The 72,089-nt window shown below is 41.3% G+C and overlaps 1 protein-coding gene across 1 annotated transcript; it reads right to left on the reverse strand.

Moving 5' to 3' along the window:
- Positions 1 to 2,273: 2,273 nt before the first annotated feature.
- GNS (glucosamine (N-acetyl)-6-sulfatase) lies at positions 2,274 to 34,070 on the reverse strand. The gene is made up of 14 exons (XM_075600347.1): positions 33,727 to 34,070; positions 30,414 to 30,473; positions 28,392 to 28,595; positions 26,662 to 26,727; positions 24,234 to 24,332; positions 19,834 to 20,001; positions 16,873 to 16,955; positions 15,750 to 15,868; positions 12,007 to 12,110; positions 10,605 to 10,706; positions 10,189 to 10,296; positions 9,156 to 9,266; positions 8,876 to 9,036; positions 2,274 to 5,517 (listed from the first exon to the last, which is right to left on the reverse strand). Exons 1-14 carry the CDS (start codon positions 33,874 to 33,876, stop codon positions 5,439 to 5,441), a joined length of 1,614 nt encoding a protein of 537 aa, XP_075456462.1. The 5' UTR covers positions 33,877 to 34,070; the 3' UTR covers positions 2,274 to 5,438.
- Positions 34,071 to 72,089: the final 38,019 nt, after the last annotated feature.

Below are 72,089 nucleotides of genomic sequence, written 5' to 3' on the forward strand. Positions count from 1 at the left end.
AATTTGTGTCTAGTCAGCATAGAGGTGATATATGAACCCAATAGATGTGATTAGGTCACCTAGAGAGAGTGTGTACAGAGAAGAGGTCCCAGGACAGAGCCCTTGGGTACCCACAGAGAGATCGATAGGGGAAGAGGTGTTCGCAGAAAAGACACTGAAAGTACGATGGGATAGGTAAGAGGAGATCCATCCAGGATAGAGCTTTGTTACAAAAATACAAGAGTATGAAGAATGTGAAGGAGAGGGTGGTCCACGGTATCAAATTTTGCAGAGAGGTCGAGTAATATGAGCAGAGTGTAATGACCTCGGTCTTTGGCAGCATGGAGGTCATTATTTTAGTGAGGGTTGTTTCAGTGGAATGAGCAGTGTGGAAGCCAGATTGTAGAGGGTTTAGGAGAGAATAGGTATTGAGAAAAATGGAGCAGGCGAGAGAATACAAGACATTCAAGGAGTTTAGAGGCAAAAGGCAGGAGGGAGACAGGTCAATAGTTAGAAAGACAGCTTGGTGTTTTTGAGTAATGGTATGACTGTTGCATGTTTGAAGGAGGAGGGAAAGGTACCAGAGTAGAGGGAGGAGTTAAAAATCTGTGTTAGCATAGGGATTATAATAGGAGCAAGAGGTTTTAGGAGATGGGAGGGAATGGGGTCAAGAGGGCAAGTGGTAGGGGGAGAAGAGGCGATCAACAGTGACACATCCTCCTCTGTGACAGTGGAAAAAAAAGAGTCAAGGAAGGCAGGAGGAGGAAGCGGTGTAGGATGGGAGGAGGAAACAGAGGGGATGTTCTGACATATGGATTCCACCTTTTCCTTAAAATAGTCAGCAAAGTCCTGAGGTGAGATGGAGGAGGAAGAAAAAGAGGCAGCTGAGGGTGGTCCGAGTAGGGAGTCAAAGACAGAGAGGAGTCAGCGTGGCTTAGACTTGTGCGTGTTGATTAGTGAAGAAAAGTAGGTTTGTTTAGCCTGAGAGAGGGCAGAGTTGAAACAGGACAGCATAAATTTGTAGTGAAGGTAGTCTGCAAAAGTGTGAGACTTCCTCCAGAGGCGGACAGAGAAATTAGTGCAGGAATGTAGCATGCGCGTGTGGGAATTTAGCCAGGGTCTGGGGTTAGAAGGGCGAGAACGGCAGAGAGAAAGTGGGGCATGTACATCAAGAAAGGAGGATAAGGCAGAGTTGTAGTTCCTGACCAGGTTGTCAGGGTCTGGAGCAGAGCTGAGGGAGGAGCGTAAAGTGGAATCAAAGGCTGGTAGGTTAGAGCACAGGTCTCTGCAGAAACAAGGATGAGATGGAGAAGGGGAGAAGCGAGAGAGAAAAGATGAGGTGATGGTCAGAGAGAGAGGAAAGGGGGAAATTGAGAAATCAGAGAGAAAAGTTTAGTGAAAGCCAGGTCTAGGTAGTGGCCATCCTGCTGGGTGCTGGCTGCAGTCCACTGTTGAAGGCCAAATGAAGAGGTTAGAGAGAGTAAGCGGTAAGCCCAAGGGAGAGAGGGGTGTTTTATCCAAAGCACTGTGTTTAAGTGCCATATTATTAAGTTGCTTTTATGATTAAAAGTTTTCTGCTACATACTGTAGGTGTATTGTGTGTAGCTATATATATTTTTTTAATTTGAAACAAATTTAAGCTAATTTTTTTCTATGCGGTCTTGTATCCTTTGGCAACATAATCACTGTGGCTACTCTGGAGGGAAGTTTGAACAACCTGTGGGTTATAAGAGTGTACACAGGTATACACTTACACTATGTATTTGCTCATACATATCTGCAGTATTTCAAATATATTATTGTGCACAGGAAACAAAAAATGTTATTTGCCCCCTCTAAAAATATGCAAGGCTGCAATATATAGTAATAAATAGAAATTTGTATTCATCTTGAGTAACCGCCATTGATGGAAAAGGAAACCAAAAAAAAAAAAAAAACTGGAGCGTGCAGGTAAAATTAGCATTAAAAAAAAAAAAATAAGAGTGCCCAAATGAACAGAAACCTTATTAGCCACTGTGCATGCTATAACATGGTCTCCTTCCCCAGGCCATAGCCATTGTCTTGAACAAATACATATTTTGTTTTCTGTTTTAAGATGTAGAGCCATTACTATGAAAGATAATGTGAATGCTTCTAAGCTACATTATGGGACAGCACAGTAATTGAAAAGCAGCAGGAAACCTTTTATATGTGTTTAGATGCGAGAGAGAAAAAAAAACTAGCAAATGATATAGTTCACTTTGAAATATATACGAACGCCAGCCACTACAGGAAACAAAAACCACAAGTGTGACAACAGAAATAATTTTAATTTATTCAAAAGTGCAGCAGTGAACAGGGTAATCTAAAGGACACTTCCTAAATATGATGGCTGAATTAAAGGGCACAAAGCCTCAGCAGGTTACACAATGTCTGCTGTTTGCACACACCATGTAATGACAATTCATACAAAAAGAAAAACGCTTCATATTCAATCTAAAATCTGCTTTTAGCAGCTGTAAATTACCAGTGCAAATCACTTAGACTTTGCTGCTCGTCCGGCGACTGTCTCCAGTATATGAATCCCTTTGTTTCCGAGGTGCTGTATGCCCTGCAGACCTCTGCCAGGAATGGGGCAGAAATGTCTATTTTATTTTTGGGGTCCCCTGAGCCCAAAAAGGTAATATTTTCAGCTCCGGGAACCTTCCCACCCCACAATTTTCTTGGGAACAGGAGGTGCCAGCTTATATGAAAATGATTTGTGGTGAGCTACCCAAGTTTATCAAGGTTTCATCAGTGAAGTGACCGGGCCTAAATCTCCCTCATAGGAAACAAAATGGCTGCCAAAAAGCATGAGCAATATCATTGGTTGTGGCTTCCAATTGGATAGCCATTTAAAATCCTCTATGAAAACAGTAAGTAATACCGGCAACTTCACCAGTGAGAATCTCTGGAACCGTGGGGTCACCAGAGCTGAAACTATTGCGGTTCAGCTCTGCAGTACCACCAATCAGGTTATTAAAAAAAAAAAAAAAGGCAGATTAGAGTGGATTGCTCCTTTAAATGTTGTGCAATTATTATTTTAGCACAGACCAATGCTTTTAAAGGTGTTGCCCCATTTAGGACCAATAAAAATATTTTAAATAAATCTCACACTTTACTGTCTTAAGTTGACTGTGGCCCTGCATCTTTTAGAGGTCACCCAATTCAAACCAATTTCTCATGGGGAAATGGTTTACACCCATTGGCGTGGCACCAGACAGGGTACCTCACCAGTTACAGAGGCTCATTGTATCTGTTTTGAACTGGTCTGGCTGACCATGGGCATGTATGTTCAGGTAAATTAACCCTTGAAACGACAACTACAGACTTACTGTGCAATGCAGGAGGACGTTCGCACGTAAAACGTGTCGAATTTAAGATGCTCGTGGGGCTCTAGATTACAAGAGACAGATCCAACCAGTTGTGCAGGTCATTGAGAGCAGTTTTAGGTATTTGGAAAATTTAATGAGATGTTACACATAAAAAAAAAAAACAACTTCCTGATTCCGTCATACATAACCTACATCCATCTAATCATCTTTAAAAATAAAATAAAATATTAACAAAATCAACGTCAGCATTTCAAAATCGTACCATATACCGACAAGAAAACAAAACCAAACATAAATCACATTAACGAAAAACTTATTTGCGGTTGTGCAGAGAAACGTACAACAGCACAAAGTGAAGGGGAAGTAATGAAAAACAAACAGTAACACTTTTTTTGTTGCGGAGAGGCAGCCTGCAGCACATTGAACAAACTTTCAGAAGTAGAATTACCACGATTTAGTGATTTTACAAGCAATCAATCATCTTTCAAGCAGATATCAGTTGTGATGAGTGAACACAGGGAGCCAGCTTGTACGAACGTGAATTTGTGGTGAGCCAGCCAAGTTTTGGCTTTATTAATGCATCACATATGACTGCTACACAATTTTTTTTAAAGTGTGTGCACTGTGCAAGATAAAAAGGTGCTCACATACCTGTATGGCACAACATATACGGTCTTTTGTTGTTTACTCTAGTGGGTGATTTCTTTGTTTGAGAATTTCAAAAAGCAAACCGTCACCCCTATTACGATTTTAAAAAGTGCTCACTTTGGGATGTACAGCAGAATGGGCCAGTATCTAATGAGGAGAAATTGTGTCCATTTGATAGAAAGTTAGTGCAGTTATCCAGAGCTCACGGGCTGACTGACAATGAGCCAATCTAACCAGTTACATTGCATATTCATTTTCAGATCCAAATCCGCATAGGTTTCATTCTAAGCCTGCCAATATTGAATTCACTTCCACATGTGTATCTGGGTTCATTCAAAGAACATGAAGGCCCATTTCTTACTAAGTGGTGCAATGTCATAAGACACCCAAAGCCAGAACACAGGCCTAATAGTGAAGAACCATTACCTAAAAGTTAATATGTCCAAGGTGCAAACAAATCTGTTGGCAAGGAGTTATACAAAACCCAAAGATCGCGTGCAGGGTTTGGGTTTCTGGTGTTCTGTAAAGGCAGAGGTCGTGTCATGGGTCTCTTAACCACAACTTAATCTCGCAGAAATCATTTTCATTTATCGAACAGACAGTTCTAAACCATCGGTGACTGAAAACAGCTCTAAAATAGGATGAGAAAATGCCAAAAAGTGCCAAGAACCAGCAGTGTAAGGGATAAGATTTTAAAGCCGCTACGGACACTGATGCTTGATGTAAGTGAATATGAGATGCATAATAAATATTAATCTTCACAGTAGAATATAATTTCTTCAAAACAAAAAAACACAAATCTCATTCTAAATTTGAATTCCCATCATGGTTCGTGAAATAAAAGGAATTGAAACCAACTTTACAACCAGGGAAGGCTGTAAAATGTATCTTTTTTTTGATTTTCAGAAACCTGATGACATTTGATCCCATTTTTGCGTTGATTGGTTTATTTAACAAAAATAGTTCTAATTATTATAAAAATAATTTTGATTAAGAGCCATAGATTATTAGTACATATAAATACACCATTAAGATGGAACCAAAAACGGTTATCAACACAGCCTTCTCTGAATAGACCGGGGTTAGTTGTTTTTACGATTGGTAAAACAGGTAGGCATTACACGTAGAGCTGGGAAACTTCCCCTTATCCACGAGGGGGATATGCAGATATAAATGTACTCAGACTCTTTGGTCTTGTGGGGACACCAATCACAAAATTTGTGTTGACAGATTATAGATCAATCCTGCCCTAGCAAAAATGTGGCAACCAGCCACTGTGTTTAAATTCACATATTTCACAGAGGCAGAAAACCATCAATTAGATCCTGCAACAAAAATGATAAAAACAAGCTGTTCTTTAGAAGTCTCCAAAGCCGGCAGTCAGCAGAAAACAGACCAGCTCAATGGGCTTCACAGGAGAGAGGAATAGGACGACTGAAAGCTTCACAGTGATGTGTGTTACTTCAAAGACTTTCTGCTAAATATGTGGGCCCGTTCACCTTGATCTGTAAACATCAACCAGGGATCAAACCGGTATCTAAAAAGACAGAGAACGTTGTGTTTATTGATCTTCACATCACAAGGGAGTAAAGCAAAATATATTGTCTGGTGTGCACCCCAGATGTTAAGATTAGGGGTCTATACAGACATGACATCCTATAGACTAATTACACAGAGAAGTCTAGGTTCTTTATATGTAACTATGCATCCATGTATATTTCTGTTTACACAGACAAGCATCTATGGAACACATCCCCAAACACACATTACTGTACATACAATAAATGCAGGAAACAGAAGAGCACGATCCAAAAAGAAAACCCAGCCTAAAGAGAAGATCACTTACTCAATAAGCTTCAGAGTGTCCGATCACAACACGATCGGCTAAAACTCCCACTGACCTGAATGGGAGTTTTACCACTTTGGAGACCACTGAAAATACCCATAAAAAGTATGAGATGCAGCTGTGAATGACCAGTCTAATAAGACTTCTTCCTCTATTGGAGGGGTTTAAAAAAACAAAAACAAACAAAAACAAAAAAACATTAGCAGAGACGGTGTTAGGACTTGCAGAAAAAGTACACCTTGATGTGGTCTGCAAGCTTACACATGGTTTGACCAAAGAATGACACTGCGACCCTCACTTATAGTTAAATACGTATCATTTTTTCTCATGATTTGTCATGTTGGATGTAGCATTGAGGTTCTCTGTCTTTTGTTTATACATGGTCACAAACCTAGTAGCACTCCTTTTTGACATCTTTACTGTATGATGTGGTGGGGCTGTGTTTTGAACTCACAGGGGTGTTGTGTGTGTGTTTAAAAAAAAAAAAATGTATGTTTTGATAATGTTTACAAAGTATATAGGCCTCATCTGTGATCAATTTCCACTCAGCTGACCAACGATTTATAAGTGTATGGTTCTCCTAATATTAAAAGAACCTATACTTCATCACCTCTAACCACACAGGGTGAATAGAGGACACTCTCTGAGCATGATTTAACCCCAAGGTTACTTGAGGTTAAATCCACTGTTGTGGCTGCAGAGCTAGCCACATGCTTATTAATGCTCAGGGGTTTAAATCCAAAGGATCTTATATACTACTATCGGTCCACACTATTCACCTCGGCATGTAATAAGCAGCTATATCTAGTAAAGATGGTCTAGGTATCATACAGATCTACCTAGATCATTGCTGCACACTCCTTGAAAGGTTATTTGAGGTCATGTCAGCTATAGTAATGGTGCGGATTTACCTACATCATTATTAACAGTCACATTTGGAGGACCCAGATAAGCCTTGATCAAACATTATATTTGCTGGTTGAACTGTGGTACACCCAATATATTATAAACTGGGTACCACAGGAATCATACCGGCTACAGTAAATCAAACCGTCTTATTTATCACATTTTGGTTCATCAGTCTGTCTGCTAAATTGATTTACAGTACATGATATCTTGCTCGCGAGAATTCTCTGCAGGTCTCCACCAACCTACAGATCCTTTACAAGGACTGTTATCTAGTGTAGTATTAGCAATGGTCTATTGACACACTATTTACTTTAGGATCTTGAGCCAATACGGCTATCGGATTTGGATCCAGTGTACACCTTCAGCCTGTCGTTTTAACACCCATTATTTTAACTTGTTGTTGCATAATAAAGATTACGTTTTAACTACTACATTTATCACCAGAGGGTGAGCCTGAGTGCTACACTTGGGTTACTTTTCTATCAGCCTCTTATATATAATATTGCCCAAGAGCACCGCTCACTATCACTACGTGGCAGCAGCAGGGGCTCCCCTATTGTATCTCAAATGCTCAAAGACCATTCTTACTACTAATCTACTCCTTTAGGAAATGTACACACTGTGGGAAGGAAAGCGGGTGACCGAAAATTAACAAAAAGTAGAGGCGTTGGAAATATTTAGGATATTAAGAAAAGGGGAGGAGTATCTGATGACCTCACGTTCCCCTGCAAACATTACTATCACAGAAGAACCCCTGCAGGATTCATTCCATTAACTAGCATCCTAGAATATTAACAAAAAGAATCGGCAGTCTAGCGAACTCATACAGGACAAACCAAATGTGGTTTTTTCCTTTCTTTTCAAAAGGTCCAATATTGTATTTCTGATAAGAATCCAAATATACACAAGCAATAGGATAGGTGATGTATAGTCTAATACAGCGGTGTGCATACTGGGGGGAAGAGGGCGCAAGAGTTTTCGGCGGGGGGGGAGGGGGGGGCGCGGCGGTTGCAGATGCCCAGCGCTCTTCCCCCAAGGCATTTAAATTAATGTCGGGGGATCGCGTGAGGCCTCTGCAACTCAACTTACCTTGTCTTCGGCGACGCATTGCCATGGCGACGCGACGTCAAATGACGCAGCGGGGTCACAGGACATCACGTTGCCATAGCAACGTGACGTCACATGACGTCACATGACCCTGCAGCATCATTTGACGCCGAAACCCGGAGACAAGGTAAGGGGGGTGGGGGGCCACGAGCAGGGAGGGAAGCAGGCAGGAGGGCGCAGCAGGGAAAGATTGCACACCCCTGGTCTAAGAGATTAAAGTGATTACTAGAGTCACCGTATGTTCTTGACCCATTTTGCACTGGATAGCATTCCCGTTCCCTCAAACATTAAAATCAGTTTTATGCAGTTTGGCCAATAACTTTCCAAACATAATACTACATAGACTGTGATGGCAGAATGTTTAAAAAAAAAAAAAAAAAAAAAAAAAAAAACGTTGGACATCTTTTTAGAAAGGGAAAGGTATACAGGGATATAACTAATAAGTAAACATGGGAAGGATGTTGATCCAGGGAGTAATCCGGTTGCCAATTCTTGGAGTCAGGAAAGAATTTATTATTTTTCCCCTTATGAGATATCATTGGATGATATGTCACTGGGGTTTTTTGTTTGCCTTCCTCTGGATCAATATACTGTAAGTATAGATATAGGATAAAGTATCTGTCGTCTAAATGTAGCATAGGTTGAACTTGATGGATAAGTCTTTTTTCAACCTCATCTACTATGTAATTACCGGTATATGCAACTATGTAATACTGGTATCTGATCTACATTAGTTAGACGTGGGGTGCTCAACTGCAGTCTTCCAGTCCCTCCAACAGGTCAGGTTTTCAGGATATCCCAGCTTCAGCACAGGTCGCACAATCAGAGGCTCAATCTTCAACTGAGCATCTGATTGAGCCATTTGTGCTGAAGCAGGGATATCCTGAAAACCTGACCTGGTGGGGAGGGGGGCTTGAGGACTGGAGTTGAGCACCCTCGAGTTAGGCATCAGACACTAGTAATCATCTATTCACTGTATACAACTTGCATGGGTTGCTTTATTGCTCTATTAGAACCAATATCAATGACTTACCTTGGATCAAACACCCCAGGTGTGTGACACGATGCTCCAGAACAGGACTGGAGCATCATGAGGCGATGGTTCATCTTCTCCAGGATCTCCTTGTCGATGGTTTTAGCGATGTTAGTCAGCTGGTTGGGATCTGCAGTTAGATTATACACCTCCACAAACACCTGCAGTTGCATACAGCAAAAAGACCAAAAGCAGATCAGCACGTTGTATATGCATAAATACACAGCTGCAGAGGTGGCATAAACGTACAGGTGTTTCAATACGTAACAACTATCCTTACCTCTGCATCATCAAACTCACAATACTGCAAGTCATACGCTGCCGCAATGGTCCTCACACAAGCGTATGTGTTATTGTACGCATCTTCACAAACACAGTCAGGGAAACAATGCTATAAAAATGAGAAAATGTAGAGACACTGCTACCATGAATAGCGAACATGCATTGTACCGGTCATACACCGGGGCACCTGGAAACGTTTCTCGACGTTAGCATAAAGATAAAACCTTGATCTTTTAAAGATTGGGAACCCAATAGAACTCTCTTTCACTGCAAAGGTATTTTCCATTTCTACGAACCAGGGAATTTCCACATTTAAAGACTTAACCAATGGTTTCTGTGTGCCTTTGTGTAGCATATCATGTTAAACCACACACTATTTTTCTAAATAAACTGCTTTCAATAGGCGATTACCCCGTTGGGATATCTGGATACATGACAAAAAAAAATACATTCCTTTTAAGCTTTGCACTGCAGTATCTAATATGGCAATGCAAATTTTATCTGGCCAAGCCATATAACACACTGTATAAATGGTAATTTTGTCTACTTTTAGAAACTATAACTTTCAACACCATTTCTTTTGGCTTAGTTGGTTTGTTCAGTAGAAATGGATGGTGGGTCCCAAGGAGTTAAAGCCATTTAGTCATACCACAATTTTATAGCAAACCTATGTCAAAACAATGAAGCATCTAGAGCAGAGGTGGCCAACTCCAATCCTCAAGAGCCACCAACAGGTCAGGTGTTCAGGACATCCCTGCTTCAGCACAGGTGGCTCAATCAGTGTCTTTGACTGCACCACCTGTGCTGAAGCAGGGATATCCTGAAAACCTGACCTGTTGGTGCCTCTTGAGGACTGGCGTTGCCCGGGGATTAGGGGATTAGTTGGCCCCCAAAAGAAGACCGGTGGCTAAAAAAAAATGGTAGCGGTCGTCCTCTCCAAAATAATCTGTGGAAACCTGTCTTCTACAGAAGCAGCACAGAAATTACATTTTGTTTTCAGAAAAGCAATTAAAAAGATTGTCATTTCTTACAGAGACACCGGGACCTAGCGCGGGGCAGGTTGGATCGGCGCTGTTCTGACCTTCCCCTTGGTATTCAACCAAAACATCTGTCCGCCAGGTTGCAATTTTGTCATTTCTCTGTAATACAAAAAGGTAAAATGATCAGGCTTTTCTTACAACTACGTTCCAGATCACTGACCCGGATTGATGATTAAGTCGTTTTGATGAATAAGCCCAATATAGTGTTGTTGGGTCTTTACAGGCCCAGAAACTAGACTTTATAGCATGCAGTCTACTAGGAGTACTGTAATACGGAACATCCAAGATGGATATAGATATGTCCATAAGGGTTACTAAAAACTATGCATCGCAACACAAAAACAGGATTTGTACATCACACTCATGTTTTACTTATTTAGAATTTGCTTGTAAGCGTTTGAACTTGCCAAAATTGGTAAGAACGACATCCCGTCCATCTGGGTCTTATTCAGATCAAAGCCAGCAATATCCAGAATAGTTGGACCTAGATCAATGTTTGCAACAAGTGACTAGAAAGGAAAGGAAAATAAAGTATTTATTAGTACAGAAGTTTAATGATTTTTGCTATCTAAAAAAAGCCTTTACCCTCTTTTCAGCTCTAGGCATAAATAGGACTATTGGAACATTATTGGAACACACCGACTGATTGGAGCCAAGCATAAACCATACTGTCTACATAAACCATACTGTCTACATCACTTTGGCAGGGATAACATTTTGTTTTGTTTTCCAAATTAAAAGGGAAAATCATCCCATTGATTTACAATATAAATAACAAAAAAGGTAATGAAAACATATTTATTTTTGCCTTTTAAATACAAGGGATTGAGAATGTTTAACACATTACAGTGTAGGACAGTGCCACGGTATTTAAGCCAGTAGGAGTGGCTGTGGAGAAATGTTTTTCTAACCATTTCAAATAGAAAACGAACATTGCTCCAAAAAACGTTGCAATGGTGAAAAAGCGACTTTTTTCCCGGTACATTTATTTACTTTTATTATGAAGGGATTGGCGCGTTAAAGTTGGACACAATAGCACACGTCATTAGTTATGTAACCTATCAGCCTACCATGTTTGCATATTCGTTTAGATTTAAGTTACTGTATATAAAATTAGAGAGCAGCCAGTTACATTAAATCTGTGTACACTCATGTTACAATTATTTTAGCAAAGCAGCACAAGGATTGTCAGATACTGCTGCAATGGAAGAATAACAGACTGTAGAAAGGTTTTGGTAAAGGGCTCAAAGACTTCCCTTTAAGCTTTCAATGTTCCATACATTAAAATCAACCTATTTATGGGCCAGTGAATGCATCGTGCAAAACGCCTGGGAATAAAGGACCCGATAGATTCATTTGGAAGACGTAGATGGGGAGCAGGGGCTGTGGCATTTCTTCAGAGGAGTTGAGGGAACATCTTTAACGGTGTCCAACTAACCATCCTAATAGTTTAGTTGGAGCCTTTGTTATACCAATAGTGTAACATCTATTTCTGGTAAAAAGCATCGGGAGTTGTGTGTATTGCCCAATCCAATAACAGATTACTCCAAAATGGCAGCGAGTTTGAAGCAGGGGAGCCGGGTTCAAATCCCTGTGCCAGCATCTAATGACCTTGTGCAAGTAACTATCTCCCTGTGCCTCAGGTACCAAAAAATAGGATTGTAAGCTCTATGGCAGGGACCCGTGCCTGCAAAAAAATTCTATGTGCAGTGCTACTTACACTGTCAGCGCTACACAGTACAAAACAATTATTATTAAAAGCAAGTTTCTCCTGCCAACATTATCCGGCCCCTGGTCTCTGTGGATTACCTCCGTTGTCTGGTTAGGTTTGATTCCAGGTCCCCGAACAAGCAGTGGGACTTTGATATCAAACTCATACAGCTGACGTTTGTCTATAGGCAGAGAGAACTGTCCTGCAACACAAAAATTATGCAAAAAGTCTTACATTGTTTGGTTAATAAACTCATTTCATATAAAAATGATATGCCAGTTTTAATGTACAGTGCTTAAGGACAGATCACATTTCAGGTAAACAAGCAAAATGACGATAGAGGGTAAAACGGGTTGCTACCAGTAATCCGCTTATAAATATGAAGTAGCCCAACACTAATGTGACTCATTGCATGCACTTTAATCATCTTGTAACTCAATCGTGGCACTGAATACTCGAGAAATTTTACCCTAGTGAAGTGTCCCTTCTTCAGAATGCTACCTTAGTACATTTCCAATCACATCTCTAATGGCACGTCCAAGATCAGATGCAGGGTAAGGAACCCGAACCCTCACTAATAGTGCGTCTGAGATCAGATACAGTGTAAGGAACCCCAACCCTCACTAATAGTGCGTCTGAGATCAGATACAGTGTAAGGAACCCCAACCCTCACTAATAGTGCGTCTGAGATCAGATACAGTGTAAGGAACCCCAACCCTCACTAATAGTGCGTCTGAGATCAGATACAGTGTAAGGAACCCCAACTCTCACTATTGGTGCGTCTGAGATCAGATGCTATTAGAGAGGGTTGGGGTTTCTTACCATGCATCTGATCTCAGATACTATTAGAGAGGGTTGGGGAGTCTGAAATCGGATGCATTGTAAATTCTTCTATATTTGGTACAATTTTCAAATGACCTGAAGATTACAGGGAACCCTTTAGGGACACCCGGGGAAACCCAAGGTTTCCTAGGAACCCTAGTGAAAAAAAACACTGACTTAGTATCTGCAAGTCTAAGAACTCAAAACTTCTTTAGAAACGTTGGATCCCTAAACGCATTACTTACTCTAGATGTGAGATGCAAAAAAGCAGCATGTGGCTCACACCAACTCTGAAGTAATTCTTCACAAATAACACACGATGTGCCATATTTACTATGCAGTGTTAGGCCAGGGTGACGCTGAGCGGGCGCGCTCACACTGGCCGCGAAGAAACACATTGCAGCAATTTGTGTGGCCAGCGTGAGCGAGTGCCTGCACATGCTCGCTTAGCTGCTTGCCGAAGCAAGCAAATTTGAATCTGTCTCTCGGTCGCGCGTCACGAGTGGTTCGCCCAATAAGGGCAAACCAGCTCCGTGACGTCATGGCCGTGCCCCCCGAATAGCCCCCCCTGCACACACTTAGACACCCACAAATCTCTGGGCCGAGCAGGGACGTGGCGCCAGCACTCTCGCTCCCTCCCTGCCTGGCCGCAGCCTTAAGTGTTAGACCCCTTAAAGTCCATTCACTTCAAAGGGTCATGACGTGCATTACGGCTTAGCACCATGTCGTAAGTATGAGCCTGGGAGGCTGCCCACGGAAACTTTCAGCAGGATTTAGTTCTTACTTATTCAAAACAATAAATTAATAACACAGCTTCTTAAATCCCTCCTCTGCCATATGGGATTGCTGCGCAATGTGGGGTATTCTATGAAAGTCCCATCTACCAGCGACGGGGTCATATTAAAGTAACTGCGCTGCTTCAGACAAGTAAATATGTATTAATCTCAAAAGTCCCGGTCATGGGATGGCAGGCTGCAGACATCCTTCTTGGTTGTTATATACTGTATGCACGGCCACATCCCTAAGCCCTAAATGCAGTGGACCTTGAATATATAATACTGCACTCGCCATAAAGCGATTGGAAAACAAGGAAACACATAAGAAACAAAGACAAAGGGCACAAATATCGGTTTTCTGAGAGTTTCTAAGCACCGCTGACGTAGCAATTCCGGAGATAATGGCAAATCACTGTGATGACTCCTGCACAGAAAATTACACTTCCTCTGTACTTTCAATACCTCGGTTTGACGACACAACCAAGGTAACCACTTGAATTTTTTTAACTTGTATACTCAGAAGGTTGTTGAAAGCCACTGTGTAACACTGGTATTTCAAGTCCCCATTACAATGCATTATAATACATTTTCTACAAATGCAGTGACATTTAAGAACCAAATTCCAGATTTTCTGACAAATTACCCAATTTATGCGAGATCATTGTCTTTGGAAAAATGTTATACGTTTTGTAAAAATGCCACTTCGACTATGGTGTAAGGTGATATATCTGTTTTCAAAAGCAATTTGTATCTCGCATGGATGAGCAGATTAAAAAAAAAAAAAAGTTAACAATTGTGCCTTTGTCCTAGCATGAGCTTTTTTTTGGTTGGTTTTTTTCTTAATAATCAGTGCCCTGCAGCAGTGCAGAGAACTGCAAGAGCTCCTTACCCCCTTTGCATGTGGGCTGGAGGGAAAAAAAACAAAAAGTGCTACATATTGTGCAATAAATCATTTTGGACGCAATTATGACAAGATCCAGTGGAGTACAGGAGGGCAAGTATGTAAAAGTTGAGCCATTCCAAACCGAATGATTATTAATATTTGAAGCAGTCTGTGGAGGAGCACAATACAGACAATACAGAGATGGATATCTATCAAAAAAGGAAAGCGCAGGCTCCATAGCGTAATTCAGTAAAAATTAGGTTTAATCAAAACAAGGTACACGAAAAATCAGCTCACTCACAAAAGTCGCTAGGACAATCGCATAAAAAGTCTGTGGCAAGGAGTCTTTGCTGGAGATATAGATAGATATATCTATATATATATATATCTATAAGCGTATAATAGTTATTTCAACAGTACAGGACTACGATTTTGTGTTAAGCCTTTATTATTGATAAAAAAAAAACGCAAGACGCTGCAGAGCTGGCTGAAGTGAATATGGACGGGTATCAAGAGACAATTACTGTTTTTGGGAAGTACGTGTAATCTAAGAGCAGGTTGAGAGCATCAAATTGAAAGCACTTAGCCATGTAACACATTTGCTGCCACTTTTAAAATGTGTTTCATAGCTTTGTATGCAAAGCAACTTTTCAAATGAAGGCCAAGAAAGCCATAACTCAGAAAAACATAACAAAACCATGTGCATACATACACTCGCAATACAGCGACAATATGTTGAACACAGAAAGACGGCTTAAAAATGACTTCTGTGTAAACAGGTGTGTGATCGGAATGAGAGCATGAAATGCTTCTATTAAGAAAACAGTCATGAAAACAAATAGCTTTGTTCAGTACCAGGAAGATGAACTCAGAAAATCAACAAGAAGATAAACCGAGCAAATTATCAGGAAAAAAAAAAACAACTCTTCAGAAATTGTGTATGATCACATTACATTTCTATAGAAAATCTCTAATGGGGGGGTGGGGGGGTGAGAAAGCACTACTGTATTCAGTGTTAATAGTATTGGTACTTCATACCCATCATTTTTTACTAGCACAAGAATATAACCTGGCAATTGATGGAAATAATGTCCACAAATTTTAAGAGTATATGAAATATTAAGAAAATTGTGTTAAAGTTCATGTATTCAGAGCTGCAGACTGCAGTCTGTCTTATCTTCTGTGTTACTGAAACTAAAAAAGTATTTTGCTGCATCCATTCGATTCCAGCACCTGCGGCTTCTTATAATGGCATTTGAACGCACTAGAGTTTGGCCAAGATGTTTTGAGTACCAAATCATTATGGAGGGAGCGGGGGGGGGGGGGGGGGGGGGGGAAGAAAGCACTTTGTTTGTTTTACCTGTATGGTACCCATTGTCAGATGTGAAGAAGATAAATGTGTCATTCAGCTCACTGCGGGCCTCCAGACGCTTCAAAAGTTTCTCTACCAGGTCATCAACGGACAATAATGTTTGCCACCTACATGAGAACCCAAAACAGTATGTAGTCTTATGATATGTTGCCCAGACACTATACATTTAACCCTTTTGATGATGCCAGTGATTGATAGAGTTATATACTAGAATCAGCTTCCCCAGGATGGTTACTCACCCCTCCCTAGTTAATGGCGACTGTTCATTAAACTGCAATAGTGCCGATTGTTTCTCTATCGCATAAAAACTCCTACTCAAGTTAATTCAATGGCTCTGATCGGCACCTTCACAATTCAATGAATAACCTCCAATAACTGCAAGGGAGAGACTGCCGGATAATGTTACCGAACTGCAAAATAAGCTCCTAAATTAGGCAATGCATTTTATTATGCAGGATCTGATAGCTTTTGTTGAACTATGCTATACAGTATATATGCATCTTAATTCTAAGAAGGTACAGTATTTTAACACCTTATTTTTGACAAACATAAAAACAGGGGTATATTTGCCACATGTATATTATGAATCACAGATATTGGTTGTTTGTTGCTTTATCAACTAATATTAATCATCTTTACATACAGAATCTCTAACCTTCAGTGATCACCAAATTTCAGACAAAAAAAAAAATAGTCCAATCCATTGTTTAAGTGTGTGTATATACATACATCTTCCCTAACTTCCCAAATTGCAAGCTGTTATTAGCACTTAAACATATAAAACAGTAGACATTTGTGAAAAATCCAAAGATTAACATTTGCAAAAGATGGTCTCAAGTCCTAGAGAAGACCATTCCGATGTTGTGTAGACATCATCTCACCGTTTCCTCCTTTCATGCTTTCTAAGAATATATTGCTATGGTCACACATACAATTATGCTAAAATGTTTGTGTATTTCAGTTGGAAAAAAAAAATGCATATCACGTTTTTCTTAGATAATCCCAGCACATTATTTTAAAAAAGTGCAATAATTGAACTACTACTGTACAACTAAGAAACGGGCTCCACCACATATAGTAGAGACACACATTGCACTGTATTTCCCCTTACCTTTTCCTAAAAGCATCGTCTAAGTACTGTATTGATGAATTTGTCATCGGTGTCTTGGCTTGTCTAATTAGCCAATGCTTGTCCTAAAAAACAAACAAAAACAATTGCATCCATGTGTGCTTTCTTGTGTACGGTGTTTGATCTTAAACAAAGCAGGTCTTGTGCTTAAACAATAACATCATTGATGCTCATATATAGCAATTTGTTGCCATGATGCGGTCATAATCCAGGGATTGTGTAATCAGAAAACAAAAAGATGCACTATAACAGCAAAATATGGTCGTCTTATTGTAGGGTCACATCATAGCCATCTTAAAAAAAAAAATTTAATACGTTTTTGTAATCATTATTTTTTTTTTTTAATATTACAATTTGTAATGTTGTCTTGGATAATGACCAACTTGGAGGAACAACGCAACCTGTGGTAAGCCTCCCTTGGAGTATTGAGGACCCTGCAACTACTGTACGCCTGGCACATAGGACCTCTTCCAAAGCCCACAGACATACAACCCCTGCCCAGAGACACTGTGCATATGTTGTCACTTCTCTCCTTAGATCAGCTTTCAGAAACCTGCTTATGGCTCCAAGATGCAAGAACGGTTACACTTCCTTCTCTTGCCAAACACCCCACTTCTGGAACAACTTACCGGGCTTCTCAAAACAGCCTAAGTTCTTTCAAGATTTTGGCTGTTTCCTACATTAAAACAGGTTTGTAACGGCAACCTATATTGTTGTTGACTTATTTTGTACCCAGGACATACTTTAAAAAATGAGGTAAATGTATTTTTATTGGGTAAAATATTTTTTATAAATAAAAAAACATATAAAAGGAAAAAATTTAATTAAAAAAAAAAAGTTTAAATACACATCTGTTTACATGTTTTACCCATGTTGTGGTGTAAATTAAAATATTAATCAAGAAATTGGTTTCTCAATAATAAAGATGCGCAATGCCTGACATTTTCTTTTTTTTCTGTTTGTAAAAATTGCCATGCAGGTAAAATATTTCTATTAGTAATATTACCTTCAGAGATGCAATAAAAATGGATACTTAGAAAACAAAAATGGATCTTTTGTAACATGATGAATGAGAATGGTGCTCACAAACACATGTATACTTTATTCTTTTGAAGCAGGCTCAATAAATGCCCAGAGTGCGATTAGAATGTCCATAATAACTGGATCCATGTGGGAAACAGTCCCAGGGAAATATAGACCTCGTGGTGTCCACCCGACAACCACAATAGTTGCCCCTATGTATTTCTTCCCATGAGAATAGATGAATGCATAACAAACACGGGTTTAAGGTAAATATTGCAGGGCTATTGCCCATTACCTGCCAGTGATGATCCAGGACAAGCCAGTCCCTCCAGGGCATGCAGTCCTCGTAGATAGAAGAGATATAATAGAAAACAGCAGCACAGCCAAAATCCAGGAAAAACAAATGCTCCAGGGCAACGTCAGGTTCAATAAAAAAAAAAAAAGTATATTTTATTACAAAATCAGCTCACTATGTGTGGTATGGTAACCATTGTGAGCCGATTTTGTAATAAATATACAGCTCAACCCCGTTACAACGCGAATCCGCTTATAACGCGATGCTAGCGTGGCTCCAAATTGTTGTATTTATGAATACTTTACAACATGATTATTGGCATCTTAAATACTTTATTGTACAATGCATACAATTGTACATTATTTCTAACGCGATCTGCTTATAGCTCGATGTGATTCTTTGGACCCCATGCACAGCGTTATAAGGGGGTTGAGCGGTACTTTATTGAACCCGAGTTGCCCTGGAACATTTGTTGTTCCTGGATTTCGTCTGTGCTCCTGCTTTCTACTATATATTTTGTAACATGACTAACATACTTCTGCTACCTTTCTCAGTGACCTCTTTAGAAAGTGACAGCCCACATAAATTAAATACAAGTGTGACTTAATTGTGTAGCTTTGGGATTTTAAAGGCTACGACATAACCCAATATCAGAGTTTGATTGCAAAAATCATAATAGCAAGTATGGCAGATTATCTTGCATACACTGCTTTAGTTACACATCAGTTACAGGCTATACCTAACCCAGGGATAAAATGCAACAAAAACAGAAACGTTGCTGTAATCATGGGTGACTTGAGATAAAAGTTTTTAGAAAGTCACAATGGCAATCTTTTATACATCTTGGAAAAACCACTTTACATCATTACTTCTCCCAAACAGAAAAGTAATGAACCAGCATTAAAATGGGAACTTTTTTTTTTGGACTGGTCTCATGAAAGTATTTCTCTATTTAGAAATTCTGGTGAGGTTGTACTATTGTTCCTAAGAGAAGGTTCCCAAGTCTACTGTACAGTTGAAATGGAAGAGTAATCATTCTTTGCAGCCCATGTCCAACATCACTCCTGCCTCCCCTTCTAATCATTATTCACAACTACAGGTATGTACAATTTTTCAAGGTTTGGTAGGAGATGCCTTCAGCTCGCATTCCTATGCACTGGGATGAGAACACATTTGTATTTCTTTTTTTATCAGGAAGAAAGTACAAACATTATACTGTTACCAAAGAATCATGAGGGAATCTCCCACATAAATCGGTGAATATTGGCTAGTATGGACAGATCCCAGAGACTCCATAGGTTCCATTTCGATTAATAAAACGGCAAATAAATTTCCAACCCAACAATGAATGGTATTTATCCACATGACATCTTGGGTAACACTTTATAAAAGTGGCGTTTACTCTGCTATATAAACCTATTCACAGTGAGGACTGGTCTACATAAGTGGATGTATTTGAATTGGGAGCCCAGTTTCACACTTTAGGGGGAAAAAAACCCATTCTTCCATACCAAGGCTGTTTTTGCACTTTAAACACATTTGTTTTCTCGTAAACAATTCAGCGGCAGAACAATCAGAAGTAAATGAAATGCAGCGCATCAATCTGCTGCAGACAGCTGCAGTACCTTTCCATGAATATTGAAGTTGCTGTTCCTGGGAGCGTTGACATTAAGGAAGCTCTTCTCATACTGAGGGGCTGCTGTCCACGGGGAGTGTGGGGCAGGAGTGGAAATCATCATGAAGAAAGGTTCATAGTTTGATTTGTAGTCCAAGAAATCCAGGGAAACATTGGCCTGTTGAGTACATAGTATTGATTAATAAAGGCCCCATCCACTTACTGTTCACTCAGTACATTAATGAGATAGAATGGTTGTGGTGACGTACGCCATACCTTTATCTTGTACGCAGTTTATCCCCCAATCTATTTTACAGGTCTGCAACTCATTTTTTAACAGAATCAAATATTAACTTCACAAAATATAAATAAGAAAAAGTACATTTGTCATTAGTTCTCATTTTTTAATCCCATCAAAAGTAAAATGGCCATTCTGCACTGCAGTGATAATGGGGTTTGAATAAACAGGTACAGTACAACAAATAAATATATCCCTTGTGAGCACATTCACATCTGCAACCCTGCTTTCCCCACATTATCTCTTAGCATACAATGCTTCCACTGCAGTCAGGGATTCTGGGTAAATCACATGCAAATGAGCACGATCAGTGTGTGCAATATGCGCAAAGACTGATAATATACTGTACTCCTGGGAAAAAAAATTCAGCAATAAGCACAGCTGAAGTGTTGGGTACCTTCAGACAAAGCACGGGGGTTGCAGTGACTGCTAAATACTATGTCGTAATTGCACAGAAATCTGTGAACATGCATTAAATGGGGAATGTACATTTATGGTGACAATCATATGACAAATATAAAGAAGTCACATCCCCAGCGTGCCCAGACTTCTGTTCATCGTGGGCGATTAAATAAAAGTGACTGTTCAGCAGAGACTGCTAAAAAGCGACTTCCCTATCAGAGTTAATTTAAGTTAGCCGAGTTTACACAATGTTCATTTGAGTGTTGTTTTATTTAACAAAATGGTATAATAGTGAAGAGTGCCTGCTCCGCTAGTAGTAATAATTATTACTGGTACTGCAGGGGTGCTATCAGGGAACGAGTCACAACTGATATATTTACAGGAGGATCCCCCAGTGATGCACTACCACACAGATTGATGCGAAAATTAAAAAACAACCTTTATTGAATAGAGTAAAATAATGTCAAGGAGAGAACGATTAAATCAATAGCTGTGACTGTGTGAGGCAGAGGCTAGGTTGGTCACTGGTAATGCAGAGGTCTAGGATCATCAAAACGGGTGAGTGAATAAAACTAAACCTGTGTAAATACGTACAAGAAACAATAAAGTGATTAAGTGTAGAGTTTAACCAGTGAGGTCAGACGATTCTAAGATCCTTAAGGAACAATATAATTGAGTGACATACTTTCTTATAACTAATCACAGACCACTGTATGCGGTCAGTGGCTATAATTCCAAAATCGGCACCACACTTAGGAGTATAATGTTACTATATACTTTTTTGCGCTTATATAGCAATACTGTTCGGTGCCCGTGGAAATGCTGGGCTAAATAATGTTTGTGCTGATATGCCCTATATTGTATAATTCACACTGCAGCTAAGTAACTCTAGTTCTAGCGTCCGAGACGTCTCAGTCGCGCTAGTGACGTCACACTATCTGACACCACTGAGACCCGACACACGTTTCATTCATCAGAACTTTTCGGGGTGTGCGGAACTTGACAAGAGCACAGACTTTTATGCATTCTGGTGTCATGGTGACGCCTTTCTACCAATCTGATTGTAGAGGCTAGACTTAGCAGAATTTCCTGCAGTCCCACCATCGGCTTGGATACTATACAATTCTTACTGGTGCCTGTGTATCTACTCAAGTACCTGCCAGGTCTTGAAAGTAAAGAATAAAAGGTATTGATAAAAACAGGAACAGAATGACTCCCTGTTGGGAGTAATTCCTATTGGGAAGAATGTCTTGGTGAGACTCCGCTTCTGATCTGTCATAATACAATTTATGAGAGTATGCAAACTCTTAGTGTTGGTCCTATAAATTACAATTATTTTTATTGTATAGTACTGTACTTTGTGTGGTGCTGATTTGTGTGACAAACCTGCAGCTAGCCTCTGTCTCGTGTGTGTCTCACACAGTCGCAGCTATTGATTTAATACGTTTTTAAACATATTCGTTCTCTCCTTGACATTATTTTACTGTATTCAATAAAAGGTTATTTTTTAATTTCCGCATCAATCTGTGAGGTAGAGGGAAATCACTGGCGAATCCTCCTGTAAATATATCAATTATATAACAAATCCCTGAAATACTCCCACAGTAACCTTCAGTGACCATTTGATCTGACTGTAAGAACATGGTTACATGTGTTTCTTTGGTGAGGGTGGGTGGATACTTCATGCATGTTGATATCACTTCTAATTACCTGTCAATCATCTTGCCATGAGTATTGTGAGACTAAGTATTGTGCGTCTACCTGATGACTTTCTATCCTGTCTGCAATCTTCTGATAGATAAAAATAAAAAAAAGAGACTGCCATACTGTATATCACTTTCAGTGCCCCTTTTTGTCTCCGGTTTCAATTTCAAGGTGTGTATTTTTTTTCACTGCAATGTTCATTTTTAATACAAACTTCGAGATTTACAAAAGAAAAATTAAAAGAAAAAAAAAATAAAAGTGTGAGAACTGAATGAAAATACAAAAGCTGTCATAATACCCCTAACACTTCGAATATCATAACAAGCAGAGGTTTGAGAAAAGGGAGGAGAAAAATCTTAAAGGAGGGGGGGACAGGGAGTAATTATGCTCACCATAAGTAAAAAAGCAGAAGGAACAAATAATATATGAAAGAGGCACACAGGATTCCTATAAAAGTACCAATGAATAATGGGACTGGACGACCCATGAAATATGGAGACAGTATTAATCCTAAAACCAAGAGGATATAGAGAGGAACATAGACAGACTAATGGTACATATTCTTTCATCAGCTAAAGCAGTTATATGTAAAAATTGGAAGCAGAATGACCCACTGACAATAGCAGAGGTTAAAAACAAAACACACTATATAATGATAATGGAAAAGCTTACAAGTTTAATCCAGGACAGATATGAAGGATATCTGAAGATATGGGTACCATGGATGATCTACTGGGAAACTAAATGGATAAAGACTATTTATTTTCTCTCTAAAATGTGTGACTGTAATATGAATTAAGCCGAAATGCAATTGTATGTATAAAAGTATAAATGGATGTACTGAAGACAAAGTTTATATGGAAATGTACCCCCCCCCCCCCCACCTATTTTTCTTTTGAACCCATTTCCATCCCTTCCAGAATATAACTTGTAAAAAAAAATTAAAAATACAAGTTTAAATTTTTTTTTTTTAAAGTACCAATGAAAACTGATTGGCAACAGACACGATAAAAATGAAACCCTCTCTGCCCAATGGCCATGGAGCAGGTAATGTGCCCCTGCGCGATACCTACAGTAGAATCAGGTTGCAGAACACTCGTCACCAGGCGTCTCCTACACTCTGAAATGTAACTAGGATTTATTCAACAAACTGGTGTTTCTCTCTATGGACAAAACGTGTGCTTTTACACTGATATTTTCGGTTTCACAGAAATACGGATTCAAGAATAAAACTCGGGTGTCTTTAAAAAAAAAGGGGGGGTAGGGGGGAAGTGACTTTAAGGAACAGGTTTGCAGATCCTATAACGACAGTAAACTTAGTAACTCTGTATCTCAACACTCTTCTTACTCAATAAAGCGGGACCGTAACAGTGTGAAGAAGACTGTTGCAATTTTAACGAAAGTAAAAACATTTTTTTTTTTAAAGCAGGACCGACTACTAGTCTTAAACAGAAAATGGGGCTATTGGAGGAATTCAGCATTCAAAATATTGATAATAAATAATTCATGGCTATTACTAAAGCATTCCCCCGTTTGTTTTAATATATCATCTGAACCAGGGGGTGCCCCAGAACAGCTCTGTCCAGTCCTATTATAGGCCCCCCCATTGAGGAAATAAACACTCTGGTGGTTTATCTGCACTTACAAAAAATGACAAGGGCAGCATCACTGCTGGTGAGACGTGAATAGAGGGAAGAGAGAGATCTTGCATTAAAATCGGCTTTATTTATTGGCTGGCTCCTATTTCTGCTTCTCAAAAGTGCCAGGATTTAAGGTAAAGAATGTAGGGCAGGCTAATCCTATAATGTGTTTTAATGTGCATTGGGGTGCTTATATTTCAATTACTTTTAGTTGTAGGTTAACTCCTCATGGTTTAAACAGGTCTCAATGCCAGCACAGTGGCTACAGTACATGATCCAATTAGTTTTGATGAAGGACCTGAAAGTCAACCCAAGAGAAAAAAACAAAACAAAACAAACAAAAAAAAAATACACAACACTTCTCACCAAAACATCCGTCAGATAATCGAGACTGTAGTTTTCGCCGTGTTTCTGTGCATTGCCATTCACTGAAAGCGTGTAATTGTAATACTTGGAATTTTTTTCCTATAAAAAAAAAACAGACATAACATAAAAAATAACCATACATACACTTGCAAGCAGTATGTCGATACACAAATATTACAACAAAATCGTGATTTGTCAGAAATGCACAACATTTGTTGTTTAATCATTTACAGATACAATTGATTGGTGGTATACACAACAGCTGTTGCATTCAAAAGCAATGCAATAAAACATTTTTAAAAAATAACAGTTCTTTTACACCGGCGAAATCACTTTGTTTTGCCCCAATAAGAAAAAAAACAGAGGTGAAAAGTTAACTCGCAAATCTTTTACTTGGAGACATCCAGGATAACACATTATGCCCGTGTTACAAGGGTCCATTTTCTATTATGTGAATTGAACTGCGTCATCTTCTAGACCTTTGAAGCGTGTGCACTTCTAAAATACGCTTCCAAGTAACTGGTCTCTAATGAAAATTCCACCTGCTCAGCTACGGGTTGTAAAAACTGCCCGAGCAAGCTTGGATTGCACACCTGGGTAGTTTCAAAGAAATAGAAAACTACTGTTTTCCGTCCAGCTGAGTTTTTGAGCCGTGCAATCCTGGCCATTTTCAGCATCAGTTTAACAGACATTGTCAGAAGTAATAAAAAAAAGGAACGGTGTTGTACGTGAAAAAAAATGGCAGAAAAATCGTGACAACGAGTTAGCTCTTTCAATGTCAATTGTCTTGTAAAGATGTGACAGACTTTAACACTTACAGTGCTGGAGAAGGTCATGCAGACCTGAAAGAGTTAGCATACAAAAAGCAGCCAGGTAAGGGGGGTGGTATATAAGAGAAAACATTTCCATGTGGTTAAAGGAACACGCCTAGGCACCATTTTGTTTAAATAGGGTTTGAAGCAGGGGGTCTCCAGAGCTTAACGGAGTTCATTGCAGCTCCGGGGAACCCTTGCTTCCAGAGATACTTACCTCCACAGGGGTGCCGGTAGTAGCCCCCATCGATCTATTTGGGGCAATCCAATAGGAGGGTGTGACGGCATCCCTTGCAGCTTCCTATTGGCCCACATGAGGCGGGACATTTAAAAAGCAGAGCGATACGGCACCCCCTATGGGAGGTATGTATCTCTGGAAGCAGGGGGTCCCCAGAGCTGAAATGAACATGGTTCAGCTACAGCGACCCCCTGCTTCAAACCCTATTTTTATTTTTTTTTAAATGGTCCGTAGTAGTGCCCCTTTAAAGAACATCAACTGGAAATTCGGCGTGGCTACCTTTATGGCATCATGTGCCCGATACAGATGGAAGTCTCATGTGGTTTTGGTAGTGGGTTGCTGTATTTCTGCAAGTCCCATATCTGCCCACACTTGCAGTTTTTAGGCCAGGATATGATCTGCTCACTCTGCTGCCAGGCGAGCATTAGCTTTATAATAAACACAGGCAGCTACATAAACTCTGAAATGCACCGAAAGGTTTCAAGGCCGGTTTCACTTCTGCTTTAAAGATATTCAAATAGTGTGCTTGAAGCAGCCTGCAAGGCGACATGACCGTACACTGCCACAGATTACACGGTGGGCCCATTTTGGGTCTCTTTACGAAGCACAAATATGACAGCACAATGTAAACACATCCTGTTTAAAACGTGCTCTCTGAAATGTGTAGGGTCTGAGGCACTTGTACCCTGAAACGTCACATGTTTGTAACTACTCTGCTTATGGATTAAAAGAGAGCAAGCTTTTTACAGAGAAAAAGAAAAAACTACTACTACTACTACTACTACTACTACTACTACTACTACTACTACGAGACACCAGGATTAACAGAGGGCAGGCACCAGTAGGGTTGCCAGGTGGCTTCTCCAAAATTACTGGATGCAATGGTGAAAGGTGCGACGCATTTGACACACACACACCTCTCACCGCTCCATGCCGTTTCCTCCTTTCGTTGGCCCCACCCCCAGGCTCATGACACCTCCTCCTGATTGGCTGCATTACCCAGCAGCAGCCAATCAGGATGAAGGAAGCTGCCCAGCCCTCTAGCAACAGCCCTGTTCTCCCTGCTCGGGGAATTCCCAAGGGCCCCCAAGCCAGTCAGGTAACTACATGCAAAGAGGTAGTACCGGACACATACATGTCCAGTATTACCTCTCATTTTGTACTGGACAGTGTGTCCAAATACAGCACAGCCTGGTTCAATACTGGACACCTGGCAATCCTAGGCACCAGTGAGAGAATACCCTATCAATTTACTTGTGAGTAGCGTTGTGCCACTTTCTCTACATTGCCTACTACAAGCAGGAAATGTTATTCATTAGCAACTGAAAGAAAACATTGTAACGTGGGATCTTGTAAAGAGTTCTGCAGTGTTACTCACCAAAGCATACCAGTAACTCCAGCCAGGAGGCACATGACTTATTCCACCTGCACCCTCCGCTCCATACTGAGAACAACAGGAAAGAAGTCAGCATAAGACTGTATGCAGAGCATGTAAACTTCTATTCAATGTCAATGGACATTTGTGTCCGAGAGTGCCACGATCGGTACTATCGCAGAATTGTTCATTATAAAAATTATAGTATTCCTTTGCAGTCTGAGATGCCTTCTATTCAATCAATGTGAAAGTTGTTATCCTCTGATAGAAGACATGTCCTAATGTTAGAGACAGTGGTTAAGAAGCAGAATACTATTCCAGTGCAGTAGAAGAAGGAAGAGATTGATGCTGCAGCCACTCGAGAGGGACAGAGACTCACCAGGGTGATTAAAAACAGGAAAAATGTATTAAACTACATGAAGGGAACACTCAGGACTATACGAGAATGTGAGAACCTCCTCCCACGCGTTTCAGGCATAGACTGCACTTTCTCAAGGAGTATTTTCTTCCTACTATTCCAGTGCAAGCTCAATCTTGGATCCTGGAGACACATTACAGTCCATTCAGGTGTCTAACGGAATAGCAGCGTATGGTAAATATGGGCCCAGATTTTGTTTGGTATTTTTTTACATTATTTGACTTTTTCACTGTGCAGCTTACATTCAGAAATATATAAAAGCACACAATTAATATTCTATTTATGGTTGATTAACCCATAAGAGTTAATGGTTTTTCTGCCGAAGTAACACAGCCTACGGTTGAAATGATCAACATATTTCATTAGGAGCATTCAAATGTGCGTTGTTTGCTTTGGCCATCTACCGTCAACTGACTAATAATAACACACACACACACTCACACACACACTTCAGAATGTTGAGGGTGGAGTACATTTCTCTCCATTTATGAAGCAATCCAAGCCGGTGATTTCACAAACACACACACACAAACTTCAGCTCCAGAGACCCCCTACTTCCGAAGATACGCGACTTCAACGTAGCTGGCGGTAGCCACTCCGGCTGGGCAAGCAGGACCTTAAATTTTAATGCTCCCGTGTCACAGGGCCAAATAGGAAGCCGCACCAATGGTGTCACAGCTTCACATTGGCGATCTTTAAAAACAGCAGACATATTGTGAACCCTGGTAGCCGAGGAGAGTGCCTACCAGCACCTAATTTGAAGGTATTTGAAGGAAGCAGGGGGCCCCGGAGTTTAAATTAACGGGGTTCAGCTCCGGAGACAGACATATACACACACAGGCTTTGATTGCCTCTTCATCAACACATATTGGCTGTGTTTATGTTAACCTCTGTTCAAAATGCAGTTATTCATGTTAAATTAAATGGCTCATACAGTAGAATCATAAAGGGATAAAATTATTATTATTTTCATTTTATAGTCTTAAAAGACCCACAGGAATGTAAAATCACCACAGTGTGACGCATTCGTCTCGTTTTCCCTCCTTACATTATTTTCAGAAATACTTGTGATGCACGAGGCGATTAACTAGGTAAACCAAGCCAGCCATCAAATAAGGGCTTAGGTTTTACACGCAGTGTGCGCGCAAAGCTTGCAGACTATCTGGACCCGACGGCACCGCGGTGAAGGTGTATGTTTCTTTGAATTCGTACACCAAGTTTTGTAGTAGTAAGAGTTATAATTTTGATTTACAAGTGAAAAAAAATGAAACAAAATATAACAATAAATGAATACAAAAGAATGATTTCACAGCACCTCATTCAAATACTTTCCAGCAAAGAAAGTCTGGTATCCCGAGGACTGAAGGAGCACTGGGAAAGTGAATGGCTCCTGTGTCTTCTGCCAGGCTATACTGCTGCAGTTTCCCTCTAAAGTGTTGTTGACGACGTGGTGATTATGTGGATACCGTCCCGTCAGGATACTGGATCTGCTCGGGCAGCACAGGGCGCTGCCAACGTACTGGAGAAAGAGAGTAAAAGGAGTGTCAAGGGAATAACTTGAAGCAAAACATTACGGTCAGAAGAAACGTAACCTTGAGAGTGTCATCAACACAGAAATACAGGTTTCAGTTATTATTTGTTACAGGGTTGAAGCAGGGGGTCTCTGGAGCTGAATTGTGTTAATTTCAGCTCTGGGGACTCCCTGCTTCCCGAGATACCGGCATCCTACGGAGGTAAGTATCTCGGTAGGCAAATTGTGTGGGGCTAACGGAATGGCTGTGTTTAAATGTCCCCCAGGCCAATAAGAAGCCATCATCATCATTGCGGCTTCCAATTGGCCCCGGAACAAGGACCTTTAAACTACATAGAGATACCGGCAACACATACGGAGGCAAGTATCACTGGAAGCTGAAATTAATGGGGTTCAGCTCCAAAGACCCGCTGCTTCAATCCTATTAAAAAAAATGAAACATGTATTGCCGTTTTAAATCCATTGAACTGATAAACAAAACAAAATAATGTAAACATGTTCCTAACACTAACATTAGACCAAGATTCTGCCTGAATTACTACAAAAATAAAAGATTACATAACAATCCATACCTCTTACCATGCAAGTGTATGATCCAATACAACTTTTCTTTCACATGGTTTTTAGTTGTCTGGTGTCATTAGGTTTTATTTCTGTTATCTGCTTCATTGGCTCCCTAATATTAACAGGCTCTCCCTCCCCAACAAAAATCAGTGCAGGGATTTAAGATCCACAGAGCTTACCCAGGCAAAGTTATGAGTTACAACTCTACCTGCTTAGGCAGGACTTTACATAATTGGATGGACCAGTCGTTTGGAACCACTGCAGGAGCAGTTTATGCGCTGTGCGTAGAAATAAAGATGTTGCAGCAGTTATTCGTATACAAGATATGAAAAGGAATACCAACGTGTTCTAAACGTATTGCACGTAAATAATTAGTAAGGTCGACCTCTCTAAGGGAGGACGCGGTTAGAGATGCTAGCAGCAAAATATTCAAAATGTTCCCATTTATTATTTTACAAGAAAGCAGGAGGTTGCCAACTTTGATTTTTCCTTGCCATAAATCTTTATTGGATGTTATTTGACACAAGATTCACGTATATAGCAAACATGAAACAAAATAGTAACATGCACAGTTGAATCATATCAAGAGAATAATAACTGCAGGAATGAGAAAAAACAATACGCATTTATCCCCAAACACTGACCCCTAAGAATGATACAGTGGTATTTAGGATGAGACGAAGTTAGTCATACCATATTGCTTAAAATGTACTTGCAATATCCTTCAATCTTTTTAACCGTCAAGTAATTTTTGACGTGTGATGCGATTTATGACAATGGTAGCATGAGAGAGGATGGAGAGCAGTGAGAGGCATTGCAAGCCCCACCAGCTAGTTACTAGTTCATCTTGCCGTCCTGGTGCAGTGTGCAGTGAGAGTACGGCCAGGTTTAACGTCTTCCACAAATTACACAGATTAGTAACAAATCTCAACGTCTTCAGGCTCCATAATGCGGTCATAAATGCCATCATACATCAAAAGATACCTGACACCTGAGGAGACAGTAAGGATATCAGTAATTTTATTAGATTATCACACGTTTAATATTTTTGTGAATTGGACATTTACCCAGTGAACAGATATTTTAGCTTAGATGTTTTATTTTCTTAAGTATTTGAAGTAAGACAGATCTCTAGTTTAATTAGTATGTGAAATGTGGGCGCTGAATACCCTTTAAGTAGTGCAGATTAAAACAAAGAGCTGCCTGCGTATTATAATGTAAATAAAGAGGGGAAACACTTACTGCATTCGAAAAGGTTATACCGTGATCTGCAATTAGTTCCTTTATCTTCTTTAACGGAGTCTACAACAAAGACAAAGAGGAATAGATTATAGGAACACATAGTATCTGTTCCCTTTTCATTGTGTGCCACAAGGATATTTGCCCTGAAGACAAACAATGGCAGAGGATCCAAAAACACAAAACATTTTCGTAACAAGCTAAACATGTGAACAGTCACTACATATATGAATGTTAATGGTCAAACGCGCAGCAATTCTTGTTGCTGACAGACTTATGCTTGATTTTTTACCATCCTTGTTAAATATAGTCTATATGGGAATGTATACCATCAGAACACAGGCTGCATCTCAATGCAAGGACACACTTTTTTTTTTTTAATATATAGACTACTCTAAGCCAAATAAAATAAAACATGTGGCCCTTAAGTGACATAGCACAGACTTGGCATACAGAAGTGGTGTCCAACTCCAGCCCTCAAGACCACCCAACAGGTCAAGTTAAGGATGTCCCTGCTTCAGCACAGTTGGCTCAATCAGTGGCTCAGCCTTTGATTGAGCCACCTGTGCTGAAGCTGGGATAGCCTTAATATAGGACCTGTTAGGGGAGGGGGGAGAATGTGTTCTGAGGACTGGAATTGGGCACCCCTGGCCTACAGGATGCACGGTGATGTTATATCGAGTAATTCATGCAGGGTACAGTTTAAACAGTACATTGTAGAGTGCACGAAGGTAAATATGTACATACGAGAGTACAATGGGCGAACTTTTCAGCCAAATTGAATGTACTAATGGGCAAACTTTTCAGCCAAATTGGCGAACCTTCCCGCAATTTCCCATTCATTTTTTTGGGAACCTCTCAGTCTCTTAATTGTCTTTTAGAGCATTTTCAAACTTTTTGGAAAGTTCGAGCAAAACATAGACAATGGTGAATTTGGGCACACCTCTAATATCTAGTTCTTTCATTTAAAGCCTCTTGATTTCAGTACAGCTCCTTTGGAAAGGAGACAGAAAAACCTTGTTGCTTCAGGGTTTAACGCTTTACAAAAAGTAATGGATTTTCTGCAGTTGCACTAGTAGCTTAATCAGTTAGTCACATCTGTGTTTTTCTGAAGTTGTGCCAGTGTATTGTAAAGTGGCACATAGTACTGTATATACTTTGCACCGATTTCTCTCAGACGGTGTAGTTGGGCAATTTGGGTCGTGGTTATATGAAGCAGTTGAAGGGATTTTTGGCAGACAAAATGCAATATTATAATGGTAAGTATATAAGAGTGACACACCGAGTGCTGATTTGTATGTCATTACCCAGAATCCCTGGCTGCATTTATTTATTTATAAAATGTTTTACCAGGAAGTAATACATTGAGAGTTACCTCTCGTTTTCAAGTATGTCCTGGACATAGTTAATATGACAAATAATACATGGTTACAAATAGTTACATAAATGAACAGGGTATACATTATATACAATACATTGCATGCACAGTTAGAGAAGATGTATATTATAGGTGTATGTAACAGTTACAGACCAGATTAAAATGTGAGACAGCCTTAGATTTGAAAGAACTTAAACTGGTGGCGGCTGTGAGAGTCTCCGGTAGGTTGTTCCAGTTTTGGGGTGCACGGTAAGAGAAGGAGGAGCGGCCGGATACTTTGTTGAGCCTTGGGACCATGAACAGTCTTTTGGAGTCAGATCTCAGATGATAAGTGCTGCAAGTGGTAGGGGTGAGGAGCTTGTTCAGATATGCGGGTAGCTTGCCCAGAAAGTATTTGAAAGCAAGACAGGAAAGGTGAAAGGCATTAGAAAGGCATTGGAAGCACTGTGTGCTTATCGATAAGGGGAAAGACAGGTTTATACACTCGGAGACATGCAAATTAACATGTGGTATTTTTATTTGCTGTTTATAGTGTCTAATTTTTTCTCCATTTTCTGTCAGAAAAAATAAATAAAGGAAGGAGAGTCAGGTTTGAGGTGGTATAAACCCATTTGGCTTATGTAACCATATCAAATGTAATGAACGTATCAGTCAAGCGGTCACAACCATGTGATATCAGACTTCCGGCATCATAATGGTTAAATATTTGAGTTAGTGGCAGTGGTAAAAGTGGCTTGAAAAAGAGTGGTGGTGTGTTTACGATTACAAGAAATTCTAGGTTATTATTAGGGAAATAGCTTTTAGAACCTAGTAAAACTATACAGGTATACCCCATATTAACGTACGCAATGGGACCGGAGCATGTATGTAAAGCGAAAATGTACTTAAAGTGAAGCACTACCTTTTCCCCACTTATCGATGCATGTACTGTACTGCAATCGTCATATACGTGCATAACTGATGTAAATAACGCTTTTGTAACAGGCTCTATAGTCTACCCGCTTGCGCACAGCTTCGGTACAGATAGGGAGCCGGTATTTGTGTTCAGGACGTGCTGACAGGCGCACGCGTGAGCTGCCGTTTGCCTATTGGGCATATGTACTTACTCGCGAGTGTACTTAAAGTGAGTGTCCTTAAACCGGGGTATGCCTGTATATATTCTAGCAATTAAACAGAAGTCTTTAAAATAAATCTTTTTTTGTCTTAAAAAGGAAAAGCAGCAGTATAAGTTTGTAAATAGAAAAAAAAAGTCATGTGACTGGATACTGCAACACCCTCACACATTTACACTGGTTAATTGTTAGGTCTGCTCACAGTCAGCTCTGCAGGGACAGCAAGAACATCAACACTACACATAGTATAGAGATTTACACTGACTTATCAGAAATGGAGAAGTTGTATTCACAGCTTAGTTAATATGGAGTTGCACATAAATGAGCTTTTTAAGCAAATATCAATTTTGTAAAATTGCACAAACTGCTTTGCATTAAGGATGCCACGTGAGAGACATGGGGCTTCACTTAACTGTAACGTAATCTTCGTTTAACTAGGAGGCCCTGCAACCATTGCATAGAGTTGCAGGACTCTGGCCAGAAAGGGGCGATCTCCTTAAATGATCAATGCGCTGCAGACCAGGTTTGCCAGTAATAATGGCATTATTCTGACTCCCAACTAGTGAGACTTCAGTGAAATCGGCAAAGGTTACCAACACAGGACGTGGAAAACAGCTGCAAAGTTCCTACTAGATAGCGATTTAAGAAGAAAATGAGATTTTCCTATAGACATTCATTGGTCAGACTTTTACCAAGGAAATAATATAGGATTAATACATGTTTGTGTCTGGCAGGGTTTCCCTGATACTTGGATTGTATGCAACTGAATGAGACTATACACAGCCGAGTGAAACACACACACACACACACACACACAACACATTACCATGCCACCAAGGGAGACGTCCTGGTCATCTGTCAGGATCAGTACCACGTTAGGCTTCCGAACTCTCCCTTCCACCCACAGGAGTGGGGAGACCAGGAGCCCCACTGTCAGCAGGTGCATCCAGAATCCCCGGGGGGCTGCAGGACGCATCGTCTCCCGCAGGGATCTGCTGCACACACAAACAATACAAAATAATAATAAAATAAGAAACCGCGCGTTGCTGGCTTTATTTCATCGCTTGCAGGATGTCAGACACATGCAAAATCCCCCCCCAAAGAGGAAGTTGTGTGCAGCAGGTCAGCTGCTCGGTTACAGCACGATCACATGCTTTGTGACAACAGGAAGGGAGGAGGAGGAGAGACAGGGAAGGAGAACAGGAAAGGCCAGTGCAGAGCTGTGCATGCAAACTATGTACAAGGAGGGGGAAGGGAGCAAGAAGTGGGAGTAACAGAGTCCTAATCTGAATCACCGTCTTCCTTTCTGTTGAGTACTTCAAGTATTAGGCCATGCCTTTTTTATTTTTATTTATTATTATTTGGACTAGCAATTGCTACTTCAATACTGAAGTACTCACTTACTCTGCACTAAAATGACCATTGCTCCTTCATTCCTTTCTATTGACAAATCATCTTTGCATTGTTTGTTTCATTTCTGCAGTATTATGACCTGCATCCTTTTCAACAGTTTAAACTGTCACTGCTGCAGATATTTCTTTGACGCTTTCAATGATTTGGCTGTAAAATTGTATAATATAATGAAATAAAAATATTGATGTGTAGATCACATTTGATAATCTCTTCCAATGGCAGTTACTTTACTACAACTATGTAATATCTCAAAATCTACATCCCTATGCCTTTCAAATCAATTTTTTAGATACGAATGAATAATATAGCTGTCATTTGATATAGGTTGCAACTAGGTCAATAGAGCCTTTAAAAAAACACCTATATATTATTAATCAGTGTAACGAGTTCAGTTTGCTGCAGTGTGGGACTCCACCTTCAATAATTCTACTTCTGGTTCACATAATTACTTATTTAACTTGAAACTGTAAAACGTTTATCAGCCTTAATGAAGACCGGCTTTTGTAAGAATTTTACATCCACATCTGCTTTTATTCAATTACTCATCTCATAATCTCTTCTCATTTATGGGGTAATCTACATCAGGGGTGCTCAACTCCAGTCCCCAAGCACCCCCCAACAGGTCAGGTTTTCAGGATATCATAGCTTCAGCACAGGTTGCCCAATCAGGGGCTTAGTCAAACATTCAGCCACCTGTGCTGAAGCAGGGACTGATTGAGCCACCTGTGCTGAAGCAAGGATATCCTGAAAACCTGACCTCTTGGGGGGGCTTGAGCACTGGAGTTGAGCACCACTGATCTATATACTCTGAAGTGGCGTTTATAGAGCTGGCTTAGCCCGTATGGGCGTCATCAGCCATTGAACGGGGGGTGCGGCCCTTCCCACCTTTCTCCCCCTCCCCCCCCACCCCCCCACCTGACCTGGGGGTCACGAGAGCGATCAGGGTGGCAGTTGGTCGGTTGGGTTTTGACTTAGGAGCTAGGGAACAAGCAACTGTTTCTTGTTCCTTGGCGTTGCAGCGGTTTCCCACGCACCCATCCCTATGAGTTAAGTTATTTCGGGAAATTTTGTTTTCAGTGTTAACATTTCTTTATCTTGCAGATAATTAAGATAATCTTTTTTTGAAAACAAGTAAGAAAAGATTCTGATGGAGGGGTCAGTGGGCCAATTTGCTTTGTCGCTGTGGCAGTGGGGGGGTGGGGGGGGTTGGGTAGGTGCTTGTCCTGCCAGAAGGGTCACGGGGCTGGTAAAGTAGGGGGTTGAAGCGAGGGGGCAGGTCACCGGGACGTACTTCCGGGTGCCCCCTTTGCGTTGCCCGGCTCTGAGTATTCTGGCGTGGACAGGTGGTACGCTATCCCCAGTTGTGATTAATAAACAAGCCACGGCCGTTTTACCTCCAAACTGTGTCCTCTCGTTTATTTGTATGTTTTATGTTGATGGGGTAATGGGAGAGAGGGGGGGGGGTGAAAGCTCGCACCTCCTTGGTCATAGAACTACCCCTTTAATCTTCCCACTGGTGCATCTAATTCAGTGTTGGCTGTTCCATTAACGATCAGCTCTTGTACATCCAACACTTTCACTGATGCCTGTTTTCGATGTCCTGCGCAGGACGCATGCCTTAATAACTAACTTAGCGAAAGAGTAAATGGACCTGACACAAGAACATGGTGGTAAAGGCCACAGCAACATTTATTAATCATCAAATTTTACCAAACACCACGTTCAATAAACCATTTTGCGCCTTGCAGGCTGCCACAGTTAATCAAATCATTAAATCAAAAATACAGTACACCCTAAGGGGCGCTTCCAGGCAACTCACAGCAGTTAAAACTGTTAACTTTGCACTCCCTTAAATACGCTTGGACCACCCAGGTGGTAACATGTGTGGACCAATCGGTGCCCTTTCGTCCTTCAATTCCTCCTATCAGCAGCCGCCAAGTGGCACTAACAGCCAATCAGCGGCTGCCTTTTAATAAAGTGAAGAAAAGATAAGAACTTGTGGTGCTTGTAAAAGGAAACTAGTTAAGCTGTCTGACCATATATTACCCAGCGTATTCCCTTTGGTTCCAGAACAGCCAGATTAGACTTTGCCAAACAATATCTAAAAAGCCAGCCCAGTTCTGGAACAGCATTCTTTGGACAGATGAAACTAAGATCAACCTGTACCAGAACGATGGGAAGAAAAAAATATGGAGAAGGCTTGGAACGGCTCATGATCCGAAGCATACCACATCATCTGTAAAACATGGCGGAGGCAGTGTGATGGCATGGACATGCATGGCTTACAATGGCACTGGGTCACTAGTGTATTGATGATGGGACAGAAGACAGAAGCAGCTGGATGAATTCTGAAGTGTATAGGGATTTATTCTCTGCTCAGATTCTACCAAATTCAGCAAAGTTGATTGGACGGCGCTTCACTTTACAAATGGACTATGACCCAAAACATACTGCGAAAGCAACCCATGAGTTTTTTTAAGGCAAAGAAGTGGAATATTCTGCAATGGCCGAGCCAATCACCTGATCTCAACCCGATCGAGCATGCATTTCACTTGCTGAAGACAAAACTTAAGGCAGAAAGACCCACGAACAAACAACAACTGAAGACAGCTGCAGTAAAGGCCTGGCAAAACATCACAAAGGAGGAAACCCAGCGATTGGTGATATCCATGCGTTCCAGACTTCAAGCAGTCATTGCCTGCAAAGGATTCTCGACAAAGTATTAAAAATGAACATTTTATTTATGATTGTGTTAATTTGTCCAATTACATTTGAGCCCCTGAAATAAGGGGACTGTGTATGAAAATGGTTGCAATTCCTAAACGTTTCATGCAATAATTTTGTTCAACCCCTTAAATTAAAGCTGAAAGTCTGCACTTCTATTGCATCTCACTTGTTTCATTTCAAATCCATTGTGGTGGCGTACAGAACCAAAATTATGAACATTGTGTCAGCGTCCAATTATTTCCGGACCTAACTGTAGGTATTGCACTGTGTATTTTTGTCACATTGGAAGTAGCTTTGGGCATCTTTGTTTGTTTTTTGTTATCACCAATGTAAGAAGGAATTGAAGGAGAGTTACATGATTTAGGGAGAGGACCTGTATCTGCCTTAGATATGCTGCCTGAGCCTGACAGACTTCCAACAAATACACAAAATTGTCTTAAAAAAAAAAAAACCTCTAAATTAAGTGTAACTGGAATCCTGGTGCAGTAAACAATATTACTGACACTGTGTTTTATGTTAAACCAACTGGCAGTAATTGTGCAGTAAATTAGCAGAGTAGACAAAGACAGATGGGACTATCTGTATGCAAACCACTTTACTCAACACCGGTGTAATGTAGCAGTGTTAAAACAACTGGACATTATCGACTAGTATACTAGCAGAGAATAGATGGTGCTATCTGTGTGCCAACCACTTTAACCAACATGGTGTAAAGCAGGGGTGCACAAACAGGGGGGCATGAGATTTTCGGGGGGGGGGGGGCACAGCAGTTACAGAGGCGCTGCGCTCTTCCCAAAGGCATTTAAATTAAATGCCGGGGGAGCGTGTGCGAGGCCTTTGTAACTTCCCATACCTGGTCTCTGGCGGCTTCCAGCGATGCGTCGCCATGGTAACACGGAGTAAAGTGATGCTGCGGGGTCACATGATGCTGCGTTGCGTCAGAAGAAGCCGGACACCAGGTAAGGGGGGATGCAAGTGCAGGTGGGGAGAGCAGGCAGGATGGCGCACACTGAAAAGTTTGCGTACCCCTGGTGTAATGTACCAGTTTTAAACCTAGTGCAAATTATTAGCTAGTATACTAGCAGATACTAGATGATACTATGTGTATGAAAACCACTTTACCCAACACCAGTGTAATGTAATAGCATTAAAACAACTGGAGGGGGCGCAGAACTACATGAATGCTCATTAGTGTAGCTTCCATCCGGGGAAGTACATTATATGACTTTATAAAGAAATAAATGCAACAAACAGTGGTTCATCTTAAGGCTGAAACTTCTTAAGTCTACCGGACCATGATTATGCTAAATAAGAACAAAAAACCTGGTACAGAGAAGATCAGAACTTAACATAGGGATCAAGGCACCAGACAGGTTAAAGCAGTTCAATAAAGAGTTTTTATTCCAGCCGAGGCCAGCAAGCACAGCACAAAAAACAAATCAGAGCTATTCTCACACAAACCCGGAATACAGGGGGGATTCTAGCCACCGAGGTGCCAGGTGCCGCTTCCAAGGCTTACCCGGGTTTCGCTTCCAGTCCTGTGGGGATAGAGACCATCCAGACCTGTCTGGTGGCACACACAGCCCCGCAGCACAAAAGCACATTTGAATCTCTCGCTCACAAGTCCTGCTCTCCGCTCCTCTGGCAACACGCAGTCCCGTACTGTCTATTCAATTCCTGGTGTCGGCTCCTTGTGACCTTGGGCAAGTCACTTTATCTCCCTGTGCCTCAGGCACAAAAAACATAGATTGTGAGCTCCGTGGGGCACTGACCTGTGCCTGCAAAATGTCTCTGTAAAGCGATATGTATAACTAGCAGCACTATACAAGAACATGCTATTATTATCAGTGCAAAAGCACTTTCAAATATCCCACCCAGACTCTATTTCAAGTATCTCCGGCACAGCCTCGGAGCACACTGTTTACTACTCCTCCACGTCAGAATCCGATCGGGCTGCCTTTTTCTATCTTCCCCTCTGCCATAGGAAAGCATGGTAGAGCGGCTAGTGACGAATCAGAGCATGGATTCAGCTCACAGACCAATCCGGAAGCGAGGGCTCGCCTCCTTGGACCAATCAGGACTGGGGGCGAGTTTTGAGAGAGTTAAAGGGATGTGGAGGGAAATCCAAACTGGCCAATGGGAACAGTGCCTACCAGAGGGACTCGGCAACTGCTTCCCCATTCGACAGGATATCTTCCGCTGGGCTTGCGCCGCTCTGGCTGGGGAGACAGCAAATGGCTCTGGTCTTTGGGCGGATGCCCCCCCCCCCAGCCCGATCTCTGCCCCTGAACACAATTTCCTTTGTCCCCTAGCCCCCCTCCATTCCCAGCAGCAGCCATTTTCTCTAGACATGCGGGCTGCTCAGTCCTGCATGTCCAGAGACTCTGGCTCTGCTTTATAGTTACACCAAACACATTTTTATGCTTTATTACATTTGCATAACAGGAATAAAAGAGTAAATGTTATGGGGTATGAAGGGGGCTACCTAGTACATTAAACCTGGGTAGCTCCGGGGTCTGGTGGCCAGATGTGCCCCAGGGAAGGATGGACAGGGGCCAGCGACCGGGCTTAACCTTTTTTATACTGGTACCTGGACACCTTTCCATCACAGGGATGTCCCTGACTTTTCCCAAAAGTGGCTTGAAGCTGCCTGCTCACAACAACAAGATGGCACATCACCATGTGGCGACTCCAACTTGGAGATCGAGGAAGATCCCAGCCCACAGCTCTCTACTAAGAAGGAAATAGAGGAGCTGTATACTAATCTCAACACGGGCTTCCAACTTCAGATACAAAAAGTTGTAAAAATACCTGTGGAGGCTGAGCGAGTGCGGAACTAGATTCCCTAGTGTCTTTATGGGATGTGGCTACTACACTTTGCATTCTTCATGTTAAGACAATGACTCCCTTTACTCTACTCTCTCTCCAGCTGACTCGCTCATACATGGTGGTAATGTGCGAAATAATGAGGTAAATTGAGGTTTGAATTTTTATGGCCGGTCATAGTGCATTTTTTTTGCACCTTCTTGCACTTTGTTATACATCATATATTATGCACTTTATATTCTACCTATAGGTATTACATGGGGGATATACTATTGACCTTTCAGGGAGTCTGTCGTGGTGTGTTTTTTACTTTTTGGCCTCCTTGTTATTGTTGCTCATCTTTTGGAATACATTTTGGATAATGGTTTTGAATATTCTTGTTTTGTTGTTATACTTTTTCTGAGCTGAGTACTTTTTGGGAGATATTATAATGCAGATCCTCACAAAACAATCTCTGTCTTCCACCATATGTTTTGAATCACTCTTTAGAATTAGATACAGTACCTAGACAAAGGTTTGACCTCCATTATATATAAATCGCATTTTATTATGTCCTGCTTCAAACAGTAAATGTGGAGATATGCTAAAATGGGAGCAGGAACAAGGTGAAATATTAAATGTAGAAGGCTGGGGTGACATCTGTGCGTCAGCTGCTAAGAGCTGGATATGCACTGTCATCAAGGAAAAAGCATATACATTATGGTTTAGCTGGTACATAACTCCGGTAAGGCTTCACGCCATTAATAATTCTAACTCATCAGCTTGCTTTAGAGATTGTGGTCCGAATGGATCCCTGTCTCACATACGGTGGTTTTTCCCAGTGACAGTGCAATTCTGGAGACAAATATTTAATCAATTCTCTATTGAATACTTCCCTGAGACCGGACGCATGGCTCCTTACTGGCAGACCAGTGTCCTATTTTTCCAAAAAGCTTATATTTCATATTATCTAGGCTGTAAGTTGTTGTATTGCAGCCTCCTGGGGGGAAAAACTGTCCCAGACTTAAACATCGTTAAACATCGGGTCTGGCATGTACTGTCATGGAGAGACTCCCAAGCATTTGGAGCGAGAAGTGCCATACATTTTGCCTTTGTGTGTGAGCCATGGTTTGCTTTGGTTGGTAGAAAAGGATTTGGGGCATGTGTATTATAAAGTATCTCCCTGGATTGGCTGATTTTGAGACCTGCAGGTGGTGACTTTACTTTTTTTTATTCCTCTTCCGGTCTCCGATAGCTACGCCCTTATACATATTATGTAATGCGTTTTTACATTATGTATGTTGTTTCCCCCTTTCTGTATCCCAGATGTTCTATGCATCTCATATGCACTGACCTTGGCCCCTTGCAGAAGCAGTTACCAGGACACCCTCCTACTGTTCTATAAGTTCTACCACTTACCAATTAGATAGTAAGCTGTTCGGGGCAGGGACTCCTTTTCCTACTATTTTATGTCTGAAGCACTTCTTCCCATTATGTGTTTTATTATTATGTCACGTGTATTGTAAAGCGCTATGTACCTGGGTGGCACTATATGAAGAAAGATATACAGTACATACATACAAAATACACAAATGAATAAACAGTTAAAAAAAAAAAAACAACTGTAAATAATTGGCTAGTATACAGTACTAGCAATGAGTAGTTGGGGGGGGGGGGGGGATTTCTGTATGCCAACCCCTTTAGGCAATACTGGTGTCATGTAACGGTGCTAATACATTTGGCACTGACTGGTATATTAGTAGGAACTGAGTAGAGAGATGTTAGATGCTGCTTTGTATATGCGACCAGTAATATTATTAATATAATTATAACTATATTAATAGATGTATTTAATTGTTGTACAACATTTGGGATCCATGGATAAATAGATAAGCCTTGAGTCCTACTATGGTTATACAGAGTGCCTTGCTGGGAAATTATGGAAATGTTACTGTATATTTCCCAGGACTGTATATGTCATTCCCCTGAAGGTGTAACATTTCGGCCAATTTGAGGCCTGATTCTGATGTTTTTCCCTCCCCCCTCCCTCTTATTTTCTGTATCCCTTTCCCGAACTTAAAAGCGTTAATAAAAAATATAGGTGGGAAATATTATATGTATTTAATGAAATTATACCATGTATCATTATATTTATCCAACAACAAAGGAAAAGTTTCAATGAAGCGACAGCTAAGCTTCTCAAGCACCAGAGCACACCTAGGGCCTCATGCAGAGAGCAGCGCTATGCAGAATTGGAGAGGGGGAAAAATTTTACCTTTTTTGGAGAGTTTTTATCTCCATATGCAGAAAGGGCATAAAACTGCCTTTCTGCATATGGAGAGTTTCAACCAGCGCTATGAGCGCTGTTGAAACTACTGGGGAAAAAATCGCGTTTTTTTTTTTTTCCCTCTCCACCGGCCGCGGAGCGCCAGCTGCTTGGTGGAGAGGGAAAATGTTGAAAATCGCGCCATTTTTTTGGCGCGAACAGCCACTAGATGGCGATCGCGGCTCTCTGCATACGGCAGAGAAAAAAACTGGAGAGAATTTAAACTCTCCAGGCGCGCGGCGAATTTGAAGGGGAAAAAAAAAAAAATGGCGCTTTTTTTTTTAAACTTGCCGGTTTCTGCCTTTCTGAAGGCAGAATCCGCCAATTAATGCCGCTTTCCATGTTAGCGCTGCTCTCTGCATGAGGCCCCTAGTGTCACAATACAAAATATACAATTATTATATATCGATCACACTCTGATAAAAACAACCCTCGGCCCTAAGATTTCAGAAACACCCAAACATACAGTTAAACTCACTTACACACCAAATCGATGATGGTAGTTGATAGGACCCCTTGTATAAGGCAGCAGGGCGATGAAACAGAAAAGCTTGACGGGGATAAATTAGTAATATATATCATGGACTAGCTGAACCTCCAAAAGGAGTGTAAATAAAGCTATCACCGGTTATCCCCATGTACATAGATATCACAATATGGTCAGGGGAGAAAGTATATATGTTATTATGAGGAGTATGTATAGTAATAAAGTGGCTACGCTCAAAAGTTCATCAGAAAAAATGATAAGAAAACTATGGGGCCTATGCAGAGAGCAGCGAATTTTAAAAATGGCGAATTTCATAAAAAGGAGCTTTTTTGGAGAGTTTTAATCTCCATATGCAGAAAAGTGCGAATTCTGCTATGTTTAACATGGATGCGTCTGGCGAGTTTAAATTGGCGAGATGCGCGCTTCGGAAACATGTAAAAACAAATTCGCGCCTTTTTTTTTCCCTTTGCAATGGCCGCGAGCGCCAGTTTTTTTTGGCGAGGCAAAACGGAGACAATCGCGCCATTTTATTGGCGCGAACAGCCGCTAGATGCCGTTCGCGCCTCTCTGCATACGGATATATTTTAAACTGGCGAGATTGCGGTTCTCGCCAGCCCCGAGGCGAGTTTTACAAATAGAAATGAAAAATTGGCGCGATTTTCGGAAATCTCCATTTTCTGCTGTTTTCTGCGCGATTATCTCCAAAAAATGGCGAATTTCGAAAATTCGCTGCTCTCTGCATAGGCCCCTATGTTGGTACCGCCCCTTGTAGAGAATGTCGCTTTCCAAACTTCTTTCTCTTTTTCTCCCTTAGTTCCCTAGTTATCATGGTGAAGAATTAATTTTCATGGCTGCATGACCTACCCCCTTGCGTTGTCATCTCAACCGGAAGCACCCAACGTGCATTTTTGCTTAATCAGGGGTGTTTACAAATCTAAAACAACAAAAAAAATCTTAATTGAGAATGACATGACTCTAGATACTTTACACATTATAGAGAAGAGATTAGAGACTCAGTAACTGCTGGGTCTGTTTCTCTTTCCGCAACTCTGCAGTATGATCTGAACCTCTCCTTTGCCTTTTTTCTGTCTCTTTGTTTCTGGACGACACTCTCCTCTGCTCGCTTTGTTTCTGGGCGACACTCTCCTCTGCTGGCTTTGTCTCTCTCTTTGTTTCTATGAGGAGCGGGCTTAGGCCCCTCATCCGTGACGTGTCCCGTGATGCCCCCAGTGACACGCCTTGCACTGACAGGATGGCGCGCAGGCGCCGTCCATTTGTTGTCAGGCGCAGGATCCCAACACAAGTTGACACTGACAACAGAACAGCAGATTCATCTAATACACCTGCGGGGCTACTAACTCCGCCCTATGATGACCTAGTAGTCTGATTCTTATCTTCTACAGCCGTGCAACTTATCTTGGATTGGCTCCTCATCAAGAGACAATCATCACCTTCAGTTTGTGCCTCTCATCCTATTGGCTCTCCGCCCTTGATATGCTCACCGATTCCGTCTCCTAATTGGCTGAGCATTAGCATGTTTGTTCAATAAATAATTATCACAGCTTGTGATAAACCTACTGTTCTCCAGGACCAATATGTCCACTAGAGCTCTGCCCTTCAGCTTTGTACAAAGAAAGAAACAAACAGCACTTGTACATTTTTCTAATTATCTACTTTTACATTCATGGCCCTTAATTATTTGTCCATGATTTTCTTGGCAATATCAATATCATTTCCGTCAACTTCTTTCTTTGTAATCTTCGTTGGAAAGTTGCTGTAAAAGTCTTGACTCATAGTTATAGCATGTACAGTGTGGAAAATGGTATGTTAATCTAACATCTAGCTAGCAGCACAAAACAAATAACATTATCAAGATCTGCCTACAGAACACTGCTGTATAAGCGCTTAGCACTCTATGTTCAGAAATCAGCGACATGCTAATCTTTATTTGTTAAACACCACCAATGAATGGTGACATATCTAGCCATATTCATTAAAGAAAGGAGCATTTTTCAGAATGAGTGGCACAATTCCAATCTTCTCGTTAATAAATAGACGACCCAGGAATGAGCTTCTTTGGTGAAATGGTCACACACCTATATGTACTGTATCAGGAAGCTCTCTTGAGGTCATGCAGCACAGTAACACGTCCCCGGCTCACTCTCTTTAACACTGTGAGCACAGGAGATCCTAAACTAGTGGAGAGCAACCTTTCCCTAATTGTCTGGCTATATTCCTCCGTCATTGTATATACTCACAGGGCCAGAACTCTGTGAGGACACAGGCTCTATGGGTTTAGCCAGGAGAGCGGAAAATAAGGAACATACACCGGAATTCATCAAAGTACAATGTGGGTATTGCGCCCGTCCTAGGGGTAACTGCAAGGCATGTCAATGGCAGTTACCGCCAAGGCGGGGGAGGTAATCCACGTTGCACTTTGAAAAATCCCAGTGATAATAAGAGGATTGGCCGAGAAGGAAGCGGGCTTCAAGAACAGATTGGTCTCATGTGGAGAGACGAGTCCACGTTGGATTAAAATGCAAACCAAGAAATGCGGCCTAAAAGTAAAGGGATCAAGTAGACCAGGGGTGCGCAAACTGGGGGGGCAAGATTTTCTAGGGGGCGCGCAGCAGTTACAAAGGCCCCGCGCCCTTCCCCAAGGCATTTAAAGGAGGCGTGAGGCCTCTGTAGCATCCCTTACCTGCTGCCAGCCGGGTCTTCGGTGACACGTCGCCATGGCAACGCAGCATGAAATGAGACCCAGTGTGCTAGCTCCTTGTGACCTTGGAATGGTGAGCGGCACCAAAAGTTAGACTGTAAGCTCTTTGAGATGGATAGTTATTGCCTGTCTGCAGTGCTGTTTCCTAACCATTCTATCTAAAAAATACATTTGTATGTTAGCCCCGAGATGCCGAAGTTTCTAAACTAAAACTAAATCTGCACCTTAAACTTTGCTATTTATCACTATTGTCACTAAATAGATTTCTATACTCTATTGTTTTCCTTTTTGTTTCTTTTAGAAACACGTCACCATAATTCTTGACTGCAATGACCCTGCTAGAAATATTGCTAACCTTTCAATTTTAGGATGGCGGAAACGCTGGCTTGACGTTTCCCCAATTTGTTCTACATGGATTTCCCGCTGTTTGTTAGTGTGTACATAAGGTTTATTACCCCAGATATTATCTGTTTAGTTTCCTTTTTTTTGTATATTATGTCAGGGATATGCAAACTGGGGGGCACAAAATGTTCTGGGGGAGGGGTGCAGCGCTTACAGAGGCCCGAGCTCTTCCCCACAGCATTTAAATAAAATATTGGGGGAGGGCGCAAAGCCTCTGTAACTGTTTCTCACCTGTTCTCTGGCGGCTTCTGGCGACACGTTGCCATGACAAATGACGAATATGAAAAAAAAAAATGTTTTTATATTAAGAAGGGGAGAGAGGGAAAAAACATGAGGAATAGTGAATGCATGTATGTCATGTTTTGTGATCATATACAGTAACCAAGGGGTCAACGTTCATTTGAAAAATACCTATTTTTCTTTGTTTCCTGTGAGATTGACCTGGGGTCATCAGGGCATTTCCATTAATGGGTCAATAAAACAATAAAACGAGAATATATATTTTTTTTTTATAAATGATGTGACAGGGTACAAATGTACCAGAGATTTGACCTGATCTGACATTGTAATTTCCAAAGGGGGCATCATAAAAATCCCTGAGACCTTTCTGGCTGGCAGAGAAAAGGGGACAGAAAGGGCACTCTCCATTTCCTTACAGATTTACAAATGTATGATAATCAAAATCTAGTGCAATTCACAAGGATAAAAAAATATAGATTTGTAACCAACCGCAATTCAGAATTCTACAAACAGTAAATATGACAGTGTGTCTGTGTGGCATCTCTCAGATATTTGTGTTGCACTCAAAGTTAGAATTAGCCCTGTCAAGACAGATGACCAGGCGAGCATTAAAATCATACGAATGCAATAATTTGGTATTTTGTACTTGGATTCATTTGGGTGTAAAATCATTCTCTCTCCCAGGCATAAATGTGACAAAAGATTGATGAGCGGAAGATAAGACACACCCACAAAAGGTTGTCCTCTCCTTGTCACAGGGGCAAAGTTTTGAGCATAAAAACAATGCCTTTGAGTATCAAAAGGCAGAATACCACAAGGAGGGGTGTTATAGCAATTACCCGTGAGTTCTCATATCTTCAACTTCAAGACCTCTTTGAAGGGATCTAATATTGTTCAGTGGTAATTGTATAGATTCTCTGTTTAATCTTTTTATTTTATGAAACTGTATGTATATATTTGTATGTATATATTTCCTATGTTAAATCTAAAATGTAATAAGTACTATCTTTGGGCCGTAATTGAACCTAGTAACTTTTTTAAAAGAGATTTATTTTTTTTACACATTTTGCTACATTGGGGTTTTTGTGCAAATGACATCTTTTTGTAGTAAACAGGGGGCCAAGGACTCCTAAGACTCCCATGGCAGCATAATTGAGGTGTTGAGAGACAGTTTGTGGGGAGATAATGCTCATTTTTAGGGCCCCGTTGGGAGATAAGTAAGTCACGTGGGTGTTTTAACCCCTTCAACATACACAGTCATGAGCACATATTGTTTGCGACAATATATTTTTACATGAAAAATATACAGGTGGTATATAGGGTTAGTCTGTCTGGAAAGAAGAAAAAAGTAAGAACGAGTTTGTGACAAACCTGTAAACAGAAGGGTAATAATCCATTCACTGTCAAAGGGGCCATTGTGCTACAATGCACCACAAAACTCTCTGGCAGAGAAATAATGAATGAGGCAAGTCAAGCAATTGGAGAGTGGTGGAGCTGTAGCAGAAGGGGGAAACCTGATGCTCAATATCTAAGAGAGAAGTGGGTAGAACGCATTCACAAAAAATGAGAGAAGAGCTTGGAAATGTGAACCACCAATGAGTGTATTAATAATAACTTTATGAAAGAGCTGAAAGGGAGAAGAGAAAAATACCAGTCTTTTGCTTTCATTGTGATCTACATGGCTGGCAGGAGAAGAGAGGATAACCGTGAAGAACGGGCTATTAGTGCTGGCTCAAAAACAAGTGTGTTTCTCAGTCACAAGTGTAGGTAAAAGAAAGGTTGTGTGAAGACTAGGAGCTTGCTAGGGAGGGAGCACGAGAATCTCTGGAGGGCACATGCGTGGGCTGGAGGGGGAATGGAGATTCAAAAACGTTTAACGAAATTATACTCCAAAATTGAAAGGAGTGATTGAAGCCTCAGTTTGAAAGAGATAGCAAGGTAATAATTATTCTTATTAAAACATGCAATGGGAGATTGAGTTTGTAAAGATGTCATTTAATATGCAGCTTGTGTTGTTTGTTTGATATTGCAAGGGCCAGTGCACCCAGTCAAGCAGTAGAATGGGTAAGTAAGGAGAGTTGATGACATGTAGGTTGATGTGGAAAGAGAGCGGCATGTGTTAAAAAAAAGAGATTATGGAGTAAAAAATAATAATAGAGTATCAAGTAATGAGATGGAAGATGAAGACTGAGGAAAATATGAGTGCACTGATTAAATTGTCACAATACTAAAACAAGTAAGGCAGCATACTGAATAGTATCTCATACTTAAAGGGATCAGGGCTTTCTCATGTATGGCATGACTGTGTGTAACCAGCCTTGGGGTTGTACCCGAGAGAGAAGGTGCCACAGGTCTTGGTGGATGTGTAAGGCCTCGTCCATAGTAATGGCGATGTGCACAGGGCCCGAACAAGAGACGACTCCTCTATGATGCCGTCCATACTGCGCGCGGGTGATAAAGCGCGAAAGTGCGGCATTTCCAAAGGACAAGATTTTTGGCGCTGTGGCCGGGTGACGGCCGCGTCATGTGGGCGGGTCAGCCAATGATGGCGAACCGTCCCCACGTGACATCACGACCACGCCTCCCCGTCACTCGCATTATAGCATTGCCACAGGTCACGGATCGCCTCTGCAACAGGCGAGCGCGCCTGCATTATGGACTTAGCCTAAGGATGGTGTATCTGTGCCTATATAAAATGGGGATATAAAGAGGTGGCGATGCCAGAAAGACAAGAAACAAAAAAACAGCGCAAAACCGCATAGTGAAGTATATCAAAATGTAATTATATATAAAAAAGGTGAGTATTCAGCGTACATTAGGTAAAAGAAACACGCGCATTGAGTGCATCAAGCACAACAGGTTACCACACTGCGGCAGATATCGTGGGTCACTGGTGATCGTAATGCCAGCCTCACGTCCTCAGTGGAAGGTATTACCGGAACTCCGTCTATCCGGTGGTCTCAGTCTCATCAAGGGAGGATTCCTCTCGGGGATATCGGCGTGTGTGACGTCACAGCGACATGGATGGTAGTCTCTTCCGCACACGTGATGCGTGAATCAGTCCAAAGCGGAACAAAGTCTCGATCTCACCACAACAGTGATGGTAAAGGCTCAGAGTCACGAAACTGATGACTAAATTAGCCACTAAGCAAAACACTGATAGCAGGGCTAAACTCGTAGCACTAGAAGGGTTTATCCTACGCGATATCCCCGAGAGGAATCCTCCCTTGATGAGACTGAGACCACCGGATAGACGGAGTTCCGGTAATACCTTCCACTGAGGACGTGAGGCTGGCATTACGATCACCAGTGACCCACGATATCTGCCGCAGTGTGGTAACCTGTTGTGCTTGATGCACTCAATGCGCTTGTTTCTTTTACCTAATGTACGCTGAATACTCACCTTTTTTATATATAATTACATTTTGATATACTTCACTATGCGGTTTTGCACTGTTTTTTTGTTTCTTGTCCGTTTAGTGCTGTTGTAGTGTTGAGCCACCCTGACCAACTACAGCTGCAGCCACCAACTGTTATCACAGTTATTGTATGTTTTATTATACACTCTAAGGTTAAGGGTGTCACCAAGATCTATTGAATTCACCAATTCACTTTTAGTAGGATAATTAATTATATTGGTTTAATTAGTTGTGCACTGTATTCTTTCTGTTGATGCCAGAGAGAGTATGCATCAGACCTATTTTGTCATCATGACTATAAATAATATCCAGGGCAGCAAACATTACCAATTACCAACAAAGTGTCAGTCAGTACTTTATGTTCCTGACAAAGATGGTAGGCTATCTGGACTGATCTGAACGTGTAACCTTGACATTACAGAAATGTTTTGGACAGGAAACTTAGTCGTGTATGACTTAACAGATATTAATTTACCTTACTTTATGTATCAAGTCTATGTCGACCTAATAACATTAGTGCACAAGTTTGCATGACTAAGCCACTTTTCCCTCACTATCAGGCAAAGCAAACCTATTAAATGTGTCAGGCAGATGTGTCAGTGTTACCCTAAGTGCTATATTTAATTAAGACTAATTTTAATTTGCTGCTCAGGTGTAAATTCATACTTGAATACATTTCTCAGATCAATAGTGAGGATGTAAGCAAGTTATATTAAAATGGTAGCAAAGCAAACAGTGCTCATGTGCCTTAGAATAATTTAATAACTGTATGTACATTTTCTCTAAACTGCTTTTCCTGAACACATGACAATAAACAGGATGAGCCAAAGCAAATGAATCAAGGCTACAGGCACCTGAATATGTTAGAGCTCCAGCTTTCAATATCTTTATTCCTTGCAGTTTACCAAAGAAAAGCAAGAAAGACAATATATTTTTCTACAAGTAACTCGGTTCAAGAGTTTGATGAATATAGTTTGTGATTTTATTCTGCTTTTAACTGCTATTCATATTACATTTCCAAGGTTTTCTGTTGTGTTTTTTTTTTTAATTGACAGGCAATGGGAATATGAGAAAAACAATAATGCCTATTATTATAAATGTTAAACTTGGCAAGGAGATTGTAGACAACAAGCATACAATCAAATATGAAATATTTCAGCCATAATCTAAATGTAACTTCTGAAGGGGTCGCATATCTTGTTCATTAATTTGAACTGGTTTATCAAAACATAAGTAGACCTCTCTAAGTTACAGGATTTTGTTATAATATTAAAACAGAGTATGTTGTAGTATATGCATATGTAATGTGGGGACAGAGCTGGAAAGGAAATTTAGGGGGGGGGGGGTGGAGAGAGGAAATGTTGGGAGAGAGCTAGAGAGAATGGGGAGAGAGCTAGAAAGAACGGGGGGGGGAGAGGAGAGAGAGAGGAAATGTAGAGATAGAGAATGTGGGGAGAAAGGGGGAGGGAGAAAGAGAGAATGGGGGAATAGAGAATGTGTGGGGATGGAGGAAGATAGAATGAGGGAGAGAAAAAAATGTGGGGAGAGAGAATTGGGGCAGGGAGAAAGAATGAATGGAGGGAGACAAAATTATCGGAGGGTGAGAGAATGGGGAGGGGGAAAATGAGTGGGGAGGGAGAGAGATAAGGGCGAGAGAGAGAAATAAATTAAGCATAATTGGAGACGCAATTAGACAAATACCATTATAATATTTATTTTGTAATAATGTTATTTTTTTTTGTGTCCCGTCTTTACTTTTGAAAATCTTGTCACCCCAATCATAATAGATTTCTGGATTAATATAGGCAAAATAAAATGTATGATATCATGTTATAATCCAAGTAAAGGTGCACTCACAGTACCAGGTTAAAAACACCACGAATACACAGCAACAATAGTCCCACTGGGTGCGGAACCAGCAATTTAATTACACTGGTCTTCCAAAGGTTATACATTTATTGCACAAGGAACAACGTTTCGTTACGCTAGCGAACTTTTGTCAAGATAAAGTGTTAGTGACCGTGCATGTCATATATACCCTTAATGGGCGCATCATAAAAAAATGGCGCCAAAAACCTCAAATGAAGCCTATGTTGCAAAATGCAACAATAGGGCCGTAAAGTGTCAATTGGCGTAAAGTGAACAGTGATAACAGAAAACATAGGTAGCCATGGCAACCAGACATAAACAAGACAAACACAGAAAGGTAGCATATTCTTGCTACTATGTCTACCGGTATTTGATGCAATATAATACGATCCAGTGTAAACTTTACTAGTACAATTAGAGTAGAATAATGTATACGAGGGATGCCCCCAGATACCGATCAACATGTTGTAAGTATGATTCAACCGAAATGTACATATAATTAAGTGAAAGTATAAAAAAAGATTAGTAAGAAAGCACATATATTGTTTAACATTATATAAAAAAGCAATATGTATATATAAATGTAAATAAGCAGGTGAGCATTCAATTAATCCGACTCCCACATAACAGGGGGATATATCTTACCTGATGAAGACACAACATGAATAGAGATACCAATATGTATAAGGGAGAACAAATAATAGAGGAAAAAACGTGGTGCTTTAAGCCTCGCACTATATATACGGGTGGCCCCAGTCTCTTAGTCACATATGAATAGACTATATCAAATTGCAGCAGATAACCCATAGGCGCAGTGGCACAAATCACCTGCCACAAGGCCAGCATACGGTTATAATTAGGATAGTGATTAAATCGTTGTAATAAACCAGTCGTATAGCATGACATAATATGCAAGATGGATGTTAGAACTATCGTGGTGCCTTAAGTCTCCCGTCACAGGAGTAACGGACATCATCACTAGCATAATCACATTGAAACACATGCCTATTCACGTATTTAGTTCTGTAATAGATAACCCATAGGTTCCATTTTGAACATTTGCTCATTAGATGGGTGCAAATAAATGTCTCACCTTTCAATATATATCAAATAGTCCACGGTCCGGTTCTTTTCTCAATTTATTCAGAGACAATAGAAAACATATTTCACAGCATAATTTCAGTCGCTTGCATCATTCAGGCATATAGAATTTAGTTATAGAGTGAAGAATCGTTAACTTGCTTGTTGTTAGCTTGGTTGTAAATTATTCAGAATTCTATAAATCCAAATGCAATCTTTATACATTTTCCTCAAGCAGTCCTAACATAGCACAATACCTGTTTTTCGCACGGTCAGCCGCATCTTCTTAGTCAATCATTAGAACACTGTTTCTTCATTTAGCAATATTTACCCCGAAGGAGAAACCCCTCTTTGTTCTGTCACTAAGTAACTTATCGTTTAAGACCCATCTCTATTGTATTGTATTTTAGCACTATTTAACTAACCTTTGATTACAAACTCTTGACCATATACTATTCAACTCAGCTGACATTAAACATACCAAGTTTCTAAAATCACATAAAACATTTCTACACCTACCTTTCTTCAGACTGATTTAACATTAACTCTTTGTAGAGGCAGCTTATCATTTTCCAATATAATTTCTAACTTAATACTAAATGACTTATTTTAACTAGTTACATGCTGAATATATGGGTATATAGACAATATACTGTAGCATAATTAATATTTAGGCTTGACATAATCTTCACATGTTTATAAATGACCTCAACATAGAGCCAGCATAAGGTTATACATATATAAAATATCCATGCTTAGTATACAGAAAATCCACTGTTGACAGTCTCAAAATAGGATATACATCTCTGCTGAGACATTCATGTAGCAAATCACGAGATCCAATAGCAGTGTACAGAACACTGGACCTCCAAGTATGTCTCTGCATATGATAAAGTCAAAAGTTAACAGTGCATCTCGACTAAAACCACCAGATCAGGTGGCACATCTAAAAGTCCAGTAACAGTATATGAGCCAGTTACACACACACACACACACACACACACACACACACACACACACACACACACACACACACACACACACACACACACACACACACACACACACACACACCACCCTACACACACACACACACACCCCCCCCGCTGATACACACACTCCCATATACACACACTCCCATATACACACACACACACACACACACACACACACACACACACACACACACACACACACACACACACACACACACACACACACACACACTCCCCTATACACACACACACTCCCCAATACACACACACTTCCACACACTCCCCTAGTAAAAAGAGTCCGACAAAAACCACATATAACCCGCCCCAAAAGAAACCTGTAGAAACAGAGAGAAAGGGGAATTCAGGTGGGAAAGGGCAGAACACACAGGATAGAGACAAAGGGAGAGACCCACACCCAGTAATAAATAATCAATCTGAGAAGTATGCCCGACAAGATAGGGATAATGGGAGAAGAACGGACCATAGGTACCATACACACTATGATAGGAGGGACAAATATGCACCCCATTACTCTAGGGACACTAGGTATTACAAGCATGAGTGGCGAGACAGAAGGGAGAGATCACCACGGTGGGAAAGATCACCAAGAAGGGAAAGATCCCCTAGGAGGGCCAGGGAAGAAAGGTCGAATGAAAGATATGATTATAGAAGGGAAAGAGGAGACCATAGGGACAATAGACACGATCATGCGCCTCAGAAGAGCCCAATCTGGGAACAAACTGATAGGAGTAAGTTGGGGGTGTCTTTTTTAGATCAGGCACCAAAGTCACCAATAATAACACAGAACAGATACTCCATTCTGGACGATCCAGGGATATCAGGATCAGTGGAAGGGAAGGGAAAAAAAAGAACCAGAGAGGGAAAAGAGGAGGAAGAAAGCGCATCAAACAAACGAGCAATGCGTTAAGCAGTATCTTTAATATTAGCACGAAAATATTGAATGAAGCAGAGGAGAAAGTTTTATCAAAGGGTCTTAACTTTGCACCCTCTAGAGGCCCAAGTGGCTTCGATCTGTTTGTGGACGCACAAAAATACTTACGCCAATTGACCGTAAAGCGTTTTTTCTTAAATAAAAATACAGTAACACAAGGAGATCAGGGTCTAGCTATTAACACAGAAACTGAAGTGGCCCAAACGGCACCTGATAAATTTGTCCATTCATCATTAAAAAATAAATCACATTTCTACCCTAGCCATTGCAAAGGACAATTTTTAGAAGTCTTTAACCAATTGGTGATGGATGATTTTGAGGATATGGTGAACCAAAAAAGTAGACAGCACAATAACCTAAGAAAGGAAGAGAGGGAAGCTCTGAAAGCTTTGTCAGAAGACAGAAGTATTACTATAAAACCAGCGGATAAGGGAGGCGGGGTGTTAGTGATGGACACACATTACTACCACACAGAAGCGTTGCGCATCCTTAATGATCGCATTACATATGAGAAACTAGAACAAGATCCGTCAAAAAAGTTTCAGGAGGAATTATTGAACATTCTAATTCAAGCTAAGGATGTAGGGATTTTGGGTGAGAGAGAATACCAATATCTGTTGAAATCACAACCAGTAAAGGCGGTATTTTACTTCTTACCCAAGATCCACAAAGACCGCCTTAGACCCCCGGGGAGACCAATCATCTCAGGGATTGGGTCACTGACGCAAAACTTTTCTGAATATGTAGATCATTATCTTCAGAAGTATGCCACCAATGCAAGATCATACTTAAGAGACACCCTACAGGTTCTAGGGGTTTTATCTGAGGTACAGTGGCAGACAGATTTCCTCATGGTCACGTGTGATGTGACCTCACTTTATACCTCGATTAGACATGAAGACGGATGTGAGGCAGTAAGGGATGCTTTAGAAGGAGATCCTTTAATCCCAATTGAACAGAAAACATTCCTAATTGATGGGATTAAGTTCATTCTAAAACATAATCTCTTCTGGTTCGATGGCTCCATGTTCATACAAAAATGCGGGACCGCAATGGGGACTAGGTTTGCTCCCAGCTATGCAAACATTTTTATGGCACATTGGGAAGAGAAGAACATCTGGTCAGGCAACCCCTTTGGAGCAAACCTAGTCCTCTGGAAGAGATACATCGATGATGTGATCTTCATATGGCGTGGAAGCAAAGAAGATTTAAACCTTTTTCTAAGTCATATCAATGAGAATCAGGTAAACCTATCTTTTACATCTGAGATCAGTCCGACAAGCATTAACTTCTTAGATTTGACCATCTATATAGAGGATGGTCAAATCAAAACGAAGACATTTTTTAAGGAGGTAGATGCGAATAACTTTATTTTACAGAACAGCTGCCACCATCCACAATGGCTAAAGAATATACCCTTTGGCCAATTACGCCGGATCAGGCGGAACTGCACTGAGGTAGGGGTGTTTAATGAACAAGCTGGGATCCTAAAAAGCAAGTTTGAGGAAAGAGATTACGAACAGGGGGTTATAGAGAAGGCCCTAACAAAGACATTGGCACTATCAAGGGAGGAACTATTGAAACCTAAATCAAAAGCTAGGGTAGATAATGATAAAATTACAGTACCCTTTGTTACACGCTACAACACTGAAGCCAACAAAATATGTGAAATTCTAAAAAAGCATTGGCACATTCTACGTAAGGATGTAATATTGAAGGACCACCTACCAGAAGCCCCACGCGTGATCTTTAGACGGGCGAACAATTTAAAAATGCAATTAGTCCCCAGTGTTTATAGGAGGGAAGTTGTGGAGCAAACCACTAACTGGTTGCCCAAACCAGTGGGCTTCTATAACTGTTTTAGTTGTAAGGCGTGCAAACACGCGTCAAGGGATAAAACAAGCTTTACTTCGACAAAGACTAAGAAATCATTCAAAACAAAGCAATTTATTAATTGCAAGTCCACTTTTGTCGTTTATCTGCTGGAATGCCCGTGCGGTCTCCAGTATGTGGGCCGGACCTCGAGAAGTCTTAAGGTCCGCATACTGGAACACATAGGCAACATTAGAAGGAAAGTGGCGAATCATAGTGTACCTTTGCATTTCAGTTCAGCCCATGGAGGTAACCCTGAGGGTTTGACCTATAGGGGAATAGAAATGGTGGAGGAGGATTGGAGGGGAGGAGACAGGCTAAAGCGTTTACGCCAAAGGGAAACATTTTGGATTTACCAACTAAAAACCCTAACCCCCAACGGTCTGAATGTTGATTTGGACATGGCTGCGTTCGTGTGAAAGTGAATGGGAAAGAACCATTACACATATTCCCATTCATTAACCAGGGACTTTTTTCTTTCATCATCCACTTTCTTTGTTCATTTGCCCGCCCCTCCCCCCCCCCCCTCCAAGGTCCTCTTCCCCCCCCCCCCCTTTCCCCCCCCCCCCCCACCCTTCTCTTTGCTTCCCCTTTCACCCACTTAATCTATTTACTAAAATATAGGGGTTGATTGGAACAGGTTACCAGAAAAACTGTGTCTTAACCAATATAACCCTGTTTTTTGATTATAGATACACGGATTACCATCTACTGTGTATAAATTGCATTGACCACTGAATTCAGGTCCATATTCATCTTAAAGTGGAAAATATGAATTTGAGCATAAACACCATTATTTTTAGGTTCATTTATACTTACCATCGCAACTAAACTTTTAACATAATAGTTACACTTATTTTAAAGATTTATTGATTAAGTATGAGTTTTTTAAAATTTTTAAAACTTCGACGTGGAAATTTATTTTCTACTAATTTTTCTGATAATAGCAGTATGCATTTTTTATGTTACATTGTAATGTAATAAAATTTGTAATGTAATTGAATTTTAACTTGTGAAAGAAGAATGCCCTAGAATTAACTATATTTTTAGTGATTGCTAGGATGCTTTTAAGAGTATTTTATATTTGTATTGTTTTTACCTATATTCATTGTTGTATATCATTATCACATTTGATTTAGTCAGCAAGTCTCCTTTTTTATGTTTTTTCATAATGTTTTCTACAACACACTATAGCAGCCCTGCATATGAATTAGATACCACAACCACAATGGGGGTATACCCCTTTAAGGCAGATAACAATTAACTGACCATGTTTAACCAATATGTATGATTAATGGGGTCTATATAAGTTAAGAAGACCCCCACCATTTTACATTTTGAGCCTGAGGAAGCCGTCGAGAACGGCGAAACGCGTTGCTCTAATTCACCACATCATTTTGGACGTTGGAGGCATCCGTAGCAAGTGGAAGCGGACTGCAGTCACAGCCGCGTCAGAAGTTTGCATCACTTCTGAATCCGGATACGGAAGACAGCGCAGCTGGAAGGCGACCTGCAGCCACGCTGATCGGAGTGCCACGGGGTGCTCTAAACATTATTCTGTGAGTCTTTTGTTCTGTTTAAATGTTTAATAAAACGCTCTTTTAATTGAAGACTGTAACTGACGCCCTGCTATCATTTTACCCCACGCATCCCCGTTTCCTGAATCGGGGAGGGGGGAGGATTGGAACGTGTGAGGGAAGGGGAACCGCCAGCAATTACTTTGCCCGCAAGCAGCTGATTATACGTTGCCACGGGAAGTACCACGGACGGGTCCATCAGACAACCCCACATTATTCTCTCCCAGGATTGAGCTTACACATGGCCGTTTAAGTAGTATATGATTATTTTTTCTAAACCCCCCCCTTTCATCTGAACAACATTTGGGCTAAGAAGTGGATACCAGGAACAAGATACCCTTACACATATGTGCTCACACAGGGCCGTGTGAGTATTGGATTACAATATACCGTCATTTCGTCACCCCACCTTTATTAAACAGCTAGATATGCTATGAAGTCATCTTAGTATATGTTAATATAGGTCCATCTAATCCTTTGCTCCCCCTTTTCTCCTTTTCGTTCTCCTATACCTTGAGGGTTTGGATACCCCTCTCTGGGGTCGAGCAGAGGAATTCATCGCAAGCCACGGATTGCACTGTGAAAGACTACATCCATTGGTTTTGGGATAAGTATTTTACTTTATTCTCTACCCTGTACTAATACCCTAAGGTAAGCGCCCGGTTTTTTGCCTGCATTTCACCTACATTTGTTCCTTTTCCGGTAGCAGCATAACCTTTATTTTGGTGCAGGGTTCCAATTATGTCTGATATGGAGGTGGCGGAAATTCCCACCACCCCCGTAGAAACCATAACGGAAATAGAAGTTACTCAAAGTGTATTTGAAAAAAGAGCACTAAGGAGTAATGATATGGAAAGCAGATTAAGCATTAAGGAAGAAATCAATGCAGAGGATATAATTAAAACAGAATTTGAGAAATTGGACAAGGCAATGAAAAAAGAAGTTAGGATTTTATTAGACCACTCTTATCTGAAAGAATACCTTAGGGTCTCGAGAATACCTCGAGGCCTGAGAGTATTCAAACCAGCATCATTTGACTTGGTTGAGATCGAGTATACGTGTATGTGGGAAAAGATCTTAGACACATGCAGTATAGACCTAATGAATTTGTTAATTTCACACCACGAGATAACTTTACAAAATCTGGATGATGAGATTAATCAGATTAAAACCATTCTAGAACCACTTATGGAAAGCCCCTCCTTTAACTCCTTAAACCAAAAGCTCTCGAAGGAATTAGACTCACTAGAAAGGAACATTACTGTAAATAAGAACAAAAAATTTGTAAGAGACGAGGAAGATTACAGGGAAGGGAAGCAGAGGAAATGGGATAAGTCTGCAACTAGGGACCAAAAGAATAGGGACAGAAGTAACTCTAACACAGGGAAAGAAAGAAGGACATCGCATAATCCCCAAGAATCGAAAAAGGAAAGCCCTAGTAAAAAGAGTCCGACAAAAACCACATATAACCCGCCCCAAAAGAAACCTGTAGAAACAGAGAGAAAGGGGAATTCAGGTGGGAAAGGGCAGAACACACAGGATAGAGACAAAGGGAGAGACCCACACCCAGTAATAAATAATCAATCTGAGAAGTATGCCCGACAAGATAGGGATAATGGGAGAAGAACGGACCATAGGTACCATACACACTATGATAGGAGGGACAAATATGCACCCCATTACTCTAGGGACACTAGGTATTACAAGCATGAGTGGCGAGACAGAAGGGAGAGATCACCACGGTGGGAAAGATCACCAAGAAGGGAAAGATCCCCTAGGAGGGCCAGGGAAGAAAGGTCGAATGAAAGATATGATTATAGAAGGGAAAGAGGAGACCATAGGGACAATAGACACGATCATGCGCCTCAGAAGAGCCCAATCTGGGAACGAACTGATAGGAGTAAGTTGGGGGTGTCTTTTTTAGATCAGGCACCAAAGTCACCAATAATAACACAGAACAGATACTCCATTCTGGACGATCCAGGGATATCAGGATCAGTGGAAGGGAAGGGAAAAAAAAGAACCAGAGAGGGAAAAGAGGAGGAAGAAAGCGCATCAAACAAACGAGCAATGCGTTAAGCAGTATCTTTAATATTAGCACGAAAATATTGAATGAAGCAGAGGAGAAAGTTTTATCAAAGGGTCTTAACTTTGCACCCTCTAGAGGCCCAAGTGGCTTCGATCTGTTTGTGGACGCACAAAAATACTTACGCCAATTGACCGTAAAGCGTTTTTTCTTAAATAAAAATACAGTAACACAAGGAGATCAGGGTCTAGCTATTAACACAGAAACTGAAGTGGCCCAAACGGCACCTGATAAATTTGTCCATTCATCATTAAAAAATAAATCACATTTCTACCCTAGCCATTGCAAAGGACAATTTTTAGAAGTCTTTAACCAATTGGTGATGGATGATTTTGAGGATATGGTGAACCAAAAAAGTAGACAGCACAATAACCTAAGAAAGGAAGAGAGGGAAGCTCTGAAAGCTTTGTCAGAAGACAGAAGTATTACTATAAAACCAGCGGATAAGGGAGGCGGGGTGTTAGTGATGGACACACATTACTACCACACAGAAGCGTTGCGCATCCTTAATGATCGCATTACATATGAGAAACTAGAACAAGATCCGTCAAAAAAATTTCAGGAGGAATTATTGAACATTCTAATTCAAGCTAAGGATGTAGGGATTTTGGGTGAGAGAGAATACCAATATCTGTTGAAATCACAACCAGTAAAGGCGGTATTTTACTTCTTACCCAAGATCCACAAAGACCGCCTTAGACCCCCGGGGAGACCAATCATCTCAGGGATTGGGTCACTGACACAAAACTTTTCTGAATATGTAGATCATTATCTTCAGAAGTATGCCACCAATGCAAGATCATACTTAAGAGACACCCTACAGGTTCTAGGGGTTTTATCTGAGGTACAGTGGCAGACAGATTTCCTCATGGTCACGTGTGATGTGACCTCACTTTATACCTCGATTAGACATGAAGACGGATGTGAGGCAGTAAGGGATGCTTTAGAAGGAGATCCTTTAATCCCAATTGAACAGAAAACATTCCTAATTGATGGGATTAAGTTCATTCTAAAACATAATCTCTTCTGGTTCGATGGCTCCATGTTCATACAAAAATGCGGGACCGCAATGGGGACTAGGTTTGCTCCCAGCTATGCAAACATTTTTATGGCACATTGGGAAGAGAAGAACATCTGGTCAGGCAACCCCTTTGGAGCAAACCTAGTCCTCTGGAAGAGATACATCGATGATGTGATCTTCATATGGCGTGGAAGCAAAGAAGATTTAAACCTTTTTCTAAGTCATATCAATGAGAATCAGGTAAACCTATCTTTTACATCTGAGATCAGTCCGACAAGCATTAACTTCTTAGATTTGACCATCTATATAGAGGATGGTCAAATCAAAACGAAGACATTTTTTAAGGAGGTAGATGCGAATAACTTTATTTTACAGAACAGCTGCCACCATCCACAATGGCTAAAGAATATACCCTTTGGCCAATTACGCCGGATCAGGCGGAACTGCACTGAGGTAGGGGTGTTTAATGAACAAGCTGGGATCCTAAAAAGCAAGTTTGAGGAAAGAGATTACGAACAGGGGGTTATAGAGAAGGCCCTAACAAAGACATTGGCACTATCAAGGGAGGAACTATTGAAACCTAAATCAAAAGCTAGGGTAGATAATGATAAAATTACAGTACCCTTTGTTACACGCTACAACACTGAAGCCAACAAAATATGTGAAATTCTAAAAAAGCATTGGCACATTCTACGTAAGGATGTAATATTGAAGGACCACCTACCAGAAGCCCCACGCGTGATCTTTAGACGGGCGAACAATTTAAAAATGCAATTAGTCCCCAGTGTTTATAGGAGGGAAGTTGTGGAGCAAACCACTAACTGGTTGCCCAAACCAGTGGGCTTCTATAACTGTTTTAGTTGTAAGGCGTGCAAACACGCGTCAAGGGATAAAACAAGCTTTACTTCGACAAAGACTAAGAAATCATTCAAAACAAAGCAATTTATTAATTGCAAGTCCACTTTTGTCGTTTATCTGCTGGAATGCCCGTGCGGTCTCCAGTATGTGGGCCGGACCTCGAGAAGTCTTAAGGTCCGCATACTGGAACACATAGGCAACATTAGAAGGAAAGTGGCGAATCATAGTGTACCTTTGCATTTCAGTTCAGCCCATGGAGGTAACCCTGAGGGTTTGACCTATAGGGGAATAGAAATGGTGGAGGAGGATTGGAGGGGAGGAGACAGGCTAAAGCGTTTACGCCAAAGGGAAACATTTTGGATTTACCAACTAAAAACCCTAACCCCCAACGGTCTGAATGTTGATTTGGACATGGCTGCGTTCGTGTGAAAGTGAATGGGAAAGAACCATTACACATATTCCCATTCATTAACCAGGGACTTTTTTCTTTCATCATCCACTTTCTTTGTTCATTTGCCCGCCCCTCCCCCCCCCCCTCCAAGGTCCTCTTCCCCCCCCCCCTTTCCCCCCCCCCCCCACCCTTCTCTTTGCTTCCCCTTTCACCCACTTAATCTATTTACTAAAATATAGGGGTTGATTGGAACAGGTTACCAGAAAAACTGTGTCTTAACCAATATAACCCTGTTTTTTGATTATAGATACACGGATTACCATCTACTGTGTATAAATTGCATTGACCACTGAATTCAGGTCCATATTCATCTTAAAGTGGAAAATATGAATTTGAGCATAAACACCATTATTTTTAGGTTCATTTATACTTACCATCGCAACTAAACTTTTAACATAATAGTTACACTTATTTTAAAGATTTATTGATTAAGTATGAGTTTTTTAACATTTTTAAAACTTCGACGTGGAAATTTATTTTCTACTAATTTTTCTGATAATAGCAGTATGCATTTTTTATGTTACATTGTAATGTAATAAAATTTGTAATGTAATTGAATTTTAACTTGTGAAAGAAGAATGCCCTAGAATTAACTATATTTTTAGTGATTGCTAGGATGCTTTTAAGAGTATTTTATATTTGTATTGTTTTTACCTATATTCATTGTTGTATATCATTATCACATTTGATTTAGTCAGCAAGTCTCCTTTTTTATGTTTTTTCATAATGTTTTCTACAACACACTATAGCAGCCCTGCATATGAATTAGATACCACAACCACAATGGGGGTATACCCCTTTAAGGCAGATAACAATTAACTGACCATGTTTAACCAATATGTATGATTAATGGGGTCTATATAAGTTAAGAAGACCCCCACCATTTTACATTTTGAGCCTGAGGAAGCCGTCGAGAACGGCGAAACGCGTTGCTCTAATTCACCACATCATTTTGGACGTTGGAGGCATCCGTAGCAAGTGGAAGCGGACTGCAGTCACAGCCGCGTCAGAAGTTTGCATCACTTCTGAATCCGGATACGGAAGACAGCGCAGCTGGAAGGCGACCTGCAGCCACGCTGATCGGAGTGCCACGGGGTGCTCTAAACATTATTCTGTGAGTCTTTTGTTCTGTTTAAATGTTTAATAAAACGCTCTTTTAATTGAAGACTGTAACTGACGCCCTGCTATCATTTTACCCCACGCATCCCCGTTTCCTGAATCGGGGAGGGGGGAGGATTGGAACGTGTGAGGGAAGGGGAACCGCCAGCAATTACTTTGCCCGCAAGCAGCTGATTATACGTTGCCACGGGAAGTACCACGGACGGGTCCATCAGACAACCCCACATTATTCTCTCCCAGGATTGAGCTTACACATGGCCGTGTAAGTAGTATATGATTATTTTTTCTAAACCCCCCCCTTTCATCTGAACAACATTTGGGCTAAGAAGTGGATACCAGGAACAAGATACCCTTACACATATGTGCTCACACAGGGCCGTGTGAGTATTGGATTACAATATACCGTCATTTCGTCACCCCACCTTTATTAAACAGCTAGATATGCTATGAAGTCATCTTAGTATATGTTAATATAGGTCCATCTAATCCTTTGCTCCCCCTTTTCTCCTTTTCGTTCTCCTATACCTTGAGGGTTTGGATACCCCTCTCTGGGGTCGAGCAGAGGAATTCATCGCAAGCCACGGATTGCACTGTGAAAGACTACATCCATTGGTTTTGGGATAAGTATTTTACTTTATTCTCTACCCTGTACTAATACCCTAAGGTAAGCGCCCGTTTTTTTGCCTGCATTTCACCTACATTTGTTCCTTTTCCGGTAGCAGCATAACCTTTATTTTGGTGCAGGGTTCCAATTATGTCTGATATGGAGGTGGCGGAAATTCCCACCACCCCCGTAGAAACCATAACGGAAATAGAAGTTACTCAAAGTGTATTTGAAAAAAGAGCACTAAGGAGTAATGATATGGAAAGCAGATTAAGCATTAAGGAAGAAATCAATGCAGAGGATATAATTAAAACAGAATTTGAGAAATTGGACAAGGCAATGAAAAAAGAAGTTAGGATTTTATTAGACCACTCTTATCTGAAAGAATACCTTAGGGTCTCGAGAATACCTCGAGGCCTGAGAGTATTCAAACCAGCATCATTTGACTTGGTTGAGATCGAGTATACGTGTATGTGGGAAAAGATCTTAGACACATGCAGTATAGACCTAATGAATTTGTTAATTTCACACCACGAGATAACTTTACAAAATCTGGATGATGAGATTAATCAGATTAAAACCATTCTAGAACCACTTATGGAAAGCCCCTCCTTTAACTCCTTAAACCAAAAGCTCTCGAAGGAATTAGACTCACTAGAAAGGAACATTACTGTAAATAAGAACAAAAAATTTGTAAGAGACGAGGAAGATTACAGGGAAGGGAAGCAGAGGAAATGGGATAAGTCTGCAACTAGGGACCAAAAGAATAGGGACAGAAGTAACTCTAACACAGGGAAAGAAAGAAGGACATCGCATAATCCCCAAGAATCGAAAAAGGAAAGCCCTAGTAAAAAGAGTCCGACAAAAACCACATATAACCCGCCCCAAAAGAAACCTGTAGAAACAGAGAGAAAGGGGAATTCAGGTGGGAAAGGGCAGAACACACAGGATAGAGACAAAGGGAGAGACCCACACCCAGTAATAAATAATCAATCTGAGAAGTATGCCCGACAAGATAGGGATAATGGGAGAAGAACGGACCATAGGTACCATACACACTATGATAGGAGGGACAAATATGCACCCCATTACTCTAGGGACACTAGGTATTACAAGCATGAGTGGCGAGACAGAAGGGAGAGATCACCACGGTGGGAAAGATCACCAAGAAGGGAAAGATCCCCTAGGAGGGCCAGGGAAGAAAGGTCGAATGAAAGATATGATTATAGAAGGGAAAGAGGAGACCATAGGGACAATAGACACGATCATGCGCCTCAGAAGAGCCCAATCTGGGAACGAACTGATAGGAGTAAGTTGGGGGTGTCTTTTTTAGATCAGGCACCAAAGTCACCAATAATAACACAGAACAGATACTCCATTCTGGACGATCCAGGGATATCAGGATCAGTGGAAGGGAAGGGAAAAAAAAGAACCAGAGAGGGAAAAGAGGAGGAAGAAAGCGCATCAAACAAACGAGCAATGCGTTAAGCAGTATCTTTAATATTAGCACGAAAATATTGAATGAAGCAGAGGAGAAAGTTTTATCAAAGGGTCTTAACTTTGCACCCTCTAGAGGCCCAAGTGGCTTCGATCTGTTTGTGGACGCACAAAAATACTTACGCCAATTGACCGTAAAGCGTTTTTTCTTAAATAAAAATACAGTAACACAAGGAGATCAGGGTCTAGCTATTAACACAGAAACTGAAGTGGCCCAAACGGCACCTGATAAATTTGTCCATTCATCATTAAAAAATAAATCACATTTCTACCCTAGCCATTGCAAAGGACAATTTTTAGAAGTCTTTAACCAATTGGTGATGGATGATTTTGAGGATATGGTGAACCAAAAAAGTAGACAGCACAATAACCTAAGAAAGGAAGAGAGGGAAGCTCTGAAAGCTTTGTCAGAAGACAGAAGTATTACTATAAAACCAGCGGATAAGGGAGGCGGGGTGTTAGTGATGGACACACATTACTACCACACAGAAGCGTTGCGCATCCTTAATGATCGCATTACATATGAGAAACTAGAACAAGATCCGTCAAAAAAGTTTCAGGAGGAATTATTGAACATTCTAATTCAAGCTAAGGATGTAGGGATTTTGGGTGAGAGAGAATACCAATATCTGTTGAAATCACAACCAGTAAAGGCGGTATTTTACTTCTTACCCAAGATCCACAAAGACCGCCTTAGACCCCCGGGGAGACCAATCATCTCAGGGATTGGGTCACTGACGCAAAACTTTTCTGAATATGTAGATCATTATCTTCAGAAGTATGCCACCAATGCAAGATCATACTTAAGAGACACCCTACAGGTTCTAGGGGTTTTATCTGAGGTACAGTGGCAGACAGATTTCCTCATGGTCACGTGTGATGTGACCTCACTTTATACCTCGATTAGACATGAAGACGGATGTGAGGCAGTAAGGGATGCTTTAGAAGGAGATCCTTTAATCCCAATTGAACAGAAAACATTCCTAATTGATGGGATTAAGTTCATTCTAAAACATAATCTCTTCTGGTTCGATGGCTCCATGTTCATACAAAAATGCGGGACCGCAATGGGGACTAGGTTTGCTCCCAGCTATGCAAACATTTTTATGGCACATTGGGAAGAGAAGAACATCTGGTCAGGCAACCCCTTTGGAGCAAACCTAGTCCTCTGGAAGAGATACATCGATGATGTGATCTTCATATGGCGTGGAAGCAAAGAAGATTTAAACCTTTTTCTAAGTCATATCAATGAGAATCAGGTAAACCTATCTTTTACATCTGAGATCAGTCCGACAAGCATTAACTTCTTAGATTTGACCATCTATATAGAGGATGGTCAAATCAAAACGAAGACATTTTTTAAGGAGGTAGATGCGAATAACTTTATTTTACAGAACAGCTGCCACCATCCACAATGGCTAAAGAATATACCCTTTGGCCAATTACGCCGGATCAGGCGGAACTGCACTGAGGTAGGGGTGTTTAATGAACAAGCTGGGATCCTAAAAAGCAAGTTTGAGGAAAGAGATTACGAACAGGGGGTTATAGAGAAGGCCCTAACAAAGACATTGGCACTATCAAGGGAGGAACTATTGAAACCTAAATCAAAAGCTAGGGTAGATAATGATAAAATTACAGTACCCTTTGTTACACGCTACAACACTGAAGCCAACAAAATATGTGAAATTCTAAAAAAGCATTGGCACATTCTACGTAAGGATGTAATATTGAAGGACCACCTACCAGAAGCCCCACGCGTGATCTTTAGACGGGCGAACAATTTAAAAATGCAATTAGTCCCCAGTGTTTATAGGAGGGAAGTTGTGGAGCAAACCACTAACTGGTTGCCCAAACCAGTGGGCTTCTATAACTGTTTTAGTTGTAAGGCGTGCAAACACGCGTCAAGGGATAAAACAAGCTTTACTTCGACAAAGACTAAGAAATCATTCAAAACAAAGCAATTTATTAATTGCAAGTCCACTTTTGTCGTTTATCTGCTGGAATGCCCGTGCGGTCTCCAGTATGTGGGCCGGACCTCGAGAAGTCTTAAGGTCCGCATACTGGAACACATAGGCAACATTAGAAGGAAAGTGGCGAATCATAGTGTACCTTTGCATTTCAGTTCAGCCCATGGAGGTAACCCTGAGGGTTTGACCTACTGCACCGACACACTTTATTCGAGCAAATACCCAGTATGTACCTGGCAGATACCTGGAATGCGCCGCTCCTCACCTCTGACAAGCCCCGTTGCGTTTGCCTTCCCAGCCTGGGTTCATGCCTGGCTGACGGGCGGCTGATCTGTTAAATGATAATGATTAGGATTTAATAGGCTGCAATGCTTCGCGTGTCTACCAGATGGCATAAATTCATGAATTGTAATGCAGTATATATATATATACTGTGCAGTATTGCAGCCAGCGGGAATAAAATGCTTCAATCCCTGCCTGGAAAATAACCCAATGCACTCGGGCAGAAAACAGTCACAAACCTCAATACACCCGGGTATACCCGAATTCGTGGGACTAGCCGAGCTCGAATAAAGTGTGTCGCCAGTGTATAGGGGAATAGAAATGGTGGAGGAGGATTGGAGGGGAGGAGACAGGCTAAAGCGTTTACGCCAAAGGGAAACATTTTGGATTTACCAACTAAAAACCCTAACCCCCAACGGTCTGAATGTTGATTTGGACATGGCTGCGTTCGTGTGAAAGTGAATGGGAAAGAACCATTACACATATTCCCATTCATTAACCAGGGACTTTTTTCTTTCATCATCCACTTTCTTTGTTCATTTGCCCGCCCCTCCCCCCCCCCCCCTCCAAGGTCCTCTTCCACCCCCCCCTTTCCCCCCCCCCCCCCACCCTTCTCTTTGCTTCCCCTTTCACCCACTTAATCTATTTACTAAAATATAGGAGTTGATTGGAACAGGTTACCAGAAAAACTGTGTCTTAACCAATATAACCCTGTTTTTTGATTATAGATACACGGATTACCATCTACTGTGTATAAATTGCATTGACCACTGAATTCAGGTCCATATTCATCTTAAAGTGGAAAATATGAATTTGAGCATAAACACCATTATTTTTAGGTTCATTTATACTTACCATCGCAACTAAACTTTTAACATAATAGTTACACTTATTTTAAAGATTTATTGATTAAGTATGAGTTTTTTAACATTTTTAAAACTTCGACGTGGAAATTTATTTTCTACTAATTTTTCTGATAATAGCAGTATGCATTTTTTATGTTACATTGTAATGTAATAAAATTTGTAATGTAATTGAATTTTAACTTGTGAAAGAAGAATGCCCTAGAATTAACTATATTTTTAGTGATTGCTAGGATGCTTTTAAGAGTATTTTATATTTGTATTGTTTTTACCTATATTCATTGTTGTATATCATTATCACATTTGATTTAGTCAGCAAGTCTCCTTTTTTATGTTTTTTCATAATGTTTTCTACAACACACTATAGCAGCCCTGCATATGAATTAGATACCACAACCACAATGGGGGTATACCCCTTTAAGGCAGATAACAATTAACTGACCATGTTTAACCAATATGTATGATTAATGGGGTCTATATAAGTTAAGAAGACCCCCACCATTTTACATTTTGAGCCTGAGGAAGCCGTCGAGAACGGCGAAACGCGTTGCTCTAATTCACCACATCATTTTGGACGTTGGAGGCATCCGTAGCAAGTGGAAGCGGACTGCAGTCACAGCCGCGTCAGAAGTTTCCATCACTTCTGAATCCGGATACGGAAGACAGCGCAGCTGGAAGGCGACCTGCAGCCACGCTGATCGGAGTGCCACGGGGTGCTCTAAACATTATTCTGTGAGTCTTTTGTTCTGTTTAAATGTTTAATAAAACGCTCTTTTAATTGAAGACTGTAACTGACGCCCTGCTATCATTTTACCCCACGCATCCCCGTTTCCTGAATCGGGGAGGGGGGAGGATTGGAACGTGTGAGGGAAGGGGAACCGCCAGCAATTACTTTGCCCGCAAGCAGCTGATTATACGTTGCCACGGGAAGTACCACGGACGGGTCCATCAGACAACCCCACATTATTCTCTCCCAGGATTGAGCTTACACATGGCCGTGTAAGTAGTATATGATTATTTTTTCTAAACCCCCCCCTTTCATCTGAACAACATTTGGGCTAAGAAGTGGATACCAGGAACAAGATACCCTTACACATATGTGCTCACACAGGGCCGTGTGAGTATTGGATTACAATATACCGTCATTTCGTCACCCCACCTTTATTAAACAGCTAGATATGCTATGAAGTCATCTTAGTATATGTTAATATAGGTCCATCTAATCCTTTGCTCCCCCTTTTCTCCTTTTCGTTCTCCTATACCTTGAGGGTTTGGATACCCCTCTCTGGGGTCGAGCAGAGGAATTCATCGCAAGCCACGGATTGCACTGTGAAAGACTACATCCATTGGTTTTGGGATAAGTATTTTACTTTATTCTCTACCCTGTACTAATACCCTAAGGTAAGCGCCCGTTTTTTTGCCTGCATTTCACTGATACATACACACACTGATACACACACACACTGATACACACACACACTCTCCCCCCTCCCCACACACACACTCCCCTACACACACACACTCTCTCTCCATCCCCTATACACACACACACACACACACACACACACACACACACACACACACACACACACACACACACACACACACACACACACACACACACACACACACACACACACACACACACACACACCCCTATACACACACACACACACACACACACACACACACACACACACACACACACACACACACACACACACACACACACACACACACACACACACACACACACACACTCCCCTATACACACACACACACTCCCCTATACACACACACACACACACACACACACACACACACACACACACACACACCACCCTACACACACACACACACACACCCCCCCCCCGCTGATACACACACTCCCATATACACACACTCCCATATACACACACACACACACACACACACACACACACACACACACACACACACACACACACACACACACACACACTCCCCAATACACACACACTTCCACACACTCCCCTATACACACACACACACACACACACTCCCCTATACACACACACACACACTCCCCTATACACACACACACACACACATCCACTGATACACACACTCCCATACACACACACACACACACTGTATTACAGAGGCAGCGACGGATTTGAGTGACTGGAGAGGGGGTGGGGGCGGGGGAGAGAGGAAAAGCCTGCGATCCGAGCAGGCGGCTCCCCACCTCCCCCTGCCTGCCAGCGACCGCGCAGCCACCACTGCCCACCCCCATCTCCCGCACCCATCTCCCGCACCTGCACCAAGGGAACCGAGGGGAAGGGAGCGCCAGGAACGGAGGCATAGGTGCGCCCCCGCTACCACTTCCTACCTCCTATCACACCGGGCATCGTGTCCTGTGGGGGGCGGAGCATGTCATGGGCGGCAACATCATGATGAGGGGCTGCAGTAGGAGCCCGAGTCAGCGAATTTCAGTTGACACCCCAGCGATAGCAGCCTGCACCACTTCAGCACTGTCCCGCACCTCACCTCGGGGAGCCGCCGCAAGGAGGGAGGGGACACCGCGCGGCCAGCCTCGCTGCGACCTGGCAATTTTGCTTCCGTGGCCCGGTGCCGGGGCGCGACCCACCATTTGGGAAACGCTGCTCTACAGGGTCACTGACTATTCTCACACTCTCAGCAGTTGGGAATACGGTAGTCCTGTTTTCAATGGAATAGGATGATAGCTAGTGCCATATAATAGACTATAAGTTACAAGAATTTTTAATAATATTAAAACAGAGTATGTTGCAGTATATGTATATGTAATGTGGGGAGAGAGCTAGAGAGGAAATGTGGGGGCAGAAAGAGGAAAGTGTAACGAGTGCTCACCACAAACAGGATGGGACCGCAGGGCTGAGGTGGGGATGTTAGAGTACACCGACCAACAACCGTCGTTTAGCAGGGTCAGGGTAGGAGAGGTCAGATTAGTTGTGATACTCGTCGTGGTCTAGGACTGGAGAAGTCTGATGGTCGTTGTGTGTAGCCGGGGTCCAGGAGTAGAGAGGTCAGAATGGTCGTTGTACGTAGCCGAGGTCCAGGCGTCAGAGAAGGTAGAAGTCCGGGTACAAGCTGAGGTCAAAGGCAACAGGGAAACAAGGCAGAATGCAAAGGCAATAGCAGGGCAGCAGGCCCTGAAGCACTAGAAACAAGCACTAGAAACAAATAAGGTTTATGCTCAGCGAATTTGCCTAGGGGCTGGCTGAGCATATAAATGTCACGCTGCGCTCACCACAAACAGGACTGAAGACCGCGGGGTTGAGGTGGGTTGGAAAGACACCGACCCACAACCACGCAGTCCTGTCCGGAATGCGTAGTCCAAGTCGTACAGCGTTGTAGGGTTGGAGAGGTCAGGGTAGTCAGGGTACTTGCCGTAATTCAGGGTTGGAGAGTGGAGGATGGTAGATTTCCGTAGCCAAGGTCCAGGGTAATAGAAGGTAGAATGGTCAAGGGGCGAAGCCGGGGTCAAAGCGCTCGAGAGTGTAGGAATCCAAAGAACAGCCAGGATCAGGACAGGAG

This window comes from Ascaphus truei, chromosome 5 (assembly GCF_040206685.1).
Source record: "Ascaphus truei isolate aAscTru1 chromosome 5, aAscTru1.hap1, whole genome shotgun sequence".
Classification (NCBI taxonomy): domain Eukaryota; kingdom Metazoa; phylum Chordata; class Amphibia; order Anura; family Ascaphidae; genus Ascaphus; species Ascaphus truei.

Bases quoted from the DNA above. Each gene is read 5' to 3' on its own strand.
- GNS (XM_075600347.1), bottom strand. From the start codon at position 33,876: ATGCGTCCTGCAGCCCCCCGGGGATTCTGGATGCACCTGCTGACAGTG. The intron at 9,267-10,188 runs GTAAGAAATGAC...TCATTTTTATAG, and splicing joins CGCTAGGTCCCGGTGTCTCT to CATTGTTTCCCTGACTGTGT. The intron at 5,518-8,875 runs GTAAGTCATTGA...CTGTCTTTTTAG, and splicing joins CCTGGGGTGTTTGATCCAAG to ATACCGGTTTGATCCCTGGT.